Here is a 72,089-nt window from a genome sequence, read left to right on the forward strand (position 1 = left end):
GTGTCTACAGTATGGTTAAGTGTAGTTAAAATATTTTTCTATTTAAGATTCATTTTTTACTTTAAAAAATTTCTTTTAACAAAAATTTTAGACTGAAATTTTTAAATTTATTTTAAAATTCTAAACAAATTGTATATTTTAAAATCTTTATTTTATGTAATATTTAATCCATTTTCTTTAATTAGAAAATTTTCATATATGAATATGCATACTTAGCTTAACTCAAACTCAATATTTTCTCTTTTCTTTTTCAATAGTTTCTAACAATAGATTATATTAAAATGAATAATATTTAAGGGCATATATGAAAAATGTAATTTTTTAGCTAACAGCATTTAATTTGTTAATAAATTATTAAAATTTTAATTTTAATTATAAAAAATCAAAATTATAAAATTTTCAATTAATTTTTCGAATATTGATAAAATTTAAAGAATAAACCGGTAAGATAGTGCCAATACACCAAAACAGTTACTAATAGTAGTACTCTACTAATTATTAATAGTAGCATTCCATAATTTAAAATGTGAAGTTATTTTCTACTTACAATCAACATTATTCTGGTACTTTTAAGAACTTGGCCATGGGATGGGAAAGTGTTGAAATGGCATTAGGCCCTTTTAGGCTTTTAATGGGCAAACAAATTTGGAACTGTATCAGTTAGTATAATTTTTCTAAGGGTGTATTCTAGGGAAACTTCAACTAAAATTATTTTTTTGTATGGATATTAACAACTATTTAAAATTCTTTTTTTACTTAAAATTACTAGTATGGTTAAGTGTGCTCAATAAAAATTAAAAATTATATTATTAAATATATATATATATATTCTAAGTAAAATCATTACTTATAAATTATACAATAATTTGAACTTATTAGTAATGGATAAATAACATCACAACATTATTTAAAAGTTTGTGACATTTATGTTATTGTCATATAACACCTTACATTGATGTAATGAAAAAGCAATGTCATTAATAGTTAACTAAATTGTTCAATTTGTAACAAAAATTAATAACGTCACACTAAATCTATTGGAAAAAAATTATCACAGATAAAATTTTAAATTGATGATAAAATTATAATGTCATCAAAAATAAAAAAAACTTTTTAAAAAATTTCCTACCAAATGAATTTAGCAGTAAAAATTTGTAACAGTTATGTTATCATCATAAAACATAATAAATAGATGTGACAAAATTGTAATGTCATTAATAGTTTACTAAATTGTTCAATTTGTGGCAAAAATTAATAATGTCATATAAAATCTATCAGAAAAAATTTGTCACAGATAAAATTTTAAATTGGTGACAAGATTATAACATCACCAAAAATTAAAAAAAGTCAAAAAATTCCCACCAAATAAATTTAGTGGTAAAAGTTTATGACATTTATGTTATCATCATATAACACAACACATTGACATAACGAAATTGTAATGTCATTAATAGTTAACTCAAGTGTTCAATTTGTAACAAACATTAATAATGTAACCTAAAATCTATTAGAATAATTTCGTCACAGATAAAATTTTAAATTAGTGACAAAATTATAATGTCACAAAAAAATTTCCCACAAAATGAATTTGGTAGTAAAAATCTATGGCATTTATGTTATCGTCATATAACATAATACATTGACGTGATGAAATTGAAATCTCATTAATAGTTAACTAAAATGTTCAATTTGAGACAAAAGTTAATAACTTCACCTAAAATCTATCAAAAAAATTCATCACAACTAAAATTTTAAATTGATGACAAAATTATAACATCACTTAAAATAAAAAAAAATGTCACAAACAAATTTCCTACCATATGAATATGGTGGTTAAATTTTGTAACATTTATATTACCGTCATATAACAACATACATTAATTTGATGAAATTGCAATGTTATTAATAGTTAACTAAAGTTTTCAATTTGGGATAAAAATTAATAACTTCACTTAGAATCTATCATAAAAAATTTTTCACAGCTAAAATTTTAAATTAATAACAAAATTATAACGTTATCTAAAATTAAAAAAAAAAAACGTTACAAAAAAATTTCCCACCAAATAAATTTGGCGGTAAAATTTGGCGACAATATTTTGGTGACGTTATCATGTGATAATTTTATATATCATCATATAAAATATCAAAACAGTATAAAAGTCTAGCAAAGTATATTATTCGTACATTGTACACACTTTGCGTGACGAAATATAATGCGTCACTTAGAAAAATCATTACAAATTGTTAGATTTGTTGTAATGATTTAATAAAAAATCTATTTACTATATATATATATCAATATATATTTAGAATGTGGGTACGAGTATGAGGTAGGTCCTATTCCCATCTCCATCTTTACACCCGATAAAAAATTTAAAGTCATATCCATCCCTATCTCCATATCCACAATATGATACCCATCTCCATCCCCATTCAGGTTAAAACTCAGATTACTCATTAGGTACGACTAAAATTGACCTCCCTAGAAAGAATGATTGCATAAATTTCCTTCTCTCTTCATCCTTTCCAATCAAAAAGCTAGTAAATAAAACAAACACACTATTTGCATATGAACATTAAGCATTAACAAAAGATATCTCAGCCTCATAACTAATACTGTAATCAGATTATCAACTCATTTATATCATGTTTCAATCATTACCAAAAATATTGTAAATTGGTATGAACATAAACCAAATAAAATAATATGATTCTTAGTGCATTGTTGGCAAATAGAAATTTACTTTTACTGTAGTCATAGACCTTATCTCACCATTGGGATTAGGGTGACTTAGCAAACTTAAGTCTAGATAAAATTTATAAATTTGTATATGGTCATTATGAAGAACAGTGTAGAACTACTTGACAAAGGCATTCCTAATCCCTTGAGGATCAGAAGGGGAAATGTTTGATTACATCGTCATCTTCCAATAGAAAACATTAAACTATAAGTAGTGAAGCAAACATGAAAAATACACATCTTGAGTGGACCTGTCTATTTGATTTGAGCACTAAACTAAACAAAAATGTGTTTTAAACTTAACTTGATAAACAACTTGGACCTCTCTTTCATTGTATCATGTGTTAAAAATGAACATATGCATGTTTATTAGTCACCAATTGTTTAAAGGAAACAAAAGTTTTCATGATGCTATAACCTCTTTAAAAGGTAGAGAAAATTGACTTGATCTAGTACTTAAAGGCATATGGTAAAATCTTGCATGTAAAAAAGACTTATTATTGACAAATTCCTTGAATAAAAAGAATTATAAGCGAAAGGATCAAGAAAATATCCATTTTAGCAATAACAACAAACATCATAAAATTAGAAGACAAAATTATTAACCTTGTAATTGGTTTTCGTGCAAGTATGATTGTATGAGAGGGATCTTATAACATATTACATTTGTTTTGGATTAAAAGAGAATAGATTGAAAAAAGAATATCCAAAGTAAGTCTTGACAATAAATTTTCAATTTCTTGTTGCTGATAAAGAAATGTAAAACTATTTTGGTTAGGAAAAGAGGACAGAACATCATTCCTTACAAAGCAATGTTCCCATGTTAAGCTAAAGTGAAGCACCATTGAGTATAAAAGTTATCGTTAAACTCTAAGGATAGTGATGATGAATTTGGAAGTTCCATTTTCACTCCCATGGTCCCATGGGCCATAATTTCTCCACCAATTTTTGTAAAAATTGATATTCTTAATGTAAAAATAAAAGTGAATTTTCTAATAAAAAATGATAGTTCTACCAAAACAAAAAAAAACTTTTCATAATTGTTTACTTGAAAACACAGCAAGCAATGAATAAAGAGCTTTGAAATCAGATTTCAAATCATGTCATAGAGTGATTTCTTTATTTATTATATTGTAATGTTTTTCTTTGTTCATATTGTCATGAATGAATGCATCAAACATTTATGTTAAAAAAAAAAAAAACAGCTTAAATTCCATCCATACATTTGACAATCAAATCTAAAGTGATACTCGTAGTAAAAATCAAACTCATATTTTTCTTTAGTTTCTTTCATTATTTTCACCATATTCTTTCTTTGATAATATGATGAATGAAATATGAAGATAATAATTAATAGGACAACTCAAATTTGCCACTAAACATCATAATTATAATCATTTAAGATGTCAATATTACAACAAACTTAAAAATTTTTTCTTTCTTTCTATTTTTTTCTTACCAAAACCTTTAAATGATCCAAATTAAATACGGACATTAAAAAGCATTTTGACAATTACATGTGAATCAACTCACAAAAGATCTCTATTTTCTCTCGATTATTTCACCCCAAAACTGGTAGAAACGTATTGGAAACCCCCGAAAAGAGTGCACTGACCTCTCATTTATATGATAAATTCAAACTAATAAATAAAAGATAAAAAATAGATAAGGTAGTTACCTCAAATATTTCTCACGGTGTTACCCGTTCTAAACCTATTTATAACTCTTAAAGGTCATATGACTCGTATCTCTACTTGCCTCTATTTTAGTTTTTTTTTTTATATATATATTAGGAGAAGCTCAACTTTTTTTAAGCTCATTCACTTGTCCAAATACAATACAATATAGGCTTACTCATAGAAGCATAATGCAATTAAATGAATGTGCAAGACTATCTAAGTCCATCTCAAATAACAAAATAGTAAAATATAACATAAAGCCATTTAATTGCATTTGGTTTTCAATAATTTGCTATAAAATTAGAGTATAACAAACAATTTAAGCTCCAATATAAAGAAGTAGTGCAACAAAATGAAAATGTATTATATTTAAGATAAAGGTATAAAAGATTGACAATTATTAGCATTCAAGACCATAAATTTTCAATTATTTAGAAATTAAGAGATTACATGAAACTTTTTAATCATTTAGATTTAAAGAAAAAGTGCTTATCTACAAAAATAATCAAAGAGTGAACTTAGCAAAGTCATCATTTTCCGCATGTAAATGCAAACTTAAAATCAAGAGAAGAGACCATTCTAAAATTAAATTACTAAAATCTTTAAATTAAACAATAAAACCATAAAAGCAAATTCTAGGTGATTAAATCATATTCATGAAAGCAAGAAGCATTTAAAAGCAATTTTTTGTCCAAATGAACAAAAATAAAAAGTGAAACCAAAGCTATGCCTGTTTTTCTGACATTTTTTAGTATTGGATGGATTTTTGGTGTTAGCTTCCACTAATTGACTGGGAACCCAGTCCCATAAAAATTTTGTTTTCATTCCATGTAAATATTGTTTAGAGGTGATGATCCATAAAAAATAATAATAAAAAAAAGAAAAATACATGTGCAATGTGGGTTACTCATCTTGCACTTTTTCTATTTTCAGCTTTGTTTTATATTTCTTGGGAAATGAGGTTTTGGAATTTTTCATCTTTTTGAAAAGTGGGCAGTTATGCTCTACATTTCCTGCCATAGGGTCCCCATTTTTGCCTCTAATAACAAAGATAATTTTATTTAGAAAAAAATACTCACTAATCCTATCATTCTTAACAACCAAGCTTCCAATAACCGTATGGTTTTCCTTCCACCTAAATATTAATAAAAAAAGGAAGTTTTGTGTTTCATCACTCTTTTTCATTTACATGAAAGTTCCAACTAGGGAAAAATGTACAATTTACCAAGCTAGTCACTATAAAAAAAGTTCAACCAAGGTTTATAGTAGAAATCAAGTAATAATAGCAATGTAAAAGATATCAAAGCCATATAATGACAATACATGATATTCTTACGAAAATAGGACACCAAGATAATCCTAAATCGAGTAATAATTTTAAGTTAATCAACAATTTAACCTCTACTTTAATGGTGCAATTGTTTTGAAATAAATTGCTAATGAAAACCATTTTGTTGATACAAACAAAAATGTTTAACAAAATGGTTTTGGCTTTGCCTCAATCTATTCTCCTTTTGTGACAATCTGAAAAGCATATTCTCCCACATTATGGTAATCGTGGTGATGTATTCCAAATTTCAATCTCCAGATACTACTTACAACAATTGAATCTAAATAAAAAAAAATATATAACTATTATATTTATCAACTAACTAATTTGTGTAAAAACTAAAAATCCATTTTGTATGTGAATAAATCAATCCACAGATAGAGATTCATAAAAAATAAAAACAGGTTTTCTAGCCTTGGGATAATAAAAAAAAAAGAGGCCCTAATTCTAATATAATCATGATTTTATTGTGCATTTTTTTTTTTTTTTGCATGTTTCTATTATACACTAAATCACCAAAGCTTTTAACTTTGTTTTCTTCAACTCTGACTCATTCAAATATGCATTTTCGTCTCCTTTGCTTGTTATGCTGAAACTTTATTCCTAAACAACCTTTTTAAAAGAAAGAAAATCTAAATTCACCAAAATGCCACATGTCTCATATGAGATTAGCTAAAAAAAGGGCAAAGCAATAATATTATATGGTTAAACCCACAATAGTCCAGCTCTTACATTTTTAGGAGCTTGTTTTCTTTATCTATCGAGCTCTTCCTTTTCTTTCTTTGACCACTCTTCTCTAATGGTTGAACCCTTTGTCTGAGTACTTGGAAATAAAAAGAAGATCATTTTTATCTAATTATTACATAAAAATTACTCTTTAAAATCTCTAAATGAAAAACTCTTTAAAATAACTTCAATACTCCACAACATATGACATATATAGATCCAATGAAAACCTTCATAAAAAAAAAATAACCTTAACATTTAACAAATCAATCGAATACAAATAAACCAAAAAAATTGACTAAAAAATGACAATAAAAAACCCACAATTCAAGCTTCAATCTGAACTAAAGAGCAAGAATGATACTAAACCGAATTTAAAATCTCAAAAATTAAAACATTTGAGTAACATCAAAGAAAATATTTTAGTGGACAATTTTATTCAAAAAGGTTGGCTTAGTTTCTCAAGTTTTGTAGCAAGAAAAAATTGAGAAAAAATTTGAAAAATCGAGAAAAACAAAAAGATAGGGAAAATGAAGAGTTGTGGCCAAAGTTTATATTGATGGCAACAATAAAAAACACCAAAGAAGGATTAAGTTTTTTAAGATAAGGAAAGGGATAATTGTGGAGTATTGATAGGAGAAAATAAGAGTAGTTTTTTATGGAATATAAGAAATGATTGAAAACATGAATGAGAAATAACAAGAATATGCAGGTATTTGTTAAAAAAAAGAAGAAGATGGTTGTTGGATGTAAGGTGAGGAAGAAAGAGAGATGGATTTGATTGAAAAGATATAGTAGGTGATGAATAAGAAAGTGAAAGAAAAGAAGCAAAAGAAGAAAAAAAGAACATGGCATGTGGATGCTCTCTATAGAGGTCAAAGTTTAGTCCAAATGAGTAAAATTTATCTTATAGATGTCATAATATATAGATCCATAAATCTACAGGTAGACTTAACAAATGGAATTGCCACAAATATTTTTTGACTAGGTGTGGTTCGTCACCTAATGAATCTATCTTCTTAAGGAACTCTTAAGCTTGACTCAGGGTCCTTAAAAGAATAGGTTCAGGTCTACAAACTAGAGCAAGGTTTGGGAGTTTGGTTATATGTGGGAAAGGTTATAGCACCCTAACATGCCCATCTAAAAGATGATACCATTTTATTTTAAATTTATCTTAAAATATTGATTCTAATGTTTTTAATTTTCATATTGAATATTGAAAACAACTTTTGAGATTCTTCCATCAATATGGTAGAACTCTTAGAAATATTTTCTCACCTTAAGAGTATTCAAGAATCCCATTTATTTTCTTGAAGAGGCTCCGTCGTCGGTACAAGGTTTAACTATTTTTTTATTTTTTATTAAAAATATATCTAATTATTCCACCGTTTAGGTCAAATTAGAAATATTTTCTCTTTTGAAATTTTTAAATTTTTCACAATTTGGCCCTATTTAGAAAATTTTTTTATTTAATTTAGTTATTTGAAAATAAGATAATATGACAATTATTTTTCTTGAAATTTCATTTAAATTCTTCTACCATTTGGGACAAATCTAAAGAAAATTTCTCACCTAGAGATTTTCTAAGAATTTACCATTTGAAATTTTTAAGAATCTCATCCTTGGATAATTGTCAAATAGTTTCAACCAAAATTGGAAAAGAATACAATTACTTTTATTGAAATTTCATCTAAATTATTTCACCATTTGGGATAAATTTAGACAAAATTTCTCACATAGAGATTTCTTAAAAATTTACCATTTGAAATTTTCCAAGAATCTCATCCTTGGGCAATTTGTATTTAATTCCAAAATTTTTATTTTTTATTTTTTTTGGTTTGAAAATAAACATTAATTATTGTTATTAACACTTTATCTAAATTATTCCACTATTTGGGATAAATTTAGACAAAACTTCTCACCTAAGAATTTCTTAGAAATTTATCATTTGAAATTTCTATAAATTCCATCATTGGATAATTAATATTTATCCTCAAAAAGATATTTTATTTATTTATTTTTTTAAATTTAATCATGCAAAATTACACATAAAAAATAAATACAAAATAAATAAAATACAAAAAAACGAAACGACTTGGCTGAAGTGACTCGGAGCAGCTTAGCTTCAAGCATAAAAGTGGCTCAGTTGATGTGGCTCGACGGTTCGGCTTGGCTTAAGAGATTGGCTATGACACAAGTGACTTGATCGGGTTGCGATCGGGTCTAGTCATCCGAATAAAAACATGCGAATCTTGGGAGTTTCTTAATGCCAAAATGATATCATTTTGAAATGATATAAAAGGTTAATTTTGGTCTTTTTTCACCATATCTCCCTTATTGCCTCTCTCTTTTCTCCCATTTTCTCTCTCTTTCTTTCTAGAACCCCTAAGAACACCAGTTGAATTTCATTCAATTCTAAAAAATTTGATTAGAATCTGGGTTATTCACCAAAAGTTTGTTGAAAAGTTCACCGATTTTTAAAAAATAGATGTCAAAAACTGCAAGCTTAGCCGAAATCTAGGGAGGTCATTGAAAAGTCATTGAAAAATTCAATCTTCACTGGAAAATTTTACCAGAATCTAAAAATTTTTTAAAAAATTTTGAAAAATTTTTTTAAACTAAAAAATCTTTCAAACTTTTCTTACTATTTTCTGCTTTTCTTTTCTCCCTTTCATGTGTTTTCAAGCTTAGCTAGGGTCTGTATTTATAGGACTTTAAAACCATAAAATCCAAAACCGAATAGAAATCTTAATTTCCTTTGAACTTTTAATCTCATTCAACCTCTTCTAATCTATCTCAAACTTTTCAAGTTTTACACAAATTCAATCACCCTTTTTTTTTTCATTTTTATTGTTTTTTTTAATTAACAAAACCCAAATCTTGTAGACCTTCAGACAGAGTGGGGTGTCTATAGTTGCCTTTCTTTACACATTTTTTATGAAACAGAAATTGTGTAAAGATGTAGACAACCTAATTCACTCGACATATTTTTTCCTTTTTTTTTAAAAATATACTAAGACTTCTTCTAAATAAAGGCTCAACAACCTCGAAAAATAAAATTAGGCTCTCTAATCAAAGGCTCAACAACTTTGAAAAAATAAAAGGCTCCTCTAAATGATACAAGTTCTGTCGAGCTAGACATATCACCTAGCAGCGAAGCCAGTAAGGCTATATTGAAAGATGTGCATTAATAGCTTTTCATTATAGGTATGGGCAGTCATTTTACAATAGTACATGGTAATATGAGTCTTCGGGTAATTCGTACCATTATATTTTTCAAACTCTGATACTTTACACTTTGGAAAAATAACCATATCTAAGACTGAACAAAGCCTTGCAGCATCTACAGAACCATAAAAACCAATTCCTTCCAAAGCCCTTAACCTCCTTCTAGCATACTAATATTTGATTCTTTCAAAGATTCAACCACTTTTGCTTTCTTTCTCTCTTTTTCCTTCAAATCATCTAGATCAAAAACTTGGATTGGTTTCACTGCCTTTTCAATAAAGATAAGATTCACATAGCTATGGTAATGCCCTGGGTTCGAGGCTGATGGCATTATAAGATATGTAAAATATGCGAATTGTTATGATGAAACCTCTTGTATAGACTGGGCTTAAAGTAGATCAAAACTAGATAGATATAAGGGCAGTTACCTCTTGTGATGGATGGTCCTGTTGGCTAGTACTCTCTTTTATTCCCTTCTTATTGTTTAACTTGTTTAAAGCATCCAAAATCTTACTCAACTTATTTTTAGGCTTTTCTTGGGCTTTTTTTATCTTTTCAAGACGACGAGAGTTTTCTTGCTTCATTTGTCTAGCTCGAGTTCTTGTGTTGTATCGATGAATGTGGTTTCTGCTGGGTGAAGCTATCCTTGAGTATCACAATTATATGATGATTAAAAATTATATGCTCTATGTTTGGATATGTAAATGCATGTATGAAATGTACTAATATTTACCACATCACCATTATTGATAAAAGAAATCTGCATTTGAAACTTTATTTAATAAAATTTCAAAATTACATCCTAATAAAGCCAAAGCAATATTCTAAAGTCCTAAGCATCATCATTTACTTTTAATGCCTCTTTATAAATTTCTTAGCTTGCTGGTAATAATTTTGTGCCTCATCTAGGAAATCAAGCAATTGTCACCCATGAGCTTCTACTGGTTGCACCACAGCCTTCAAATCTTTCACTTTTCCTTTTATTTTTGATGCTTTATCTACAGCAATGCATAGCTGATCGAACAAATGCCTTAAATGCTTTATTTTTCTGTGCACATATTTTCTGTAGCTCACTCTGTTTATCTTATCTCCTATATTCATCAAATAAGGCTTCTACTTATGTTGTGCATCGATCCACTATCTCTTATAGCAACTGGTTATGTCTGTGTGCCCTAGCAATGGCCTTTTGTCCTTTTCCACTCTTGTTTTCAGTAATTCATTTTTTTTAAGAGTCGAGCAAGCTCAGGGGTGATTGATGAATGTGTTATGTCTAGATCATTGAATAAGGCTTTCCATTAGCCTTTTTGCTCTGTAAGGTATTGGATTTTCAATTCTTGGAACCATAAACTTTCTTTCATTTCTAACTTTAATCGCTTATTTTCTTGCTCTAACTCGTTTTTCTCAGTTTAGAGTTTTCTTTTAACTGTTTCCACTTTGAGCAAAGGATCTTGAAAATTTGGCTTTGAGGAGTGGTCAACTAATTGTTCTTGAGGAAGCATAATGTTCTTACCCCTTCTTACATGCTACACACTATATTCTAGGGTGACGTCATAAGTAAGCTTCCCTTGATTAACTCAGACGGTTTGCTTCCATGCTTTTTTTATCTTTTCAATCATCCTATATGCCCCTTTATTAGTGAATAAAAATTCCCACTGGTTAAGTGCATAGGTTTCTGGAATGAATTGCTCACATCTAGATTATCTTCTCACTAAAGTTAGGGAGTAAGTAATAGTGCCCCATAGGCCCCATATAAACACCCAAGGTTGATTTTCACAACTATACAACTTTGTGTCATGACGCATCTAAGGTGCTTTCCAAACTATCCCTAGACTATAGAGGGCCCAAAACTATGAAACCCATTCTTCTTTTGACTTTGTTTGAGGCCATATGTTGTAATAAAACTCCTTGTTTAGGACATTGGAACAAAAGTATGGTTTACGAAACAAGTTTTCTTCACACTCAATATGACTCTTCATCCATACATAAAGCAACTATAAGCACCCATTAAACCGACCCTTACCATTTCGGTGATAAAAATTTAGAGAATGAATGGTTTTTGCTAAAATGGTTGGTGTTGCATTAACTTGGTATGCTAACTGATCGACGAAGTTTATCATTGTGACATCAACATACTCGATGACTTTTAAGAAGATTAACAGTCCATATAGAGCTATAGCCATTACCATTAACCCCTGATCATCATCCAAATGCCCCTGGATAAAATCTCACAAAAAATTTCATGGGATAGCCTTACTTTCACCTTTTATCTTAACACATGCATTAACTTGAGGCAAGCTAAGTCCAATCATTTACACTAGCTTTTTACGATAGCCCACCTTATTTGACCAATAAATCTTATCTTGGTTTGACAAATTAAACTGAAGGAGGACCATATACTCTTCAATTATGGGCATCGTATATACTTCATTAAAGATGAAACATCTATAAAAGGGGTCTTAAAACTAAAGGATGGCTCTAATCATATTATTATCCACATCCACTTGGAGTAGTGAAGCTATGTCTCCATATCTATTCTCAAATGCCTTTTGCCTTGTTCTACTCATGCATCCCCAGACATTGCTTAAGTCAGTCAGGTTATTTTGTTGGAGATCGAGATGAACTCTTTCAGGTAATGATGAGATAAAACCTTCAGGCAAGCAGTTTTTTTATTTTCTTTGACCTTTCTTTGACTTGATTTTCAATTAATGAGTAGACTCATAATGGATTGAAGTAGATTTTGATTGCATTTGGCTTTTCCTAGATGTAAGTGTAAGATCTGATTTATCAATAATCGATATATAACAAATATTTCTTATATGAGAATGATGTAAATTATAATGTTAAACATGATCATGAAAATGATGCATAAAATGAAATGATATGGAAATGATGCAGATGTACAAAATCAAATAAACAAAATCGTTAGATAAGCAATACACAAGTTGTTCTTTTTTGTGTCTTAATTTTGGGTTATATCTATTGACAAGTAGGAATGGCTTTATCTTAGGGCTGGCCTCTTAAGAGTGAACTATAAGCAGGGTTAGGTGATTTTGACCACTAAAAGTTTCTAAATTGTTTCTTATATCATCATCTATCACAAACTAGTAAAGCAGTTCAATCTTCACCCATCATAGGTTACAAACATAAAGGTTTTAATTTGAGTGGGAGTATTTCACTAACCATTACGAAGATTATCATTTCATGAGAGCGTAGGTATTTTACTCCCTTTTAAGAGAGGTGAAGCTTGGGTAGAGAGCTCATGTAATGCAAATGCTTATGATAGTGTGTGAAGGAACATATTGGTTTCAAACCCCAAAAATAAAAAAAAAAAGATAAAAAATGGAAAACGTTAGTAAATAAATAACTGTAATTTAAAACTATTAGATCAAATGATAAGATAAATTTAAAAGTTTATAGCTTGACTCTCTATGGCTACTCCCAGTGGAGTTGCAAAACTGTCATAACATATAGATCCGTAAATCTATAACTAGACTTAACAAATGGAGTCGTCACCAATATTTTATAACTAGGTGTGATTGGCCACCTAATGAATCTATCCTCTTATAAAATTCCTAAGCTTGACTCAGGATCTTTAAAAGAATAAGTTCAGGTTTACAAACCAAAACAAGGTTCAAGAGTTTGGTTACATGTGGGGAAGATTATAGCACTCCCATATGCCCATCCAAAGGATGGTACCATTTTATTTTAAATTTATCCTAAAGTCTTGATTCTAATGGTTTTAATTTTCGTACTGAATATTGCAAATAACTTTTAAGATTCTTCCATCAATATGGTAGAACTCTTAAAAATATTTTTTTACCTCAAAAGTATTCAAGAATCCTATTTGTTTTCTTGAAGAGGCTCCATCGTCGGAAAAAAGTTTAACTATTTTTTTATTTTTTATTGAAAATATATCTAATTATTTCATCATTTGGGCCAAATTAGAAATATTCTCTTTTAAAATTTTAAAATTTTCACCATTTGGGCATATTTAGAAATTTTATTTATTTATTTATTTATTTGGAAAGAAGATAATATGAGAATTATTTTTCTTGAAATTTCATTTAAATTCTTCCAAATCTAAAGAAAATTTCTCATCTAGTGATTTCTTAAAAATTTAGCATTTGAAATTTCTAAAAATCTCATCTTTGGATAATTGTCAAATATTTTCAACCAAATTTGGAAAAAAATATAATTACTTATATTAAAATTTCATCTAAATTATTTCATAATTTGGGACAATTTTAAATAAAATTTTTCACCTAGAGATTTCTTAGAAATTTATCATTTGAAATTTTCAAGAATCTCAGCCTTGGGTAATTTATATTTAATTCCAAATTTTTTTTATTTTTTTGTTTGAAAATAAATATTAATTATTGTTATTAAAACTTTATCTAAATTATTCCATCATTTGAGATAAAATTAGATAAAATTTCTCACCTAGAAATTTCTTAGAAATTTACCATTTGAAATTTTTATAAATTTCATCATTGGATAATTAATTTTATCCTCAAAAAAATTTTATTTATTTTTTTCAAATTTAATCATGCAAAATACACATAAAAAATAAATAGAAAATATAAAAAATATTAAAAAAACGGCTTGGCTTTAAGCACAAAAGGGGGTAATCGGCTTCAGGCACAAATGCAGTTCAGTTTGACTTAAGGGATCGATTAGGATGCCGGTAATTGGATCAAGTTGTGATCGGGTCGAGTCACCTGAATAAAAACACGTGGATCATGAGAGTTTCTTAATGCCAAAATGACATTATTTTGAGGTGGTATAAAAGGGTAATTTCGGCCTTTTTTCACCAGATCTCCCTTCTTCCCTTTCTCTCTTCTCCCATTTTCTCTCATTCTCTCTCTAGACCCCCTAAAAACACTGGTTGAATTTCATCGAATTCTAAAAAGCTAATCGAAATTTGGGTTATTCATCAGAAGTTTGCTAGAAAGTTCTCTTGTTTCTAGAAAATGGACGCCAAAAACTGAGAGCTTAGCTAGAATCTAGGGAAGTTGTCAGAAAGTCGCCAGAAAATTCAAACTTCGTAAAAAAATTTTGTCGGAATCTGAAAATTTTTCAAAAATTTCTAAATTTTTTTTTAACTCAGTAATCGTCCAAACATTTTTACTACTTTATGCTTTTCTTCTCTCCCTTTTTATGTGTTCTCTTAAGCTTGGCTAGGGTTTGTATTTATAGAACTTTAAAACCACAGAATCCAAAGTCGAATAAAATCCCAATTTCCTTTGAACTTTTAATCTCATTTAACCTCTTCCAATCCATCTTAAACTCTCCAACCTAGTTTTACACAAATCCAACCACCATTTTTAAATTTTTTTTTATTTTTTAATTAACAAAACCTAAATCCTGTAGACCCCAAGGTAGATTGAGGTGTTTACAATATATTAAATTTGTAAATAGATTTTGTTATTAAATATGATAAATAATTAATTTAAAAGGGCGTTTGATCTTTTTTTGATAGAAAATGAAGAGTTTTTTCTCGCACCAAGGTGTGTTCTATTTTTTTTTTCCCTAAATGAGGCATTAAAGTCACTTCACTATTGTATCACTACTTACAAGGAAAAAGCTACCACGTCATCTGAATTTTTCTTTTTCTTTTTTTTTTTTTTTATAAAAATTCCATTTATTGCAAATGAATCTTGCACGAAAGCTCTTCAAGGGTGCCTTCAACTTTCCAACTGACCCATTTGCTGCAAATGATTTAGTGTCATCATGAGGTAGAGGGTCTATCTACTATATTCTAATGGTTCCATCCTCAGACCCTGAGGCATTTAATTCCCCTTCTGGTGAGAAACACACGTAAGGACAATCATGGTGACCTTATTGCATTTATCTCATCGCCAATGTGAAAATAACCCATATAGCTTCTTCTCCAGCAATGAATTTATTTCCATACTTCAGTTCCAATGAGTTTGATACAATTGTGCAAGGCATGTTGTAGCTCTTTACCAACCAAAGTGGTTTGCATCCCAGAACTTAACCGTAGATCCATCTACAGTTGTGATATATCGAACATTTTGACTCACTTTATCATTCGTCAAAGACTTGGTCTTTAGTCATTAAACTGTTTTACCACTCTTTCCATGTAGTCTTAATATTGTCCGATTACTATGAATCCACACAATAGTTTTGACTAAACCAAGAGATTTGTCTTCTCTTGGAGGTGTATTTGAATGTTTCAAATCATAAATACGAAGGACTTTCTCCACTCCCCCAATCAATAGAAAGTGTGTATCCTTTGAAAAAGCACAAGCTCGAACTATATGCTTGTGTTCAAATTAGTGCAATTCATCACCTGTTAGTGCATCCCACACTTTCGTAGTAAAGTCAACAGAACTGGAAGCAACACGTATTGCATTTGTATCAAAGCAAATACTCCACAGCACAACCTTGTGTCCTTCAAACGTTCCTATCTAATCTCTAGTTTCTCCATTCCTCAGCATGGAATTGGAATCTTTATTGGCACTAATGAGGAAAAAGCCATCTGGAGTAGTAAGACTGTAAAAGAGATCCAGGACGGGGCGTGAGAGGCCATGGCATACAAGTGGGACCGCAAGGATTCAAATAGCGGTCGGATAGCGGTGTCGTGGCCACTATTTCGCGGTCGCACCATTATCCGTCACCGTTATTGGAGAAAAAACGAGGGAGAATTTGAATCTCGTGTGTAGCGGATGAATCGCGGCCGTGAATTGCAGTATAACGGTGAATAGCGACAATAGCGGTCCGCTATTGCCCGCTATTACTGCTATTGTCGCTATTCCTATTTTCATTCAAAAATTCAAAAAAAAAATTCATTTGATTTTATTTAAAAATTTAAAATAAAAACAACAAGAAAAAAAATAAATATCAATTTACAAATTCAGAAAAAAAAAACCCACAAAACTTAAACTTTCAAAAAAATCAATTCTCTCAAATTCAACTTCAATCAAAATCAAGTATATGCAATTTAAAGTAAACAATTAATTCAATACTCAAATTATCTTTTTTTTTTTTAATTTCCAAATTTGTCATGATTTTGTATGTTTGAGATTAGATTGGGCTATGTTACATTGATAGAAGGAGGCAAGAGTTGCTCAGACTTGAAATAAGAGATAAGAGATGAAAGTAAAACTTGAGGTTCACAGAAGCAAGCAGATAGCACACACCCAATAAAAAGAAAACTGAGAGATGGGGATGAGGATGAAGGTTTGGAGAAAAAAAATTATTAAATGCAAGGTGAAGGGATAAGAAGTTGTGTGGGTCTGTGCAATTTAGTCAAAAGACAAGAAAAGTAGACTTGAGGTTATTATTGTTGAAAATCGACCATAACATGAAGGCTGTCAAGTTTGATTTACTGTAAGTTCATAAAAAGCAATTCTTTTGACTCATAAATAATAATGCTCTTACTTAATTTATGAATACCTAATCACTTATTATTTGATTTATGCATAACATAGTTCGGTAATAATTTGATAAGTACAGTAATTAAATAATTAAATATATTATTCGTTATGATTATTTATTTTTCATATATTTATTTATATCTTTTTATTTTTTAATTATCATATAAATAATTTTTTAAATATGAATATTTTACTATAAATATTTTTTCTTAAATAAATAAAATACATGATATGATATAAATTACTTTAAAAATCATAAAATAAGAGATTTTATGATTAATAATTAAAATTATTATATTTTATAGCAAGTTGAGCAAAATTTAAAAAATTTCACGATCTCAATGACCGCAAAGGTCTCCGTTATATCCGCAACCGTGATAAACGCGATGCGACCGAAAATGTAACTGTTACTACAATTTAAATCCCTGCGGGACCGCAATCCTTTTCTTGTCCATCTCTTTTTTAATTACTTACCAATCAAACACAAAATTATAAAAGAGATCTCTTTCTTTTATAATCTCCAAATAAAACAAGAAAACAACTTTAAAATCCTTATAAATCTACATAAACCCCACAAACAAAAAAAGATAACTTGTGTTTCTTTTCTTGAGTATTCTTTATAGGATCAGAATATACAGACAGAAGGAGATATAATTAGCAGTAGAGAGAAAGAAGAAAAAGAAATGGTGGTGGCTAGTCTAATACAAGTGGGAAGATGCTTTGATTAGTCGGATTTGATTGCATTAATCCTCACCTAGCCCTGGGCCCTGAACATTGAGCAAGATGATGATGATGCAAAAATGTTATGGAAAATTAGAAAAAACTATTCTTTTACGAGTGTCTGAAGTCAAGCACACAGCATCAAAAATCAAAGGACCAAACTACATAATATTTTCTACACACATTTTAAAAAATTATAAAAAAAAGGAAAATCGAGCAATATAAAAAACATAAAAAATGGAGCTTCCAATGAAAATATATTTTTATAGATAGAACCCAAGCAGGGTTCTATATAATCTAATCTAGTCGTCATGGCTCTTCTTGTTAAGGAAGTCAAGTTGGATACTTCTACAAACGAGAATGGATGAGGGGCTGATGGTGTCCCTGCCCTAGCTCTGAAAACTAAAATCCCATTGACCCAAATGCATATCTCAATGAAAATTAACCTAGGAGCTATAACAAAAATCTCTATTATGATCACCAAAATAGAAGATGGACGATTGCTTGCAAATTTAAAAAAGGCAAAATTGAATTTTTAGCATGGCAAAATTGATCCTTCATTCCTTCTGTTGGTGACTACGATTAATGGTAAAAAAATGAAGAAAGAAGGAAAATGAAAAAAAAATGTTCAAGTGATATTTTTGTCACATAAACATTTAGACAATTGATGAGGCTTGAAGTACCTTATTTATAAAAAAAAAAAAAATTAATACTATCCCCATTTGAAAATAAAGATTTTAATTCATCTTAATATGAAAAAAAATTCATATAAGAAGATCGAAATTTAAGGGAAATCGGTATTAATTAAAAGTCAAGATCACGTGCACATATTTTTAATTAATTAAATAATAAATTGATGAAAATTGAGTTTAATTGGACGATGGATAAGTTCTTCATCTATTCGATATCCTCGATCATTTATTTTGGACCGGACATTATTTCTCAATGTAATCGATCTGATGGATTGGTCCGACTGGATTTTTAAAACATCTTTTTATTATATGAGGTTAGTTTTGTCCTTGAACTTTCTTGTTTTTAATTGAGAACTACAAATAGGCCTCGGGTCGACTATTCGTTTTTTTAAAATCATTATTATTAGTTTTTTCAAAATTTGTTATTATTTTAAAAAAATTTATAATTATTTAATATAAAATAATAAATAATAAAATAAATAAAAATATTATAAAAGTATATTATATAAATATATAAAAATCAAAACTTTTGAAAAAAAATTAATACAGATTATTTATATTTTTGACAAGTAGACATTCTTGAAAAATTACTGTATGATGTAATTAATTATTTTTTCCTTGATTTTATTTAAATTTAAATTTAAAAAAAATTATTTCAAATAAGAAATTTAATTTTTTTTCCTTTTGCTTTTTCAATTTACTTACTTTTACTGCTCTCAGGAATAATTAACTTGATACGCCTGCAAAGTTATTAATACAAATTAAAATTTAAAAGTCAAATTCAAGTTCATAATAAAGATTAAATTAATTCCAAATTGTGGTTACTTTCCAAATGAATTGGTCAACTTTAGTAGTGTCATGTTAATATCAGGCATAATGAAAATGAATTGACAACTCAATTAATTGAAAATATATATTTTTTCCTTTTTTACCCAAATCATATTAATACTTACATACAACTCAAAGTTTCAAAATTTCAACAAATTATTTTAAACGATTTTTACATAATTATAAAATAGAAAGAATTGTTAAGTCAACCTTTTTATTATAACAAAAAAAAAAAAAAGGAAATGTCAAAATTTGTATTTAGAATACATAAAATTTTAAATTTAAAAAAATCCGTGAATTTGGCTTTAATAGTGTTGCCTATAAAACATATATCAAGCATAAATCAAATAAAAGTTCCCATAACTGTTGTTAAATGCATTATCTCACATTACCAAAAATTTCATTAATATCGATAGATTTTTATCTAGAAGTGAAATTACCTATTACTTATAAATGGAGCTTTAATGAATATAAGTTGCAAGTATATATATTTTGCTTAATTATTAATTATGGTATATGGATGTATTTTTAACATAATGGTTTAGTAACATTATAATTATTTAGATTATGATAATTAGATTATGAACATACCATCACTTTCTTTTTAATTTAAAGGATAATTTATTAAAAGATATCATTAAATAATTTTACATTCCCCTCAATCAAACATAGAAATCTTACATATTGGTCAACTAAACCATAGATAAAATAAAAGATTATTGAAAAGGTGCCTAGTAATCTTGTAAGGGAATAATCATATTACCAAAAGTAATATGACTTTTTCTCCGAATCAAATGCCCACTTCAAGTTTAAGTCAGCATAAGTTAAATTTTATTTAATAAAATTTAATTTTATTTGCTTTATTTAAGTTCTAAGTATGTTAAATTAGATTTAATTTGTTGTTCTTAAAGTTCATCTAATTTGGTTCAAGCTTATATTTAGTTTCAAGTATCTGTTTTAGTTTAATCATTAATATTTTCATGTTAATTGATTAGGTTGTTTTTTAATTTCGGTTTTATTGGCATGTTTAAGTTTCCATCTTTAATTGTTGTTTTAAGTTAATTAGTTGTTGTTTAAGATAATTTTCTGTTCTTGTAGATTAAATTTCTGTTTTTAGGGTGCTAGTTTGTTTAAGTTAATTCTTACATAAGTTAATTTTTTATTTTAATTAATTAAATAATTTAATTTAGTTCTTGCATATCAATTTTGATTTATCTGAATATAATCTAAGTGATAGTATGATATTTAGTATTAACTCTATTTATAATTTTCATAAAAAGGAACTTTACTTACATTATTATTACTTATTACCATCCATATGCTTATAGTCACAATTCAATACCACATTACCTTGTAGGCCGGGGCAAACAAAGCCCAGGGAGATTTTTTTTCTTTTAAAAAATTTTCATTGCCTTCATTTTTCCTGGAAGATGCAGAAAATGATGTTTCATAACAATATTAACCCAATTCATCAACACTGTAATCTTAGCATCTTACTTTTGAATTAATGTACAAGTCCATGATTTTTTTATCAATTTAAAAAGAAAGAAAAGAAAAATTCAATTGATTCTCGACGGTTTTCATGTCTGATACAATTTTTGAATGAATTGAGAATCCAATTATATCCTTGGTTTTCTACTGCATTTGCACCGAGTTAATTTCTTTTCATTTCCCTTTTTCTAGTTACTTGGTGAAGAGGGAGGGAATAAATAACTCATAATTAATTTTTTAGGTGAAAAACAGAGTTTTCGGGGTTTGAACGGGTTGGCTGCAATTTTCTTAATAAATTAACAGTCATGACATTTTCATTATATATCTTTACCAAATTGTGAAGAAATAATATCCCATAAAAAGATAAAAGGTTACTTGCAATTGTATATCATGATTTATATCCAATTAAATGGCACGCCCTGATCTTGCCACGTGAAAATTAGGAGAAGAGAGAGAAGGGAAAGGTTTCTTGCTTTACATGAGAAGTCTACGGGAAGAAATAGAATTGTGGGTGGCTATTGATATTAGTCCTTTTCTTATTGTCTTTTCATCTTTTTTATATTCCAGTAGTATACAATTTATAGCTTTATGAATACTCCAGGGTGACATTGGACCTGAAATCTTTCTCTTTCTTTCTCTCTCTGGTGCTGAAATAGCTCTACCAAATCATCAGATTGCCCCATCTCCACTCAATCCTTTTATTCATATATATTCTTTTCAATTTTAGCCTTCTTTCATTAACTTGCTATTTTAACAAATCAATGCAGCCTTTAGACAGAGGTTAAAAAAAAAACCATAAAAACTACATTTATTGTCCTACAAGTTTTCTACATGTCGGATACATAAGCAAAACCCAAACTTACGATCCAAGCAAACCCTTTTTCAATTTCCCCTACCTTTTTTTTTTTTTTTTTGTTCTTTGATTACAACTAACAGCTATACTCAAGTAAAAAAGAGAATTTTGTTAGTCTCTTTAGATTTTTTAGGTAGCTCTCTTCTAGGCTCGAGTAATAAAGGACAATTAAGAGTTATTGAGTGATTAAAAGAGTACTTGAATTGTTGGATGCAAAGAATTTAATTCCCTTCCCAACCCTCAGATAAACAGGCTTCAGAGCACCAAAGCTTTAGAGGAGACAACCTAACTTTTCTTCCTTTTTCTTTTTTTTTTTTTTGTTCTCTCTCTCTCTTTCTCTTTTTCACTCTTCCTTCTCAGAGTATTGTTTATTTTGGAGTAGCAGTGGAGGAAACAAGAAAGGAAAATAAAGGACTCCCTTAGTGTGGGATGGGAATAAGATAAGAGGAAACCATAGGAAATGACTTGGTGCAATGACTGCAGTGATGTGCAAACTATTGAGAGAAGAACCTCTCCTCCATCTTCTCATAAAGCTGTTATCGCTCAAAGACACAAAGATTGCCTACTTAGAACATGTCCTTCTTGCGGTCATCAGATCAAATGTCGTGATCAGGTCTTTCCATTTGAATATCTCCTTGTTATCATTGATTAATGTATTATGAATGCATATATATTTTCTTTGATTTTGATCATGAATTCATGATTGTTATATGTGGTTTACTTTTATTTGTTGCACTTGCAAACCTATAAAAAATTGTTTGGTCATAGGGTGGAATCCATGATTTGCCTGGATTACCTGCCGGAGTGAAGTTTGATCCAACAGATCAAGAGCTTCTTGAACATTTGGAGGGGAAGGTGCGGTCTGATGCACGTAAGCTTCATCCTCTTATTGATGAATTTATCCCTACTATAGAAGGAGAGAATGGAATTTGCTATACTCATCCTGAGAAGTTGCCAGGTGATATATAATTCCTTTTAAGGATTTTAATTAATTAATATATATTTCTACTCCAACATCTATATACTTCTGATAATCAAACTGAAACGAAGAAAAAAAAAAAAAGAAGCAAAGTTTATGTCCTTAGGTTTTGCAGCCTTGGCAATCATAAGTTTTGAAGAAAGAGAGAAAAATGGAAGTCTTTATGCTCATCAGTCAGTTTCTCTAATTATTTTGTGATCAATGAATATAATTTTTATGAAGAGTCTCTCATCATTTTGAGGTTTGAGCTTCAATGATTCATATTAAAAGTTAAATTTGGCTTAGCTATATCATCTTTGAGACTCCTTTTTTTCTCCTTTTTGGAACTTGGAAGTGAACGCAGCCCCCAAAGTAACTAAATTAAACCATCAAAATCTGGCGTTTTCACCATGAGAAGTAAATAGAAAGATAAAAAGTATAAACCACTTTTATAAGAATATTATTCTCATCTTCTATTAATAAGAAAAGCTCGGAAACATTCTCGAATTCATTTTATATATGATGGAATGGTTAACCATTCTCCTTGTTTGAAGAAACCTGCCAACTAACCTTCTGTGCGTAGCATTCTCCATAAAAATGAAATGACGAAAACCTTCCAACTAACCCTAGCAGCCTTTCCCACTTGCGATATTGGGGAAATACTCCAAGAAATCCTAACAATGATGTGTCATTTAATAATGATATTTATTTTCATTGTGTATAGGAGTAAGCAAAGATGGCCTTGTTCGCCATTTCTTTCACCGACCTTCCAAGGCTTACACGACGGGGACTAGAAAAAGAAGAAAGGTTCACACTGACACAGAAGGCGGCGAGACCCGGTGGCACAAAACAGGCAAGACCAGGCCAGTTTTCATTAGTGGAAAAGTTAAGGGGTACAAGAAGATCTTGGTGCTTTACACCAACTATGGGAAGCAAAGGAAACCCGAGAAAACTAATTGGGTGATGCACCAGTACCACCTTGGCAACAATGAAGAAGAGAAAGATGGTGAGCTAGTTGTTTCAAAAGTTTTTTACCAAACACAGCCTAGACAATGTGGTTCAGTTAAGGACTCCCTGCCCTCGCAATTAAAGGTGCAGATTGGACATGAGGGTTCTCATCACCTTAAGAATAATAATAATGGGCTTGTTGAGTTCTATAATCCTCCTTTCATTTCCTTTGATCAAGGTGGCCAAAGCAGAGCCAACCCTAGCCAGTTACTTCCCCATTTTGCAGTCCACGATGGGTCGTTTATTCCTTGACAAAAACAAGATCGATCTACGGGAGCGAAAAAACAAAAAAAAGGTGATATATAGTCTACATAGTATATATGTGACCGTGGAGGCTAAATCAAATAAAGCATTAATTGGTGAAACAATAAATTAATATATACTTATGTTTTTAGGAGAAGAAAAAAGGTGGGGAAGAATAGAGAATGTTTTTACAGCTAGTTGAAGAGCAAAAGAAACATTCTTCATCATGGAAGAATATGAAGATTTGGCCGTAACCACTTTTTTTTTTTCCCTTCCTCCTTTAATGGATGCTTTGTATAGTGTAACCAGCAAGGTGTAAATGTGTCAGATGCTTCATCAAATTTTAATCTTGGAGAAGTTAACATTTGGAACCTGTGCAAAAGTGTGATATACTTACCACAAGTAGCAGTCTATTTGGTTTATATTCAACACTTTGTCCTTTAAAATGTGGCAATAATCAAATAAGAGTATATATATAAATATACATATATATAATATTATTTTGCCCTTTAAAATGTATTTTGAAACTTTCAATTCCATTTATATATTAACAAGTCTACCTCTTTGTATATGGTTTTGCTGATCAAGAGAATAAACAGTCTGCAACTAGTGACGAATCTTGGCATTTGATTTTGAGGGGCTAACTAATATTATATTAGATTTTTTTCAAATGTATATTATTATATTATTAATATAAATATATATACATGAAAGAAATATATTTAAAGTAATTTAAAAAATTATAAATTTTATTAATTCACAAGCAAATGTACAAACAAATATAATACATCAAATAAATAATTTTGCTTGAGATTGTGAACTATTTAAAACATAAAAATATAAATAAATCAATTGTTAAATTAACGAAAAATAATATACAAATGCATGAATTAATATTTTATATAATATATATTCATGAACTGTCAGGTTTAAGCTGTGCAATAAAAATCTCTAGGAGACCTAATTTATTGGTCTTCTCCTTGTATATGCCACTCGAAGTTTAAAATATTTAACTGAATACCATTTATGTGATTTAAGTATGTCAATCGAGTATAAAACATTCACATTGAAAGTAAGAGCTTATAGATTCATTAATTTTATTAACAGACACCTAATATTACTCGGAGGATTCTATAATTTTGGAGGCCAAGGCCCCCTCTAACTTATGTTGGTAACCGCCTCTTGTGTACAACCATATATGAATGGTTGAAAGATCAATTTGAGATTAAATATTTACGTGATTGTTTAATTCAAAATTAAATATTTTAATTTATATAAATAAAAATTAAATATTATCGATTTATAATAATTTAAAAATTTTTAACCTGTACCCGTCATTAACTCTTTTAAAAGACAAAAAAGTGAAAAATCTGATAAAAAAATGCTGGCTCGTAAAAGGTCAAAAATTTTAAATTAAAAAATTAATATTAGTTTCATTCTTTCTTCATCTTCTCTCTACCATCTTTCTCTCTCTGCACTAGCTTCTAATCTTCTACTATTTCAAAATACCCATAACTTTCCGCCATTTTTTTATCAAAATTTCTTCATTTGTTCTAGTTCTTCAAATACCCATAGCCTTTCAATCTTTTAGTTTTTCAAATACTCGTAGCTTTTTACTGAAAATTCTTCACTATTTTGCCATATTTTCCACTAATCTGAAACCCATTTTACCTTGTGCGGGCTAGTGTAGCAAGAAAATGAAGACTTGTAAAAGGGTTGGAAAATTCAATTAACAAGAGTATCTATGGTGGAATGGAAAGGGCTCAGCTCGCTAAAGCTAAAGAGAAAGAATGTTGGTTGATGCAATAGGATTTGAAGATGGAGCAAACCAGATAAGAAAAATGTCCTGGAGTCTTACGTTTATGAAAAGCATGAAAAGGTATTGATTTGAATCAAAGTGATAGTAGTTTTATATTCATATATTTCGTTCACACAATGACAGATTTTGTTTTTGCTCTATGTCTCTGTTCTTCTCTATTTTTTATTGTTTTGTAGCAGAGTTGCTATGTTATCGAGAAAAAAAATTTTAATCAAAACTACTTTTAGATACTAATTCATTCATCTACAATAAGAGCATCAACTTCACTCTCATGTATGTTTGGGATTCATATATAATACTTTTTAAGAGAAATGTGATTTGAAAAATAAGGGAGAGTGGATGTGAGAGAAAGAGAATGAAGTGGTAGAGAGAAGAGTGGGAGAAAAAGGAAAGTAAAAAACTCTTTGTGCCAACTAGATAGCCAAATCAGCAAAAAAAAAAAAAATCAAGTCTACCTAATATTAAGCCTCCGACGTTATATTATGGCGCGTGTTTTTCACACAAATTTTTTTGTTTAAAAAATTTTAAATTGTTATAAAGTTAACGTTTTATTCTTATTTATATAAATTAAAATATATAATACTAAATTGAATAATCAGATAAACATTTAATCTTAAATTGATCGTTTAACCTACATGAATTGTTCATAAGTATATTATTGTTATCTTATATTTTGTCTATCCCTCTACTGCGCGCACGCATGTACAAACACGAAGGGAGCATGTACGACGTCATTTTCACCTAGGGTGAACAGACGGATGGAGAAGCAAAAAAAAATGACAGCAGGGTGTAAATGATGTGGCACATTGAGGATTCTGGTTTTTACTTGCGATATTATATATATATATATATATAGTTATAGTTTAATAAGAGATGGAAATTATTTAAGTTTAATTTCACAACTGGTTAAAGTTATGGTTCTAAAGTGCTAAACATTCTGTTCTTCTATGTTTATATATATAATATATATATATATATGCGTGCATGCCTCCCAAAATCCAAAATACTTTGTCAATCTTGGTAAATGAAGAAGCTGAAAAAAAGAAAGATATGCATACCGAATCTTTTTCTGATTTTTTTAACTTTCATTTTTTATTACTAGTACTTATTTATTAGTAGGTTTAAATAAGCTGCTGGAGTTGAAACTTCAACGTCAGGGTAGGGGACTAGGAGTTGAAACTTCAACGTGTCACTGTGACACCTTTTTCCATTAATGTAATCTACAATTCTGTCACAAGATTCATGCAGAAAGCTTCGCCTCACCTTCAAACTTGGCTTGAAACAGGGACAGTTTACCATATGGTAGCAATGTTACTAAAGGGGAAGCCCAAAAAGGTCCAATGCCTCGCTGACCAGCTGAAGCGCAGGATCATTCAGTTCAAGCATAATAAACCGTACTTCCTGGCAGAACAGAGACTGGTTGAGTAGTACCACCCGTTAACCCGATCATTATTAAAAAGAAAATTGCTGTTGAACTTGACATAGAAATGTTGTATTTAGTGCTAGAATAACATCTTAAGTAGTTCGCACCAGTGCTCCTATCATCGGAGATCAGAGGGGACTGAACTCTAAGATAGTCGACTATCTTACTATAAAAAAAGAAAATAAAGACATTTGTCAAGACAAACGATTGCTTTTGATAGATAGTCCACTGTAACATCTAATCTCATAGTTACTATTATATTTATATTCACACATATATTCTCACTATTAATTTTAATAATTTTAATTTCATCGTTACGGTACATAATCTCACATATATTATCACAGAAAATGGACCCCAATCTTTTTTGGCCATAGATGGAGATTTCCGTGATCGGTTGATCACCTAGTTCCATCCATCAACCTTTCTAGCAAGTGACAGCATAAAATCCTGGAGAATGAACTTGCTGGTTATTTCCCAACATCAGCACAAGCCTCTAAACCTGCCATGTTCAGTCAACATACTCCTAAACTTGTTACTCAATTGGTTGTCTTCATGTAGGACTAAAAAGCAGAAAACTCAAAACATCATTTGACGAACGCATAAACCAAACAAAGATTTTTGCACAGGAATTGGCTTGATTGCATAACAAGTTCAAGTAAGAGTGCAAAAGACAAGACTTTAATCAGGATGCAAATCCTTATAACGAACCTTCTTGATCACAAAAACCTTTTCATACATTGTCTAAAACAGCTTATCAGCTTCCGGTGATCTCAACTGGTATCCTAACGGAACCACTCCATCATCCACAACTAACGTTTCATGGCCCCCACTAAATGGCCCACCGATTCCTCTATGTAAACCACGTCCGCCGCGATCACCACATCGAACGGCGCTTTAACGGCCCTGATCTGATCCTTATTATTCCAGTAGAGAATTGATGTCTTAAGGTTCTTGGCCAGCACGGGTTTGTTGCGTTTGAGGTTGTGTTTGAGTGCGGACATGGTAGTATGTCGGTGAAGATGAGGTCTTGAAGACCGAGTAGTTGGAAGGCCATGCCGGCAGCTCCACAGCCGGCTCCTAGTTTGATGGCTCGGCGACGGCGGCTGTGGAAATCGAGGAGTTCGGAGTAAGGGTTATAGTCGCCGGTGGTGCCCAGCGCCCGGCGAATTTGGAGAGGACTAAGGAACAATTCCAGACGGAGGTGCCTACGTGGAAGGAGCCGTTGTCTTGTTGGAGAGAGAGGCAGGAATCGCGCACTTGTAGCTCTGTTACCGGTTCGTCCGTGAATTTCTTGTTTGCTTTTCTGCTTGCACCTCAGTTTAGTCAGTGGCTTAACTAACTATGAGCTTCAAGCTATTTTTTGCATTTTTTTTTTCTTTTTCTTTTCTCCGTGAACTTTTCTGAGTTATGAGTTCTGACTTATGCTTATGAGTTGGGTTTACGATGGGATATGATTTTGAAGGGTTGGTCGGGTTACCAAAGGAGTAGATGGTTTGATCTGGTCTCGATCTTGGGCACGGCTTGGAGGGTTTTGGTTAGATTGGGCTGTGGGTGGTAAATGTTCTACACTTAGTCTCGGTTAGATTTTCACTCATAAACACTTATATCTCATTAAAATTATTGTTTTCTTCGATAGTGTATACAGCCTAGACCATAACCAGCTACATTGTCCTATCCCATTCTCTTTGAAAAAGACGAAAAACATTTTTCAACCTTCAATGAAAATGCTTTTTTTTTTTTATATATAAATTTTATCAGCAAATCTGTTACTATTTATTGTGAAATTACTCAAAAGAATTTTAAGATCTTCACTTTCACAAGAAATTCTAGTTATTGATTTTGATATTATTATTAGTATATCAAATTTAAAGCTTACTAAAAAAGATATTAGGTTTGAAAGTTTTTTCAGCATTGGAAACATTTCCTCAATCTCTTCACTAGATTTTCGATCTTTATATGGTTATTCTTCTAAAAATAGGAATGTTATATTCCTTTCTTTTTTAAACTAACTAAAAATTGGTTCATGAAAAAAAAAAAAAACCCTTAAACAGAAACTACAAGCAGGAATTGTTGTATCTAAACATAAACAAAATGATTTCCAACTATAATTATATATTTGGGCTACTTAAAGTCGTCTCTATTTATTATCAAATAAATCCATTTAACAAAGTCTTTTAATAAACAAAAAGTCTTTTTTATAATTTGTTTATTGTAGGTAAAAATTATATTTATAATAATATTTTTTAAAACATTTTGAAAGATTTTTAATATTTATTAAATGTATTTTTCATTGTATTAGTATTAAAATTGTGATTAAAATCTAGTTAAAAAATATTTAATCATAAAGCAGTAATCTTAAAAGAAATATAAATAAAATATAAATAAATATTTATTGAATTGATTTATGAATATTAAATGAATTTGCTCATAATATACATAAACAAAACAGATTTTACGATTGATTCATTTATTAAATAAATATTAAAATATTTTAAAAATTGTTTATTAAATTTAATAAATTAACAAAGATTAAGCATATTTGTAAACAATTAATAAAAAATTCTACTCATTTACAACTAATTCTTGGCGATTTTGAGAAAAGAGAAACAAATCGAAGACCAGAAAGGGAAGAGGAAAAGCAAAGGGAGTGATGGAATTTTGGTTTTTAAACCCCATCAAAATGTGACTTTTTGAAAAAGGAAGATGATTTGCGTGTCAACTTATTTCTTGTCCTCGTATTAAATTTTATAATTCGTGTTTTCGTATCATATTTGATGCATATAATTATATGAATTATTAAAATATAAATATGATATAAATTATAAAACGTGTTTAAATTTTAAATACGAACACAATATATTTATTATACATATTATATTATGACATGATTAATATGTATAGAATTAATTTGTTTAAATACAATACAAATAAATACAACTAATACAAATATAAACAAATGGACACTACTAATATAGATATACACGAATATATACAATTAATACGGATATATATAAAAATACGACTAAAATAATAAATAATTATAAACTATTAATTATTTACAACTTAATAAATTTGACATATTAATAATATAAAAAAGTACTTATATGTTAAAAAAAATTAATACTCATTTAATATGTATTTAATATGTATTTAAATTTTAATATATTACAAAACTATATTAATTTTTAGTATCAACTTCAAAATGATAAATTATTAAAGATTAAAGAATAAAAAAAATAATGTATAGGACTAATATTAATATTTATATTGTATTTATATTAGTAATATAAAAAAATTTATAATAATTATTAAATGAGTATCATAATTAAATATTTAAAATAATCTTTATGTGATATTAAATAACTAATTAAGTATTATAATTAAAAGATTAAAAATTAAAATAATCTTTATATGTTTATATTAAATTAAAATAAATATAAAAAATATATTAAACGTGTATTCATATATTAAAATTAAATTAAACGTGTTATTCATATCATATTACATATTTAAACGTGTTAACACATATAAAATATAAATTGCATAATATCAAATTTTGCATTGACATAAATAAATATCAAATATATTTTTTAAAATATAAATATTATTTTTTATATTATTTTTATATCATATCATCGTATTATAAGAAATTCCCATGTCTACCTTTACATCAAAATGTAACTTTTCGGAACCGGAAGAGGATTTCTTTACCCCAAACTCACTCTCCGGACTCGTTTCAACATTGACCCACATTGAGCTGCAACTTGGATTGAATCTATGAGCTCATTTTGTCTTTGGGCCATATAAATTTTTCGTTTCGGGCAAAAACCAACGCCCAATTATGGTATATTTCTTTAGCTCTTTTATTTGTTAATAATTTATAAAATTATATGCATACTTATATTTTTAGACTAGATGCATGTTTAATTATTCTTTACTGGAGATAATCTAAAGATATGGTTTAAAATGTTTAATTAATTTTTTAAAAAACGTAAATTTAATTTTCTTTGTATAATTGTATCATCATTTATATCATATAAATTTAATAAAATTTTAAAAGTGAAAATTTTCACAGTGATGGAAAAAAATTACAAGTCATAATTTTCTTAAAATTTCTAGAAGAAAAGTTTTTCTAAAATCTTTCCAAAAGTGTTGGAAGCATTTTAAAAATATTCCCATAAAAAATTTTATTTACTTTTAAATAAATATTTGGTAATTAATTTAAAAAGTTTTTGTTTTGATAAATGGGACGCTTGCAGTAAAAAATAGTAAAAATAAAAAAAAAGTCAGTAAAACCAAAAATCTAAAAAAATACTTTCCATAAAATATAAAATTAATCCGACGAAAAAGATTTTTTAAGGGAACAAATGAGTTTGAACAAGTGTGAACAAATAATATTATATTTTTAAATTGGTCTTTGTTAGCAGTAAGCTAGTAACATCACTTTTTCAAAGACCATGCAAACATTGCCATACTGAGGCAAGCTAAACATTATCCAAACCGAAGCAAGCAGTCACGAGGCATTCTAATTTGTCAAGTATAACACTAATTACAGAGATAAAATGATTATTATATCTTAATGCAATATAAAATTATCTTATCTTATAATAATTGGTTGCCTATGATCAGAGACGGATTTAGAATTTATGTTTAGTGAGGGAAATTAATGTAAATAATATTAAATATATAAATATATAAATATAAATTAACTCTAATGTATAAAAAATTATTTTGTTTATATATAAAGATAACACATTATAATTATTTTTGATGCATTTTTTAGTGTGAAAACAAAATTTTCAAACATTATCTTTTTCATTGGGATGATAATTTAAATTTTTTTTTCATAACTTTGAATCCGATGAAAATTATTTAGATCTAATTAAACATGAATTTGTTTTGTAAAATATTATGTGTCACTATTATTGATTTACGATAATTCCTTCAAAATTAATTTTCTCTTAATAAGATATTTTTTCACAACTAATTAAATTAGATAATTTAGTTTATACAATTTCGAAGAAATAAGAAGATAATGATGTATTTTATATTAGATATTGAAATGAAATTATGCAAACAAAATCAACATGCATATTTTTTTATGTATTTTGAATTTTAATTAAAAAATATAATTTTATATGTAAAAAATAATTTCATAAAATTAAATTATTTCATTGATCAACTTAAGAAAGTACAACATTCTTTGATCTTAATCCACATATAATATAAATATAAATATAAATAAATCATAAATTAAGCCCCAAATCAAATTATTTAACCAATAAAAAAATTTAAATAGTAAACAAATATTCTATCACATAAACAAATGATAATAAATGCAAAGAAAAAATCCAAAAAAAAAAAATTATTTAAATATTTTGATGGAAGAAAAAAAAATGTTCATTCCATAATTTGTTTCTTTAGTTTATTGGCTTTTCTTTTTCTTGTTATTTCTCTACTTTTATTCTCTATCTAGTGTAATTTTTATAGGTTTGGACGAAGGAAAAAATTATAGGTGGAGTAGAAAGAAGATCACTTTTTATTTTACTTTTATTAATTTTTAAATGAAATTATGGTCAGTGAATAAAAAATTATTTATAAATGTTTATCTTATTTATTTTATATATGTGATCCTATTATTTTTGTAAAATAAGTAATTTATTTTGCAATTATAGTTTTATTCTTTCAAAAATTTATAAAAGTGTTATATATTTTATTTTTTTTTTCATTTTTAGTGGAGGCAAACTACAAAAAAATTAAAATTTTTAATATCGCAGCGTCTTTGATAGGGATTTTCATATACTAACAGCATTGTTACATGCATTTTCCTTTTTTAGGAAGATAGCTTGAAAATTGAAAAAGAAAATATAAGATTTGATATTTAAAAATGATTATATGAATTAATTAGATTAAGTTTTTTATATATTCATATCTTAAAAATAATTGTATGAATCAAATTGGTTAAACCTTATTATATAATTATAGAGATGTCATACATAGCCTAAAAATACTTATCTTTCATCTTGCAAAATTGTAAGTTTTGAGAATCAGCCTTCTCGAATTCAAAATCTAATTAACGTCATCATGATCATAAAGCTAAAGTTCAAGTAAAGTTTATTACATGAAATCTTTAACTAAATTTCATGTCCTATATCATATTGAATCAATGATTCTGTGTCTGTAATCTGGATGGTATATATAGCTGTATTTGTCTCTATCGTTTACCAAAATTTTTGGGTCTTTTTTTTAGAGGTTTGATCAGTTTCAACATTCAACAAAGATCATAAATTTGAAGCATTTGTTAAGGAGTCCTTATGGGATTGCTATTTTCCCTATTGCATTATACTATATCTTACAGCTGTAAGAGATCATGATTTTTTTGATCCAGCTGTTTTGACACTATGCCGAGTATGGAAACCTGTACATGTTCATAGATACAGTCACATAGAAGACAAAAACAATACCTATTGTAAAGCATGGATATAACACTGAATATATATTAATGTTGGTCTGATCAGATGGTCCAAAGCCAATTCTCACACCTTCTGGGAAGGGCGGCAGAAGAGTCTAGACTGATAAAAGATAATGTCAACTCTTCCTTTTTTCCAGCTTGACTTTTCAATGAGAAAGAGATTCCACCATTCAATTATTGGCTGCGTTAGTAAAAATTCTCGACTTTTCGGGATTCAGTGCTGGGAATTTGTTATTCTTTGCATTATCTAGCTGTGCAGTCCATTAATATATATTATAAGATCAGGATATAAGACTAATCATTTTATATTATGTTTAGAGTTGGTAGCGGGTCAGTTTGAGTGGTACGAATTGAACTATTTTGAAATTTAGATCTTTCGAGTTATGATTTATTTTGGGTTGGCATTATTTTAAATTTAAATTTTTCGAATTCAAATATTTTTAGATTTAAATTTTTTTGGATTCGAATAATTTTGAATTTGAATCATCTCGGATATGAATTATTTTGAATTCATATTATTTTGGATTTGGTTCAATTGGAGTTAGACAAATTTACTGTTTAGACAAGTTCAAAAAACTTTCTAAATTTTATAAGTGATAAATATATTTTTACAATTTTGAATTAAGGATTAATTTCATTTTTATATTATTAAATAAAAATATTACAAAATTGTTAATGTTAAAATTTTAAAAAAATATATTGTATAAATATATATTATATACTAATTTTATCTTTAAATATTATCTATTATTTTTTAGCCCATTGTACTGATTCAAATAAAAGCTAAAATATTCATGTTCTACATAGTTGAATAATAAACATTATTAAAAAAATTTTATTTTGACATTAACATTTATATAAATATAATAATATTGGATATATATCAATTGACCAAATGTTCAATTAACTATTGAATTGTAGATATTATTAAATTAATTAACATACTACTAATAATCTAAAGTCAACAAATGTAATTATTTAAATATAATTAACCTTAATATTAATAAAGTATAAAAATTAATTGTATTAAAATTATTACTAGTATAGTATAATTTTAAGATATACTTTAATTTATTATCAATAATAATTAATTCTATTCTCAATTTAATTTTAATTTTAATAGTTATTAATAAATTAATTAAATTAAATATTTTTTTATCTAATATTACAAAAAACTATAAAGATTGTGAAAAAATTTAACTAAAAGAAATGGTGGCATATGAAAAAAAATCAATAGATATTATTTTTGTTTTATATTGATAATTATTATAAATATAATGAGACCATAGTATTAAAAATAATTAGACATTAATATTTAGGGTGTTTAAATTAAATCTAATTTATAATTGAAATAAAAAATTTAACATTAATTTTGTTGATTATTATTGATATAATTATTAAATAATTATCAATAATAATATTTTTAAAATTTAAAATTTTTAGTTAAGAAAAATATTTATTTTTATATAATTATAGTTTTAGTTTTCTCATATTATAATTTGATTTATTACATGTTTTATATCAAATTGATTTCAAGTTCGAATCATTGTGGATTTGGGTTATAATGGATTTAGATTGTATTAGTTTGAGCTTTTTCAGGTTTTAAAATTTTCAAATCGGATTTTTTTTAGTTTTGGTTTTTGACTTTTTTTTTTTTATAAATTTGGGTTAATCTAGGTTCGATCACGAATTGGTTTGGGTAGATTTTCGAGTTCAGATCAAATTTACCTCTTTTATATATTTGATTTGCATATAAAGAAATGGATGGATTACAAAGGATTAATCATCTTCTTGATATGGAATAATTCAATTCTTTCAAAGTAAAGAGGATTATTTTTAATTCATAAGATTGAACTTATATGTTTTATTATACTTTTAAAAATTATATCAATAATTTAAATTGTATAAACTTTGAGGAAGGATAATTTTAACCAATAAATAAATTATACTATTTTAATCCTTGCATACAACAAATGTAAAATAAGATGACGTTATTTAATCTAATCTTATTTATAATATCATTTTATCTTATTCTATTATAGTTTTGTGTACCAAACACAACCTAAGGTTCTTATATAAACTTTAAAAAATTACCAACGTTGTTAGCATTGCATATTCATTTACAGCCTATGCATTTGTTGCTAGATAGTAATTTTTTTATTCATTACCCTTGAAAAAATCTACAAAATGAGTAGTACTACATTCAGTTTGCAGCTCATTTAGACACCTTAAATGCCATTATGCAGCAGCATTCAATGAGCTCGAACAGAAATCTAGCCTGTTTGGAGGCTAATGAGCTTGCATTATTCCCATACTTATAAACATTAGTTAACCAAAACTTTGAATTCTTCATATTTAAAAAAAAAAAGTAGAACAAAGCTTTGAATAGTTTTGTTGGGGGCATTTGGTGGGCAAAAGGGTATAGTGATATTTTTCTTCATAAAAACTCTTAGTAGATAGCCAAAGGTAATTTGGATATTTGTGTTTACTTGATATGTTAGATTGGCCTGACATGCTCAGTGTCACGTCAACTCAAGTAAGTTGTTATTGTCCCTCGATGGTCTCCTATGTCTTATCTATAAATACGAACATCTAAGCATCATTAAGGCAAGTTCAATCTAACCCTAATCTCCATACTACTTTTATTTCGACCTCACTTATTTTGACTTACACATTGGAGTGCAAATACAAAGAACATTCCCTATCTTTGCCTCTAACCGTTCTTCTCTTTTGTTTTTCTAGGAGTGTCCTTAGATTGAGCTTGGCACAAACATTTTGGCATGCTAGGTAGAGGGTTTTCCAACTCACTAGCTGAGCACGAAATAATGCTACCTAGGAAGAGAACTTTAGAGGAATGAGAGACAATCATCCCAGCTAGGACAAAAACACACAATAGTCAACACTCAGACTAACTTACCCTACCACAAATCGGTTAAAAAATGAAACAATTCCAGGCTTTGATTAAGCAAATACAAGCTTTTAAATAAATTTTACAGATTATAACCTCACCATAAGCTTTAAAAGTGTCAGATTTAGTTACCTTCGATTGACAGGCTATAGAAGGACAGTCAAGTTACAAAGAGATCAAGGCTTTCTCGATCTTGAAAGAAGAATAGCATAACACTTTAGCCTGCCACTACTTCAGCCATAACACGACACACGTCATGACCTAAAAATCCAAATAGAGAAATCTCAAACCCTAACCAAACAAGGACCTAAAAGTTTGGATGTAGGCCATGGAGAAAAAATTGAAAACAAAAGTAGTGGCATTCGAGGATGCGCTTAAATTCTTAAAGACCTCGCCTTTTACCAAGGAGATTGACAAAGCCATGCCTCTCAAGGGATTTAAAATGTCAACCTTACAAACTAACGATGGTACTTCTCATTTTTTTGACTATCTGAAACTTTATAAAACTAATATGATGATGTAAGATACGAACGAAGCTTTAATAGGTAAGGGCCTCACTACCACCTTTAAGCGCACATCTCGATCTTGGTACAATAGGCTAGAACCAAGGTTGATCACAACATTTAAAGAACTTAGCTATTTCTTCTTGTTTTGATTTATAAATAGCCAAAGGATAAAAAAGATAACCTTGAGCTTAATGTTGATCCATTAGGGTCATAGAATCCCTAAAAGGTTATGCCACCCGTTTTAATGTAAAATTTTATAGGTAAAGGATCTAGAGCAAATAGCCACTGTAACTGCCCTAACAAGTAAATCAATGATAAAAAGTACTATCTGAAGCTAACCCTATCATTAAAGCCACTCAAGACTTTGGCCAACATCTTACTTGTGGCTAAAAAATACATAAATGTTGAAATTACAATGAGAAACAACCAAGATGAAAGAGGCTCATTCTTTCTCTTTGACGGTTGAGGTGAGAAAGACTCATCCCCTATCTTTGGTAGTAAAAAAGGTAAGGATTTCTACGATCTACCACCAAGAGAGAGACAACATAGGACTATAAGCCCTAGTGGAGAAAAGAACTACATAACATTAAAAACCTCATGAGAAAGGATTTTAATGCAAATTGAAAGAAATCTCAAGCTCAAATGCCAAAACCACTAATACAGGACATAAAGAGGGATCCAACTAAAAGATATGATTTTTATAAGACACAAGTCATAATACTAAAGATTACGTCGATCTAAAAAATGATATCAAAGCTTTTATTAGAAAAGATCAACTAAGAAGGTTTGTAGAGCAGCGAAGATAAGGTCAAGCCAGATCAGATTAGAAACAAGATCAAAGAGGGCCTATCCAAAGTGAGAAAGCTTGGCTGGAAGAAAAAAAAATCCAAAGAAATGAGCTAAGACAAGAAAAAGGCTAAACTAATAATAACAGGTCGATCGTTGGAATGATTAATGTAATTATTGGAAAGAGCTCAACCTCAGCCAAAAGAAAGTTCAACCTAGGCATGATTGTGGTTATGGGTACTTTGGTGAAAAAAAAGACTGAAAGATGAATCGATATCATTTAGCCTGAAAGATTTGAAAGAAATTCAGCACCCACATGATAATGCTATAGTAATCATAGTTGTAATGTATAATTATATAGTTAAGAGAATCTTATTCGATAATAAAAGCTCTACCAATGTCATGTACTATGGTACCATGAAAAAAATAAAAATCAATGAAGAATAGCTGTAACCAATTACTATAACATTAGTGGGATTTACGAATGAACAAGTACCAATGAAAGAAACCATCAAGCTATCGATTTCTCTTGGAATAGAATCAAAGACTATCACCACGGTCATAGAATTTATGATTATGGATGTCCCATTTACCTATAATATGATATTGGACTAACCTAAATAATATGTTATATAGCTCATAGGCTCACTCCCTATCTAAAAGTGAAATTTTTAACACCCCAAGGGGTTAAAAAGATTAGGAGAAACCAGTCTATAGAATAATAGCGTTGTATCATAATAATAAGGGAGGATTGGAAAAAAGACTGGCAGTTTGACTGAGATTGAAAATGCTAAAGAAGTGCAAACAACAAAAGTTGAAGAGAAGCAAGAAACCATGAACAAGAACACACGACATAAGACTGACCTGATAGAATTGAAACACATGACATAAGATTGACCTGATAGAAACGTACTCTTAAGCCATTTTAAGCTCTTAAGTTCAAATGAAAAGACATCTTTTATTCTATTTTTTAATTTTTAAAGTAACTTTGAAAATAACTTAGCTCTCAAGTCAGTGCAAATAATTACATGTCATTTGGATTGAGTTAATACGTTAGCCAAAATATAGTTGAAATAAAAGATATATACCAATTCAACCATATATTTCAACAAATTACCAATAACATACTAATCATCGCATCGAGATTTGTCTTCGTAGGAAATGGTCTTAACCTAACTAGACAAAAAGAGATAATTGATCAAAGATCAAACTTGGATGAAAATCAACTTGAACCAATAGAAAATCTTGTAGTTATACCATTATAGGATAATGTCCTTGAAAAATATACACAGGTCGAAACTAAACTTCAACACAAAGATCAGTTAATTCAACTTTTAAGAAATAATACCTACCTATTCACTTGGACACCATCTAATATGCTTGAATTGATACTGAGGTAATGGTCTATAGGCTGCACACTAATCTCATTGTGAAACTAGTTTTTAAAAGAAGAGAACCTGTGCCTTAGAAAAAAAAAAGGTTATTGAGAAAAAGGTCGATAAATTATTAAAAGTAAGCTTCATCATGGAGGTTTATTATCCTAAATGGATAGCCAATGTGATCATTGTAAAAAAACATGCTCAAAAGATAATTTTTCCTTTCCTAGTAGAGATCGGCTAGTAGATGATAGTACCAAGTATGGCCTTTTTAGCTTTATAGATGCCTACTCTAGTTACAACCAAATCAAAATGCTAAAAAATGATAAGAAAAAATGGCTTTTGTTATCGAAAAATGATGAAAAATTATACAAAAAATCTTTTAGCTGCCTTACATAAGATATGTTAATAAAGAAGAAGTAGACTATGTCTTACAAGAAATTCATGAAAGAATATATGGAAACCACATCGGACCTCAGCCATTAGCCTACAAAGTACTTAATAAGGTTACTATTGGCCTACCATAAGAAGGGAAATGACTGAACTGGTAAAAAGATGTAATAAATGTTAGAGTTCACCCATATACAACATCTCTCTTCAACTGAGTTCATTCCTATCATTAGCCCATGACTTTTCATGTAGTGAAAAATGGATGTCCTCAAACTATTTACCCTAGCCACAAGTCAAAGAAAATATATCTTAATAGTGGTAGATTACTTCATGAAATGGCTTGAAGTTGAGACCTTGGCCACTACAACAGAGGTCTAAGTCGAGAAATTTATATGAAAGAACATAGTTTGTAGATTTAGCTTACTTTAGTCTATAATAACAAATAATGGCAAACAATTTGAAAACTCGAGGTTTAAAGAGTAGTGTTCAAACCTTCACATAGACTTGAGATTCATGTAGGTCGTTCAGCTTCAATCCAATGAACAGGTCAAAATCATGAACAAGACAATATTAGAAGCTTTGAAAAAGAGATTAGATGAAACGAAAGAAAAGTGGGCCAATAAATTATTAGAGGTACTATAAGCCTTGAAGACGACCATTAAAGTAGCAATAAGTAAAATCCCATTCTACCTGGCATTTGAATAGAGGTTGTGGTATCTATCAAGATCGATCTCTCGAGCTTAAAAGTCAAATTAAGATCAGAAGAAAGAAATGAGAAGGTTTTAAAGACTAACCTAGACCTTGTTAAAAAATATAAAAATGTAGCCTTAACACGGATAGTAAGAATATTGAGAAAAGTGACATACTGTTCATGAAAGTTAAAGTTTCAGGAATGTATAACCGATGAGGCAAATTGGCCCCTACCTAGGAAGGGTCATATGTAGTCAAAGAGGTCGTCCATGATATGACTTACAAGTTACAAGATATAAATGATAATAGCACCCTAAGAATATGGAATATGAATAACTTAAAAGTTTAATCCCAATAGTTTGGACTAACCAAGCTTGTACTTGTAATCCAAAAATCGATGAAGTCAAAACAAATTATGTGCATTCGATGGTGCTTACATTTGTTCTAGGCTTACACCCACTGAATTGACTTAACAAAATTTAACTTGAAACTTAGATGAATTCTTAAGTTAATTTAATTCAAGATATTCTAGGGTAACTAGGTAAATCCATGGAACTCATGTTACGAAGATTGACCGAGTTTAAACTTGATTGAATAGAGGAAAAAAATAAAACCAAACCAAACTAAACCTTAAACAAAATATATTTGATTTCCTATTGAATGATATAATTGGTTCAAAAGATTGTCAATAAATGATTTCTATCTAAGGTTGCAATAAAAATCAACTTCATACATCAACATTTCTAAACAAAAATTTACAAAAGGTTAAAAAGAAGTTAAAAAGAAAAAAAACTTTATGTCAGCAACATCAACGGCAGTGGCACCTTTATCAACAAGAGTAGCAATAACAACTTTAGCCTGAGCCTTCTCAGCCTTGTCCACCTTAGTCTAGGTTCTTAAAATGACCTCGAACTCGGCATCCAATGCTTTATCTTTATCTTTTTCCTTTTTTTCCTCCTCGACTTGATTCTGAAGAGACCTCAATATGATATTATTGATATCAATATCAGAAAGATCTAGGTTGAAATCGATAAATTTGAATTGCACCTCGTCTTTAACCAACTTAAAGACACTGAGTACATTATCCTTAAAGAGTTTTGCTTAGAGCTAGAGGAATTCACTGGAGGCCTTGAAGTCTTCGATAGTTTTTTTTTAGTTTTTTTTTTTTTTTTGTAGTTTCAAACTCTGATCATAGCATTCTTATATCAACTTAAGTGTCATCAAGCTTTAGCTCGACTTGCTCTCTTATAGAATTAGTTGAGGCTTTCTCAATCAAGATGGCCTCTAACTTGGTTGTTAGCTCATCATTCATTTTTCTCTATTTAGCTTCCTTCTTATAGGACACATTGAGGTTGGTCCTAACATTACTTAGAGCATCTGAGCTCCTTTTACATTTTTCATTAAGAACAATCATGTTCTTTTCAGCTTTGTGTAGATAGGTCACAACAAGGTAGATGTGATGTAGGGCCTAGCTGGTATTGTTTAAAGGTTGAGGTAGGAGCTTTTGATGGACTACATAAGATGAGCTCTAACTTAAGTAAAAATAAAAATAAAAAATAATGAAAAAATTAAGCTAGAGTTAAGTAACGCTTATCAAGGAGAGGAACTGTGACCTTACAGAACCTTTTTGCCATGTCAAGGTTCTCTATGGGATTGTTAGTGGGAGTATACTCTAGCCTTATGCAAATTTTCTCCTTACTTCAAGATTCTTCGAGGTAGAAGAGGAGACCTCAATCCTTGATTTCTTGGCAGAAAGAGGTGTTGTGAAAGAAAGCTCTCGATGAGCTATAGACTTCGTCTTTCAACTAACGGGGAAGTACTAGGCCAAAATGCTTGGTGGTCTATCCATTGTAGGGTTGTTGACCATATTCTTTTCGTAAGAGGAGGCCTTGAGCTGAATATCTTACTTTGGACCTTTTTGGGCCTTGGTTTATGCTGAAACAAAAGGAAGTTAAAATCCTTGTTGGCAGATATCTTTACAAAACTGAGCTAATAGTTAGATAAAAACCAAGTTAAAACAAAATCTTATGAGGTTACCTCATATCTACCATAATACTTCATCTTATTTATTATTTTGAGGGAAGTCAGCTCGTGAGTATAAATGATAAGCTCCTTTCTGTAGGTGTACTATATTATTTTATCTCGATATGATAAATTCAGGATAAAAAAAGCTATTGATGCATCTACAAAAATGTCAAGCCCATTTATTATTTTCTGTGCCTTAACTTGGGCTGTGGCTTTAACCTCAGTTTCACCATCCTTATTTATTTATTTTATTTAGAAGGCAAAAGAAGAGTAGCTTTCAATTTTTGATAAAGCTCAAACAATTAACAAATATTTTTTTTAGATCAAGCTATTATGTAATACCACCTCCTATCACTGAGGCGTTTTTAATGAAAAGAATTCCTTAAATAAAGGTAGATCGAGAAGAATATCTAGGTGTTGACAAAAATGATAAAACCTATTATGTATCGTATAGAGTTAGGAATAAGCTGAGTAATAGTTAAATTATAAGAATTAAAATTAAACAAATAAAAAATGAAATGGAAACCTCATACTGATCATGAATGAATCCCAATATACATAGAATTGATGTGGCTCTAGTTTATTTATGACTAGTTTTGAGAAGTTTGCCATTAATATACTATACCCCTTTTTAAAAAAATGGAAAGTCATCACCAAAACACGGACGTGATGAGCTGAACACATATTAGGATAGTTTTTGAGATTAGCCCTGCCCTTTAGTTCCTTCATCACATATTTAGGGATCATACTGAGGTCATAAAAATATATATATATATAGGAACTTCAACTAACTCATCTTTCCTTGTAGGATTCTTTTTTCTCATCATTATTTTCCCCAACTTAAGTACTTCCTTTTTTTATTCTTTATGAGAACTCTTCTTATTGTCATAATTTTCATCACCAGAAGAATCTAACTCTTGAGTAGTAAGATTTCGAAATGGAACCATGGCTGAGAATAACATGATCTTAGGGGAAGAAAGATAAGGTGGAGACTTTTCGAGAGAAGAAATGATCTTAACAAGAGTTGACCAAGAAGAATGGAAGTGACAACGAAAGCGTCTATTGGTGAGAGAGTAGAAATAGAAAAAAATTATGAGACTGGACCCCATAAGGGGGAACAGTTGAATATGAAGAAAGGTCAGCCATAGAAGATAAATCGACTTAAGAAACGAGGAAAAAATGTGGATTCTCTAACTTAAAATCTATCCGACCACATAGCTTTTTTGTGTTTATAACCCATTTTCTTTTTATCCAAGCATTGTCATCATTTTGTTGATGCTTTTTTATAGATCGAAAGAATCAAGTCATCATCATCTTATCCAACTTAACCCTCCTAGGTTCTACCTTAAAATTCTACCCTTTCCAAAACTAAAATTAGAAAACATAATGGAAAGTACGTATTGAAGAAAAAGAAAGAATGAACGAAAAAGAGAACAACCCTAATAACGAAAACTTTTTAAGTTTAAAAAATTTAGGTCAAATTGAAAGCAATAAAAGCAAACAAATAAAAAATAAAAGCCTCAATGGTCCTTTATATAATGTGCCTCAAATCTGATGAACAACCCAAACTATGCCATGTGTCAGAGTGTAAGTGGGAAGACATCTTTTCATTTTCCCATTTTAGATTTTCTCGCTCATACTACCTTTCTACTCACTTAATGCCATCAAACCAGCTAGACCAAATGGCCCTTTAAGTTAAGCTGGTCAGATCAAATGTCTCCCTGGGATAGGTCAGATAGATTCTCTAACCTAAACTAACTTAATGAATTGATGCTCGTTTTTCCACCATAGTTTAAAATAAAGAGTCAAATCTAAACCCCTAAAAAAATGCAAGTCCCATGTTAACTAGACGAGCCCCCATCCTAAATTTATGTCTTGGATCATCTCGAATAGTTGATGCCTTTCAACCTTAAAGCCAACTATATAGTCAACCCAAGGGACACGTGCAACATCGGATCCCTAAAAGGTCAAACTACAAATTAAGGCTAATTATCTCTCAATGCAGACTTCCACGATGACGTCGGTAGCAAGGAATCAAATTTCACATTGTCTTTTTTCACTTATCTAGCTTACATGAAATGTGTGACTATGCACCCAGCAGTATGATATTGAGATTGCTTGGTAGGGGGATAGAATGTTAGGGGCATTTGGTAGTCAAAAAGGTATAATAGTGTTTTTCCTCATTAAGAGCTCTCAGTAGATAGCTAAGGGTAATTTGAACATTTGTGTCAACCTGAGAGGTTAGGTCAACCTGACATATTCAATGCCACATCAGCTTAGCCATATCGTTATTGTCCCCCGATGGCTCATTAGCTCTCATCTATAAATATGAATGTTCATGTATCACTAAGGTAAGTTAAATATAACCCTAATTCCCTATACGAATTTTCTTTCGATCTCATCTATTTTGACTTACGTGTTAGAGTACAAATGCATGAAATTCTCCTTACCTTTACCTCTAACAGTTTTCTTACCTTTACCTCTAACCATTCTTCTCTTTTATCTTTCTGAAAAATATCCTTAAATCGAGCTTGGCACAAACAACTTCAAACTTGCCAAGTGATGCTTTGTTACTTTTGCTTAAAAATTAAATTGTGATACTCATCAATTATGCAGACAGGCAAACACTAGTAATATTTAATAAAAAGTATCAAACACATGATTAACTTAGGCGAAGATTGTTACTTTGTCAATCAAGATAGCAATTAGAGATTATGAGTTGTCCTTGTACCGACTCCAGTTACAATTGGATTAAAATTTAATGTACTTTCAATATATAATACATCATTACTATAACACATATTGACATCAAATATTTATTTTAAGGATTTTAAATTTTTAAATTTGTAAATTAATGATGTGAATGTTATTCACCATCAGTGCTTCACAAGTTACCATTTAATTAATTTGTTTTAATATAATTAAATATTTAAAATTTAAAAATATTTTTTTTTCTTGATTTTCAAATTTTAAATTTGCTAATGAACGGTGTGACAATTAATAATGCACTAATACTATATAACATTTATATATTATCAATGTATCAAATCTAAACCTTTTTAAGTTTATACCTAAATAATCTTCACAATTCTAATATATATACAACTAATAATTATGTGATTAGATCATATTTGAAATTGTCATTTGGATTAATGATATCAAAAAATAGTGGCGGACTTTGAATTTTTTTTTGATATATTCACTTATAATATATAAAAAATTATAAACAAAATTTAAAATAATATAATGCTATATTATTACAATTGTTCACAACAAGTTCTTAGATTTAAAAAAAAGACATAATTACATCATTGCTAATAATATAAAATGCATCTTTTTCAATATATGTAATTAAACAATCATTCAACAACAAATAAAAACTTTTTGGATGTTTGAGAAAAAATTTTGAAGATGCCTAAAAAAATGTACCTCTAAATTTTTCTTTTATTTTTTTTAATTCTTACATCAACACTTACATCAAGTGAATCTCAGTTGAAAATTTATTAAGAGTTTATTTGGATAAACGATGAGATTAGCTCCAGTAAGTTTGAAAATAGCAGTGAAAGTAATATTAGTTACTGTAGGATGGGATTAATTACTATAAAAGTGAGATTAAAATCAATTGTGAGAACAAGTGTTTGGATGCAAACGCAATGGTGATAATGAAATGAATTGTAGTGAAAAGAGAAATAACCATTAAGGATATTATATTATAAATTATATATTATAAAAATTTTAAATTATTTAAATTTTATAAAATTAATAAATAATTGAAAATTTACTAAATTTTTTTATATCAAATAGTAATTTTTTTTGTTAATAATTAATTAATAATTAATAATTTGATCTTATAAAGAATAAAACATTTACAAAATTTTAGATAAAAAATTAAAAAAAAAACTAAATAAAAAAAAAAAAACTGCGTTGTAAATTTTCAGATGTTCACTGAACTTTTATGGGTCCAATTAGAGACTGATGAAGTAACTTGATAAAAATATTCAACTGTGACAAAAATATTTTATCCATGCATTCCACTAATAGGATTAGATTCTCAAAACACATCTCACCAGGTGCTTTTAAATCCAATGAAACTTAGGAGAGAAAACAAATATAACCGTAAACAATGTGCATATCTCTATCAATCCCATTTCCTTTTTTGTCAAGATCATTTCCATAAGGGCTTAATTATCAGCACTCATAGTTACATTTTTATTAAAGGCGACGATATAAATTTACGTTTTTATCCCCACAATTTATTAGGAGGCATTGGATACTTGTTCTTCCGATTCACTTTTAAATATTTTATTTATAAACTAAAATTAGTTAAACATATTGAAAGATAGATCAAGAAGAACAAAAAATATTAGTGGGATTTTCCTTGGCTCTTACTAGAATAATTTGGATGAAATAATGCATTGTTGTGCCCATTCGCCACCCACAGAAAAAATGTTGTTAAGTTTTTGTTCAATTCTTTTTTTTTTTAAGAAAAAAAAACCTTTTTCTGGTTCTAGATATAGGTACCCTTTTCTATCCGTCTCCATAGTTTGCAACTGAGTATTGTAGTTTTTTTTTTCACATGTTGGAAGACGTAGATGCCCTTTTCTCTCTCCTTCTCTTCCCCCTCCCCACCCTCCTCATCTCTCCAAAATTACTGACCCAAAATGACTGTTCGGTAAATCAGCCATTTAAAATAATGAAGAGTAGCTTCATACAAATTCAAACGAAAGCGAAACAAATTGAAGAAGCAAGAGTGATGAAAAGTAAATGGAAAACTTCAACTTATGCTGGATTTTGATTTTGATAGGTTCCCTACTTTTCTGATGCAAGCTTAATTCTGTTAAAATGAGTTAATCGGTTTTGTTAAATAGTAATCATTCTTTAGTAGTTTGGTTGGGCAACTATTGTTTTTGATTGCCATGTTCTTAGAATTCTATTGAGTCTCGTCAATTTCTTATTTGGGATTACGTATATATTTAGGATTGAAGAAGAAAAAGAATATTGTTCAGTTTTTAATGTTTATCAAGAACGAAAACTATTTTAGGAACTTTTTTTTTTTTTTTTTAAATCTAATATATATTAGTTTCCTTTTCAAAAAGAATGACATGACATCTAATTGCACCAAAATACTTTGGTTATAGAAATAAATTTAAAAGAATAAAAAATAATCCATCTTCCACTATAAATTTCCCGGGAACACTTACAGTTATGGATTGGGACAGTGTGTTTTATTTATCATTGGCATTTGAGATTGATGTTTACATGCATGCATCCGTTTACACGGTGGTTTGGATGGTCATTGGAATTAATTAAAAGCAACGGTGACATAAGATTAATTGCTGTTTTATACTGTTTTAATTTTACCTTTATGCCCACGGCTCTAAGGCAGATTTTAAGGAAGGGAAAACCAAAATTAATGATTACTTTGGGGTCGCATGAATTTTTGACTTTTCCAATTATTCATTTATATTTTTTTACAACATTGAACTCGACCAAAGACTATACAAAGGAAGCCGAATCTCTCCATTCAAGCATCCCAATTTGTTTTGCATCTGCGTATCTATATATATATATATATATATATTTCAGTATTTTGTGTCTTTAACTTCTTTTTCTACGTGACACAGAGAGAGAGAGAGAGAGAGAGAGAGAGATTATGGATAAGCCCCCATGCAGTTTACATTCCTTTCCCTGCTCAAGGCCATATAAATCCCATGCGGAAGCCTGCCAAACTACTTCACCAAAGAGGATTCCATATCACATTTGTCAAGACAGATTTCAATCACAAACATTTGCTCAAATCCAGAGAACCCGATTCTCTCAATGGCCTCCCTTCTTTTCGTTTGGAAACCATTCCTGACTGCCTCCTTCCAATTAATGCTGATGCCACCCAAGACATTCCATCTCTGTGCGAGTCCACCTCCAAAAACTGCTTACCTCACTTATAAGAAACTTATCCATAAACTCAACAATCCTCCTCAGCCGACGTTCCTCCTGTTTCTTGCATCGTTTCAGATGGAATCGTGAGCTTCACTCTTGATGCGCATGTGGCTTCTTGGGCTATTGCTATTGTCGCCAACTGATGGAAAAAGGATATATTTCTCTCAACGGTAAATAATCCAAGACAAATTTTTTCTAAAGATTCGTTTTAGTTATTGGTGTTTTTTTTTTTCCCTTTCAGGACAACTGAAATAACGTTAATGTTGTTGTTTCTTTAATCTGCAGATGAAAGTGATACTATTATAGATTGAATACCAGCCTTGAAAGGTATTCGCTTGAAGGATTTGCCTTCCCTTTTCAGGACAACTGACACAGATTTCTTCATGCTAGATTTCATTTTCAGAGAAACCAACAGAGCTCGAAAGGCCTCTGCAATCATTTTGAATACATTTGATGACTAATTGGAGCATGAAGTTTTACGTGAACTCTCCTCAATGCTACCTCCTATTTACTCCCTAGGTCCCCTGCATCTTCCATTGAATCATCAGGTCCATGATAACGATTTGAAACAACTTGGGTCAAATCTATGGAAGGAAGAGCCGTAGTGTCTTCATTGGCAAGACTCAAAAGAGCCCAACTCTGTTGTTTACGTGAATTTTGGAAGTATCACTGTCATTAAACCGATCAGCTAACTGAATTTGCTTGGGGTTTGGCTAATAGCAACCAAACATTTTTGTGGGTTATCAGGCCTGATTTAGTCGGTGGAGACTCGGCAATTCTACCACCAGAATTGGTGACAGAGACAAATGAAAGGGGTTTGCTGGCAAGTTGGTGCCCGCAAGAACAAGTTCTGAGCCACCCTTCTGCTGGAGGATTCCTAACACACAGTAGATGGAATTCTACGATTGAAAGTATATCTGGCGGTGTGCCATTTTTTGCTAAGCAACAAACCAATTGCTGGGTCTCTTGCACATAATGAGGAATCGGCATGGAAATTAATAGTGATGTTAGGAGGGATGAAGTTAAGGGCCTTGTTAGAGAGTTAATGGAAGGAGTCAAGGGCAAAGCGATGAAGAAGAAAGCTCTAGAGTGGGAGAGGATGACGGAAGAGGCCACCATCACTCGCAATGGATTATCTTACAAAAATCTTGACCAAATGATCAACCAAGTTTTTGCACGTTTTATACAGGCATTTGATTTCAACCTTGAAAAGACTTGTTAATTTAAATCACTTTATTATTTGTTAAATCCTTGTTCTAATGATTTTTCCTCCATTTTCTGAATTTGGTTGTGCTTTGTACTGATGTACAAAATGGAATAATTTTTTTTACCTTCTTTTTATTGATGTAGTTAACTGTAAAATTAAATTTTACTTGTATTTTGGTTCATAACTTATTGTCTTCCTGAAAATAATTCTCAGTGTAATATTTAATTTGAATAACTAACAAGGAGACGTTCTACATCTTATTGATGCATTCGGAGTCAGTTGAATATAATTATCAGTTTAATATTTAATTTGAATAGATAACAAGGACACATTCTACATGTTATTGGTGCATTCGGAGCAGCTGCAGTGGAAAATCAAGGTGTTCAGATCTAAGGTGGGGGCAGCGGGGTAATTTACCCAACTAGAATTTTGAAAATTAAAATTTATCATTAATAAATTACCCAAAATCTTATATATAAAGCTTATATATCTCACTTTACAAGTGTCAATCGACGGTTTTTTTAGTTTTTTTCTTCTTTATCTAATAGATATTTTTAAATATTTAATTTTTTGTGTGAACCCCTTTAAAATGCCACATGTCAAGCCCCTTTTAAAATTTTCTTTTTTCTATTTATTTTAGGTGTTGTTGAGCAAGCCGAACTTGGTGCACTAGGAGAAAATTTTTATGGTATTGTGAATTATCACATGTTTGGTGAAATATTTTTATATCAGTTAATTAAAAATTTTTTTAATGACAAATCAATTACCGTCATATGAAATAAATGACATCATTTAAGTCAATAATGTAATTAATTAATTATGTCATTTGATTACTGAAGATAAATACACTTGATTTGATCAATTAAAATTCAATGAGTCATAATGTGGCTAGTCAAAACTCATCTATAAGTTTTTTGATTTATCTTTAACTAAATTAAAAAAATTTAGAGATAAATTCAAATTTGAAGGATTTATAGGTCATCCAATTAAATCTGATCCATGACACTACAAGAAAATGGATAAGTTGTGGCATTTTTTTAGTGGCATTTTATTAAAAAACATAGCTACATTCCCTTTTTTTTTAAAAAAAAAAACAAAGCTGTGTTTGTATGACAAAACGTCACTAAATTTGCATATAACGTGTTTATAAAATAAAATACCACTAATGATAAAAATTTTGCACCTTTTATTAAAAAAATGCCACTAAATAATTTTTAAGATCTTAATATTATAAATGTAATTTTTTGAAAACTATCTCAGATTAATATTTAGTGGCTTTTGTCACTTTTTGTCCAATTTAGGGGCATTTGTCTATACAAATACCACTAAATTATCCCCAAAATTAAATGAACTTGAATCCCTTTTGCTCAAAACACAATTCATGCAAGTTTCAGCTCCATTTTCTTGTTTCTCTTTTCTACCCAACTACATTAATATAAAGGTTTTGGATTGATTTTTTTTCCAACTTTTTTGTTCCTTTTTCTTTTTTTTTTTCCTTTTGATTTTTGGTTTGAAAATTTCCTCTGAAACCCATTTTTCTTGAAAACCCATTTTTCCTTTCCCTTTCCTTTTCTTCTCCGTTGACCACATTGGCCCTATCCCTTTTACCCTATCCTTTTCTCCATATTTTTGCTTTTTTCTAATCAAACTATTTCTATTAATCTTGTTGGAATGATAGGTATTTTTTGGTTCTTGTCCTGGAATTGTTTCATATATATTTTTGTTTTATTTTTCTAGGGTTGTGGAAACAAATGGGAAAAACAACGATAAGATTAACGCTACATGATCAAAACACTCTATCAAGGAGCAGAGGATGAGGAATAAGATTAATGAAAGGTATCTCCTTCTCTTTTCATCCAATTTTAATGTCCATTTTTATTATTGTTATTTTTTTTAATTTTGGGTTTTTAGTTATACCCTTTAAGTAATTCTATAAGTTTATCAAGTTAAAGTTCTGGTTATTACATAAACCATTGATTGTAATTGCTTGGGGTAGGTTGAGTCTAAGAAAGTTTTGAACTTTATTAGCTTAGGTTTACTTTTTTTGTGGAAATATTGATGATTGAAAAGCAACTGGTTTGGTTAGATAACTGACTGTATTATGAATCGATGATGATTTTACTAAACTTTTATCAAGAAGTTCTCTTTTTGTGTAAAGGCAAGCTAAGAACATGAAAATTAAATAACAAGAAGATCAAATAGTAGCTAACATCAAACTTGGAAACTCAAAAGCTATGTTGAATAAACTGAAATTACAAGTTTAAATGGAAAATGATTACTTAAAGAAACTAAAGAAAAGTTAAATAGCAAGTAAAGGAATTTAAAAGAAACTTAAAATAAATTTAAAACAAAAGGAAAAACAAAAAACAAAGACTGAATAGCCAAGAACATAGTAACTATGGAGCTGCCAGCATTTGGAGTTCTTGCCAGTAAAAAAAATGCTGAGACATGTATAATGAGGGCTCTTCTATAGCTAAATGAAAGCTTTTTTAATGTTTGATCCTAGCTTCAAATGATGCAATCTCAACCTTCAAAAATGTCAAGTCAGCTCAAGGATATTTTAGAAGATAGACAATTACCCATAACTAGTTCTTCACTAGCTAAAATTTCCAGCTAGTTCCACCCCTATGTGTTGCTTGTTTTGCCGACCAAATGAGGTGTATTATTAGCTTCCCATTTGAGGTGAGTTGTCATCCTACTAAAGTCTTCAAAATTTTCCTTTTTAGCTGTCCAAATTGACCAAACACTAGTTGGCAGCAAATCTTGACAAAGTTGGCAAGATTTTCAATTCAACTTGGAGTAATTCTCATTCATTCAAAATTTAAGTAAGAAAATTTGTAACATACGGGGACTTTTTGTCCATAAGTAGCTATCATTTTCCTTTCTTTTTTTTTTTTTTTTTATTGCATGCATTTGCTTGGAAGACCTTACTTATTACATCAAAGACTTTGTAACCCCTGTACACATTGCTAGCATTGGTTTTCTTAGTTGCAGCAAGTATTGACTTTAGGTTGCTATGCTAGCTTTGTTTCCCTCTTTTTGCAGCCTTGCCCGACATCTCAAGTAGACCTATAATAATTCTATAAAAAATAAAATTAAAGCCATTGGTATGTTTTTATACTAAATGCTTTCTATCTTTGAGGTTTAAATAATTTTTTTTGGCTCAAGCAATTAATTTACGGTTTAATAGGCATGTTTATGATGATTTGTGTATATGCTCTTCTTTAAGCTATTAGGTATTCTATGAATTGTTTTTTTTTTTTCCATATAGGAAATTCAATTTCATTAGGCTTGTTAAGTATAAAATTGCTTAAAATCTTTGATAGGCATAAAATGTTTGAAAGAGCAGAAAATTGCTTAAGCAATGTTTTTCCATACATTTGTGGAATCTTTTGCATTAGTTTCCAGGCTATTAGGGTCTATTATTCAATCCATAAGAAAAAAACTTGTGGATCAACAAACCATTTGCTATGATATTTACCTTAAAAGTCTTGGTTCCTATTGATTGACAATTACTTTCTGCATGTTTTGCTCACTCCTTAAAATTGCCTCTTATTGCAAAATGGCAAGCCAATTGGCCATGAACAATGCAAAGCCTTTGACAATACAGATCCTAGGATAGCCTATTGGTCATAAAAGTGGTTGTTGCTCTTCTTAAAAACTCAACGATGTATTAGAAAGCTCGTTTTCTTTTGCAGTATGTTGCCTCTCATGGCTTGAAAGATTACATGTAACTTGTCAATGGCAAATTTGTTTGTTCTAGTTCATTTCTACACACTTTTTCATGCGAAAGGCTTGTACAATATATGATTGTTGATTTAATAATAATGTTTTTGCTTTCTTAAGCCAAGTATTCTTTGAAGAATTTTTAATTGGCATTTGTATTTAAATATTTATAATATCTAGTTTATAAATTTAAATTCATTTGTATTTCTTTCAATAAATTTTTATTTAATTATAGTAGTAAATATTGAAAGAAAAAAAAATCTTAATCGAGCGACGTTTAAGCAGCGTTGTTGCGTATAAATGCCATTAAGTTATTAGCATTTTTTCCTAAAATATCGTTATTTTTCTCGATGAAGGTATAGTTGACACTCTTAGCGACATTTTTGATAAACACCATAAATCATTGTTTATAAATGCCGCTAAATATGAAAAAAAAAAAAAAAAGCCACTAAAAATCTATTTTCCTATGCTGTGAGTAATTATTTTTTATCTATAATTAAACTAGAATTATTTATAGATAAAATTGAAGATGTTAAGTTTTTTTAGAAATTTCTTACCTAGCATACCTAGCACTATAAATAGAGAACTCTTCTAAGATATTTGACACAAATTTTTGGGAAAAAAGAGATTAAGATTGACAAGGAAAAATGATTTGAAGAATCAAAATCTTTAGAGCTCTCACAAGTCTAGTAATGAAGATTTTGAAGATTGGTGGGGAAAAAGAAGATCAGAAGAATCAACGTCTCCAAAACTCTCATTAGTTTAAGATAGAAGATCTGAAGAACAAAGTCTTTAAAATTCCAACAAACAAATCTATGATGAAAGATCTAAATCCAAAGTTTCAACAAACAAATTTAAAAAGATAATTGGCAAAAGAGAAGATCTGAAGAATCAAAGTTTCCAAATAACAAAAGCTTTAGAATTTAAAAAAAAAAAAATCTAAAAAGCAAGATATGAAGATTAAAGCCTAAAGATATAATAATTTCTAAATTGGGATCATATGTCAAGAATTCCTAAATTGAGACCAAAATCTAAGAACCTCCAAATTAGTACCAAATTTCATAAATCCCAAAAATGGAACTAAATTTTAAGATTTCCAAGACTTTCTAAATCTTTTGATCAAATTCCAAGATTACAAGGAAACCCAAAATTTTGGGTTGTAATTTATTCAATTCAAGATCAACTCGTCGAGACTCTTGAAATGGATTTTTACTGAATAACAAATTTATTCATTTCAAGATCAAGTCATTCAAACCTTTGAAGCAAAATTTTTATGAAGAAAAGAATCAAATGATTTTTTTTTTTTTTAAATTTCCAAAGATTGTAATTTTCACATTTGATAAATAAAATTATTTGTCTTTAATTTTTTAGTCTAATTTTTTTATTTGAAATTTGTGTATACAAATTTCTAGCATGCCTGGTGGGATCATTTTTGTCTCTATCTCTTTTCTTCAAAGTTCAACTTTTCAAGTTACAATGGCTCTTAAAATGAACTTTGCTAACAAGAAGTTGCTAAGGATTCTCAATAAAATCTCAATGAACTATTCATTACTAGTCAACTTAAAGTTCTTACCAAATAAGCAATTAAGATCAAGTTGAAAGTGTAAGTTAATCTTCGTACACATATGCTAAGACATTTGTAAAGGATTAATCATATGAAGATACTTGAGAATTACCGACCTCTAAAGTTCTAATAGATCAAGCTGAAAGTGTCACTCGATCTTTATACACAAGTTGCCAACGTATTGCTCACTTTATGGAAAATTGCAATAACGCTAGCACTGATGGAGATATCTTAATGAAGCAATTTGTTCACTCTTTTAAAAGGTAATACCTTTGATTAGTATAATGATCATAAGCCTAAGATAATTGATAGTTGGGAACAATAAGAACATGAATTCATCAATCAATTTTATAGCACTATTTGCATAGTCAGCATGATTAATCTCACAAGTCCACATAGAAATGAACCTATGATTGATTACATCTGCATGTAGGGAAATTTGAGTTTTAATTGCAAAAAATGATTATCTGAGTCTTCGCTTTTGATATGTGCATATAAGGCATGAATTGGGGTTTACGCTATATTCTTCAAGGTATCAATCCTAAGACCTTTGAAGAATTAACTACTCGTGCACAAGATATGGAGCTAAGTGTGATAGTTGCTGGAAATCAAGGACCTCATGTGTAAGAGCCAAAGAAATGTAAGAAAAAGTAAGATTCATAAATGGGGCAAAACATTTTCTAATAAAGGAAAATGTAAACAGTCTATGACTATGAATACTAAGTTTTTTAAGATACGCTCTAATTCAAAGCAAGGATAAGAGGTAAAATATACTCATTCTTAATATAAAGGTAAAAGTAGAATCACTTTTAAGGAAATATAAGAAAAGAAGTATCATTTTCTTTAATTTGGATGTTTCAAACACATTTTAAAGACTCTTAAAGTTTATGTTGATTCAATTTCTAGAAGTGAAATGACCTAAGGAAGCTAAAAAAGGTGAATGACCCTAACTATTAGAAGTATTATCACTTGATTAGCCACCCGATGGAAAAATGCATTATTTTGAAAGATAAAATCATGCAACTCCATAGAGATGGGAATTAAGTTTGAGGAAGAAGCTAAGACATCAAATTGGGCATCGATAAGTATGGATCCTTATTCCAACATGTTAGGTAGGATCATAAAGTTTAGTTCTTTCGAGTTTAGTTTACTAACTCCAAGCATAAACAAAGTAATTGGTTTTTAAAAGAATAAGGGTAATGATCATCCTCAAACTAAAGATAAAGACAATGATGGTTAGATTCTAGTTACTCATTGAAGAGGCCAAAAGAAGAATCTACAAAAGCTAGTGAAAATGTTAACAAAAACTAAGATGATTAAGTAACTAACCAAAAAGCCAATGCTAAAGGTGATACAAACAAAATCAATTTCATCCAAGCATGAAAATTCAATTGGGTTGAAGTCAAGAAAGCCAATCACTTTGAATGAATACATGCCAATCTGGTTTAGAAAATAAAGTTTAGCTTTCATGACTTATTACCATGTTGGTGAAGAGGTTGAGAATGGAGACAATTGTTGGTATATGCCCTAAGGCCAATCAGTTTGGCTATGGGATACATGTCATATTATGCTATTCTATTATTATCAAAGGCATTTTTTATTATGAGATTGTACACACATAATTAATATTACTTACTTTTTATAGCTAAAGTCATTGGAATAAATATGTTTTGCAAGCAAATTACAATGAAATTGTAATTATGAGATCATCAATGCATTAAAACATTATTCTTAAATTGTTCCTAGTTAATTCATTGTCAAGAAAGAACATTAATAAAAACTATTGAGGTCAACACATGGTTATATTCTTGCTTATGAAGCAAACAACCAATGTCATAGATTAAAGTTTGGATAAAATTGAGCTAACATGTATGTACTTGTTGCAAGAAAAAGTTCACTGAATATGACTTGAGATGAGAATGCTATATGGTAGTTTATATAGTACCTATGGCTACATTCTCATGTGATTTTGATTAATTTATTGGGTTAAAATCCAATATAGAGAAACAAACAAGAGTCCAAAACTAAATGGCATATTGTATAGCTGGCCAAGTAAGTAATTCTATTAAGAATATGACTTGGTCAAGAGATTATTCTATTGAGAATAGAATTAAACATAATAAAATCCTAATACCCTAGGGTTTTAACTTACCCTTTTTCTCTATATAAAAAATGAGCTATCCCCTCTCTTGTAGCATTTTAAGAGAACAAACATCTAATGTATTGAGAATAATTGAGAGAAAACATAAAGAGGGCAATTGACTTATCTGACTAGCTAGAGATTTTGGTTTTGAGTTCTTTCCATCCCTTAGAAAAGGTTCTTTCACTTTGTTCTTGTGGATTATCATTAGAGGCTAAACATTTGGACATCTCTAGGCTTGCTAAAACAAATTCGTGGACTCTTGTTTGGTGTATAGTAAAATTGATGCAAAAGGTAATATATTATTAGCATAAACTAATTATTGTGTTTGTATGTATTTGTTGATTGATCTTGGCTTCAAAGAGTTAAATGATTTTAAACTTTTACTACTAATTCTATATAAATTAATACACAATTCCCTTTAACAACAATATTGAAAAAGTAATATTTGAAGCTGGCCATTCTTGTGTTACAAAAACTGAATTTTCTAATTAAGATTTGTTGTTAGGATCTACTCTTCACAATCGACCACTCTTCGTTGTTAAATATTTTTATGAACAAAAATCAATAAGATCTTAGGCTCTATTTGTTTCGTAAAAAATGACTTCCAAAAAATTATTTTCGATTTTTTAGGTATTTGTTTGACAAAAAACTGGCTTGTCAACGAAAAATAACTTACTGATCAATGGAAAATGAAGTCATTTTTTTAGAAATTATCTTACAGATTTGAAAAGAAGAAGACATTTTTCAAAAAAGAGTTGATTATGAGTAGGATTATTTATCAATACTTTTGAAATTAATTTTACTTATAAATAATATTATATTAATTAATAAATAATATTATATTAACAAATAATATTACAATATATTAATAAATAATATTATATTAATAAATAATATTTTAATACATATTATTATCAATAAAATATTATAATAATATATTAATATTAATTAATAATATTATATTAATAAATAACATAATAAAAAATATTATTAATTTAATTAATAAATATTATAATAATTTATTAATAAATGACATATTATTAATATAATATATTAATAAATATTGTTAATAAATAATATAAAGAATAATAAATAATTTTATTTTAAGTATTTTTTATATTAAGATAATATTTTAATATTAAATATTATTATTAAAATATAATTATTTTTTAATATTAATAATTTTATTAATAAATAATTTCAATATATTTTAATAATAAATAATTTTTAATATTTTAATAGTTATATTAATATTATTTGCAAAAAAAAAAAAGGATTTTTCAAAAAATAACCAAACAACAAAAATTATTTTTCATTAACTCTTCTAAATAATAAAAAATCTCTTTCAATTCAAAAAATGTAAACATTTTCTAGAAATCATTTTTAGAAAATCATTTTTTATGAAACAAACAAAGTCTTAATAGAAGATGCATCTGCTATTAGCATCTTTCCTTTGGAGACAAGGAAAGAACATAGAGTTCCTTTATGTGAAATCTCATAAAGCCACGTGATGATTCAAAGATTCAATCATGGGGGACAAAGAGCCCTTGAAAAAGTTAGACTTCAACTTTTCATTGGTGATAATCAAAACAATTACTCGATGTGAGTGATGTTAAGACAACATATATATATATATATATATATATAATGTTGTTAGGGCAACTATGGATACACCAAAATGGTGTAGTTTCTTCAACATTTCATCAACGTTTGAAACATTATAGAAATGGTAAAAAAAAAAAAAAATTATTGTGGATTTTAAGCCATTTTCTATAGCGAGGTGCATTTTGTTAATGCTAAATTTTATAGGAAAAGTACTTTTGTAGAAGTATTGCTTGATCAATAAAATAAGAAGGTGAAGTAGTCAAAAAAAAAAAAAAGGAAAATTCTTAGCTCTTTCTACCAGTTATCAAGATGGTGGAATTTCTCAAGATTAAAAAAAATTGACTTTTCTTCTTACTATCTTTGAAGGATCAAAGGTTTCTAAACCTCTATTAAAAGGATTTGTAAAGCCATCAGAAGAACATTTTGTTGAACATCATGATCTATCCTTACATTATGCTAACGGTTATAATCCTAATACCTATAGGCTTTTCATTAATTCTGGATACAAGAAAGAAAATGTTAGAAAATTGGTTCATGAATAACAAAATTGATGTTAGTTTTTATTCATGAATAACAATTAAAAAATTTTAAAGGAAAAATGCAATGAGAAATTATTGTAAAGTTCAGGCTAAAACATAAAAAGCTATTTATTAAAAAATTATTTCAAAGAACTAAAAAAGAAATTTATTTTTATGAAAGTTTAAGGCTACTAATAACTTCTTTTATTAATGTAGAAAGTTTTAAACCCTTTTGCCAAATGAAAAGTCATCACCTCTAGGCTTTAAATCATACTTTGGATCATGTTATTTTTTGTAATTTTATTTCATGTGAAAAACATACTTTTGTCTCATAAGAGTCTAATAATAAAAAAGGAGTCTAACAAAAAAATTTATTAAAATTAAAATTTATAAAAATTTTATAATAGGATGATTTAGCTACAAAAATGTGATGTTAATTTTCAAAAGATTATCAGAGAAGCTAATGAAATGGGCAACTCTTCAGTTAAAACAAGTGTTGATAAAGAAGATATGCTTTTGGTTTAGTGGTAAATTGTTCCTTGTCCTTAGGCTTGTATTTTGGATGGAATGGGTGTTACGTGTTCTTATGTTATCGATCATATCCACTTTGGTGTGAGTTATCGGTTTTGCTAGTGAACTCTATTGGTATCCTCGCTTTTCTATTCTATAATTTATTGGCTTAGCAAAACCAAAAAAATTATAAAAATTTTACTAGTATAAGAATATTTTAATCAACCATTTTTAGCATTTTTGGAATTAAAATTTTACTTAAGATATTTTAATTAATTACTTTTAACATTTTTGGAGTTCAAATTTTTACATATTGAAATGATAGATGTAAACAACCATTTTGGTCCAGATTATTTTAATGTATAATTTAGAGTTCAATTACATATTAGATTATGATATGGTCTGCTTGAAGTATGAGTTGTAATTGGCTCGCAATGATCTAGGCTAAAGTGGTGGAACTTTATTTGAATTAGTCTAGGTTTGGGTTATAGTTTGAATCTAAAATCTAATCTTTTTTTATTGTCACTTTATTTTTATTTTATTCATGTCTTAACATTTATCTAAAAAATCGAAATAAAAATAAAAATATAATCGATAGAAAAAAGAAAGATTAAGTTTTAAATGGGGTAGATAATTGGATAGCTCCACAGATTTCAAACAAAGAGATTCGATCCCATTTAAACTTTAAGATGATATGATTTTTCAAAAATAAACAAAATTTAAAATTTTGCCTAACTCCTAGCCTATCCTTATATAAACCCAACAATTAGTTCATAAAGAGAAAAAGATAGAGAAAAGATACCCAGCAATCATAGCAGAAATTACAAAAAAAAAAAGGGTGATGGTAGTGCTTGGTGTTGAAATTTTGGTTTTATTCTTTGTTTTTTTTTTAAGCTTTAGGGGGCATTTGGTTCTTGAAATCTGATATTCTGAGGGAAAGGATGATCTCCAAGAAAGTATGAATTCCCAGCAAGGGGCGATTCTTCATGGCATCTTAGATTCCTGTATTTGGTTAGGGGGAAAATTAGATTACTTAATCTTGTATTTTTACTATAATGTTCTTCATTACATAATAAACACAACAAAATTTCAAGTAAAATAATTGATAAATAATGCAATTTCAAATAGTATACTAGCATTATTCAAGTGTTTCAATTTGATATAAATGCACCAAAGAGTTGTTTTAAAGTAATTACCTGATCAATTACTACATTATAAAACAAAGTAACAAAATAATTGATCATTGTAAAAATTTGCAACTATCAATTACTATGTTATAATTGAAATCAATGCAGTAATTGACCATTTTAAAAATTTACAATGTTATAAAATAAAGAAACCTAATAATTCATAATTTGAGAAAAATTAGAATTATCAATTGTTGCATTTCTTTTTGTTTTATAACGTAATAATTGATCATTGTAGTTCTTTTAAAACAATCAATTACTACATTTCCTAGCTTATAAATATAGTGATTGATTGTTTTAAAAGAACTACAATGATTAATTACTGCATTATAAAACAAAGCAACGCATGTATTTGATAATTTGAAAAAAATCAGAATTATCAATTATTGCATTTCAAAGCCTATAAATGCAACAATTGATTGTTTCAAAACAATTACTTTGTATTATTACTGCATCATAAAACAAAGCAATGCAATAAAATAATCATTTGAAAAAATTTGAATTATCAATTACTGTGTTTTAAAGCCAATAAACGCAATAATTGATGGTTTTAAAACAATTGCATTGTTTTATTTATTACGTTTAGAAAACAAAGGAACGTAGAATTGATTATTTTTAAAAAATAGAATTATCAGTTATTACATTTCAAATCCTATAAATGTAATAATTTATTTTTTAATACTATTATGCAAATCAATTACTGCATTACAAAAGAAAGAAACACAGTAATTGATTATTGTAAAAATTTACAATTATCAATTATTTCATTTTAAAACAAAAGCAATGCAGTATTTGATATTTGTAAAAGAATTATAATGATCATTTATTGCGTTATAAAATAAAGAAATGTAGTAGTTGTTCTATTTTATTCGCTAAATACAACAAAAACCTAGCCCACTATTCTAATAAACTTTTTACAGAGGATTAACCCTGACCCATGGCTAACCCTGAACCCCGAAACCCATATGATAGATCCCAAGCCACTTTGTTTCCATCACCATCACCATCACCACTGTCGTCATTGCTTGCCATCGAATTCAAGTAAAAATATGATTCAAGTAAAAATATGATTTTTTTTCCTTTATTTAACTGTTTAATTAATTGTTTTTTTCCTTTATTTAACAATTGCATATAATGAAGTATCAAGTATCCAATTTATCTATTTATTTCTTATATGTCAACTCATGCATATAAAGTTGAGGGTTAATATAGTTGTTCTATATTGGTCATTTCATCCCATATGTTATTGGCTTATTGTATGCATCACTTGGTCAAGATGAAATATTTCTAGGTTAATTCTTTTCTAGAATGAATACAATTTCTTTGTGGTAGTCAATCCCTTACTTTTATTTTTATTTTTCCTGAATCAATCAGTTCATTGTTCAATCAATCAATATTCCACATGAATTTACTGTGGAGTAAAACCATCTATCTATAGAGCCATTATCATAATATTTCAACTAATCTTAAATATACTAAACTAAGTAACAAACTTTTGTATCCATGTCACGGTTGGTGATGACATGCATGTTACATTTTCCATGCATGTCATCATTTGCCAAATGGTTGCATATAGCTATTCAATTAATTGTTTATATAATTACACTTGTTATATTTTTATTTTCAATTGATTGGATGGTGATTACTTGGTTTTTTTTTTTTCATATGTTGGTGATTGTTTGGTCAATTGTGGTAAAAATATGATTAATGAAAAAGTTGGATTTTACTGCTAATGAATTACATATGCTATTTTTGGATTTGATTTTCAATGATCCACATTTTGGTTTGCTTTCATTATAAAGAATGTTTATAAGCCGAGAAAATTGCCATATCTTTTATTGCCCATATCCGAAAAAAAATGCCATATTCATGTTTGGATTGATTTTTGGCCTAACTTATGTTTGTATTTTTATCCTTTATCATTACATCATATATCCAAATATTTGTCAATATCTAGGAATAAGAAATAATTTGGGTTTGAAAGCTTATTGTCCATATTTCTAAGGGAATAGCTAACAATATAATTTGAATGATTTGCATTTTGAATTATAACTTTTGAAGTATAAAGCTTATGGTGCATAACAGACTTTTATATATATATATATATATATATATGTCATAACGTCTAGATCCGGGGATCTATCGCTAGACATTGACTTTTAGGAGTCGCCACCAATCTTTTTTATCTAGGTGCGATTGGCCACCTAAAGAATCTGTCCTTTCAGGGAACACCTAAGTTTAAGGGTCCCTAAAAGAATAGGTTCAGGTCTACAAACCAGAACAGGGTTCGGGAGTTCGGTTACGTGTGAGGAAGGTTATAGCACCCTCACAACGCCCATCAAAAGATGGTACCAGCTTCAATTTGTGTTATCCAAAAGCCTTAAAATTTTACCAAGTAATTAATTATTAGAAAATTTTCTCAATTGACTCTAATACTTTTAGCAAAAAATTGAGAAAATTTCCTCACCTCAAGAGTATGCAAGAAAAACTACCGTTTCACTTGCAGAGGCTCCGTCGTCGGATTAATTAAATCAAAATCAAAATCAAAATAGAAAGGAAGGAGAAGATGATTGTTCTTGTGTAGGGAAAATTGATACTTTCAACTTTTTCCCAAAAATAGTTTTTTGAAAATTTACTTTTAAGGAAAATTGATACTTTCAACTTTTCCCTAAAAATATTTTTTTTAAAAATTTTGATTTTCAAGGAAAATTGATACTTTCAACTTTTTCCCAAAAATCCCTTTTTTTGAAATTTTATTTTTAAGGAAAATTGATACTTTCAACTTTTCCCTAAAAATATTTTTTTTGGAAATTTTGATTTTCAAGGAAAATTGATACTTTCAACTTTTCCTCAAAAATCCTTTTTTTTTTGAAACTTTGTTTTTAAGGAAAATTGATACTTTCAACTTTTCCCTAAAAATATTTTTTTGGAAATTTTGATTTTCAAGGAAAATTGATACTTTCAACTTTTCCTCAAAAATCCTTTTTTTTTGAAAATTTATTTTTAAGGAAAATTGATACTTTCAACTTTTCCCTAAAAATATTTTTTTGAAAATTTTGATTTTTCTTTAAAGAAAATAGAATAATAAAAAAAAGTGAAAATAAATAAAAATAAAAAAATTAAAGAAAAGTAAAACAAAAATAAAAATAAGATAAAGAAAAAATATTAAATAAATCTAATCTAATAAATAAAAATAAATAAAGATAAAACAAATAAATAAAAAATTTCAAAAAAAAAAAAAAAACCTGGAGCGGCTCGAATCGCGGCTCGGCTCGGCTCGGCTCAAGGAAAAGAAACGGCTCGGGGGAGCGGCTTGGGAAGCTCGGCTCGGCTCGGCTTGGCTCGGAGGGGGGTTGGCACGCACGGGTCAAGAGCGGGTCGACGCCCGGGTCGGGTCGGGTCGGGTTTGGCAAAACGCGCGGATCCTCTGGGTTACTTAAGGCCAAAACGACGTCGTTTCGAGAGGGTATAAAAGGTACTTCCCTCTGTTTTTTGGCAGAACGCTCCTCCCCTCTCTCTCTCTTCTTTCTTTTTTCTCTGCCTTCTCTCTAAAAGTTGAAGAACTCCGATGAAAATTTCGTCGGATTCTGGAAAAAGTCACCGGAATCTAGAAATTTCGCCGGATGATGACCGGTTTCTGGGATTCTTCGTCGAAAACTGAGCAGGTCGTCGGAAACTTCAAGTTTGGCCGGAATTTTCTTCGAAAAATTCAAGCTTCGTCGGAAAATTCAACCGAAAACTGGAATTTTCCAGAAATTCCCAGAAAAAAAAAATTTGAAAAAATTCCAAAAAATTTCTGATGATTCCTGGAACTCTCCTAACCCTTTTCTTAGCCTTCTATACTCTTCTTTACGCCTTTTCCTCTCAAATCAGTAGCTCTGGCTTCTGTTTTCTGTGTGTTCTTCATCTGTTCCAGGAATGTGCCTTTTATAGGGGTTGATCAGGAGTTCCTGATCAATCCCAATTCCTCATTGGACGGGGATTCAATCTTTGAATCCAATTGGACTCTTTTGATTGAATCCCCACTCCTAGTAGGATTCTTCAACATTTAATCTTAGCCATCAAAAAAGAAAAAAAAATAATAATACTATCAGATAATCAAACAAAATCAGATGGATGAATAAAATAAAATTAACAGATAATTAAAATATAAAATAAGATAAATCCAAAAATATTTATCAGAAAAAAAATGATAATGATAATAATAATATAATAATAATGATAACATAATAATAACAAATATAACTATATAAATAAAATACATATAAATATTAACAGAAAAAAATAAATAAATATATATATATTAATACACAATAATAATAATAATAAATAATAAAATACATAAAATACAAAAGAAAGAAAAAAATAATAAAAATAATACCAGATAGAAATTGAATTGGGCTTACCCTTTTGGGCCAGGCCCAATTGATCTGGGCTTGGACTCAATTGGGTGTCTACAGCTGCCCCTCTTTGCACATTTTCTGTGAAACAGAAATTGCGCAAAGACGTAGACACCCAATCAAGACTCAACTCAACATTGTCATTTTTTTTTGTGTTTTTTGTTTTGTTTTTTGTTCCTTTTTTTGTTTTTTTTTATTTTTTTTTGTTTTTTTTTAACAAAGCTCCTCTAAACATAGGCTCAACGACTTTGAGAAACATAAATTGCTCCTCTAAACAGAGGCACCACGACTTTGAAAAGTAAATTGCTCCTCTAAACAGAGGTACCACGACTTTGGGAAAGTAAATTGCTCCTCTAAACAGAGGTACCACGACTTTGAAAAATAAATTGCTCCTCTAAACAGAGGCACCACGACTTTGGAAAAGTAAATTGCTCCTCTAAACAGAGGCACCACAACTTTGAAAAGTAAATTGTTCCTCTGTTACTCTAAACAGAGGCACCACGAGTAAATTGCTCCTCTAAACAGAGGCACCACGACTTTGAAAAGTAAATTGCTCTTCTAAACAGAGGCACCACGACTTTGAAAAGTAAATTGATCCTCTAAACAGAGGCACCACGACTTTGAAAAAGTAAATTGCTCCTCTAAACAGAGGCACCACGACTTTGAAAAAGTAAATTGCTCCTCTAAATAGAGGCACCACGACTTTGAAAAGTAAATTGCTCCTTGACAATCATGTCCAAAGAAGTTGAAAGTTGTGTTTGAAGGAATTTCAAGAGATTATGCCCAAAGGTCTTATAAATCAACCCTGATACCAAAAGATATCCTATTTCAAGGATTAGGAACTTACCTGACAAGCTTTTTCTTTCTCAATTTTGCAAAATATCTTTATATTTGTCTTTCCATGTGGGATGTTAGAACACCCTTGCTTCTTGGATTTATACACTATACTTTCTTGAAAGTAGTGTATGCTATGCAAATGCATATGCATGCTATGCAAATGTTGGCCAATTAATTCCTGTTCAATGTATGGTACTCAAGTTTCTCAAGCTCTTTTTTTAGGCATCAAGCCCTTTGATTCTTCAGAGATCCAATTACACTGCTCTTCTAAGATCGAACCAGTGTAGCTCTCAATTGTCCTTTCCATTCACATTCTTCTTTGTTCAGTTTCTCGATATGTTGGAATAAGCTTCATCAATCGATCATCACTTGACCATCATTCAATGAATTTTTCAGCACTAACAAATTTCAAAACAAGTTTCATCCATCATCACTGGGTCATTACTCATAGATGTCCCAGCATTAACCATTCCAAAATAAACTCTGTCTACTGATTGTCTTCATCATTCAATCATAACTTGCAAGTCATATCGATCAATTCATCACTTTTCAAGATTTGCCCCATTATATCATATACTTTTTTCAAATCATCTCTTTTAGGTTTCTACCATTTCTTCATCATGTTACCACCATCATCTTAGATTTCTTTTCAAATGAATGTAAGATTCATTTAAACACATATTCATTCATTCATTATCATTTCAAATCTTGACAAATACAATGCAATCAAGCATTTTTTCAATTCACTTAGGGGTGAAATAACAAGAGAACATAAGGTGAATTATCACTAAAGATCTATTTTGGTATAAAACAAATGAGAAAGGACATAAATTGGATATATGTCATTGGGATGGATGGTATGTCCAAATGATGAATATTCAGACAATTCTCAACATTAATCTAGGATTCTTTTTCAAAAACTCATTCCATTTACTGTTGAAGTCATCTTGAGCTTGGCGAACTCTGCCCCAGTCTTTGAGGGATCTTCAGATGTCTTTGATCTTTCATTCATGTGAGCCATTTGACCTGGATCTTTTTTTTTGCTACCAAAATCACCCCTCATTCCATTTACTGTTGAAGTCATCTTGAGCTTGGCGAACTCTGTCCCAGTCTTTGAGGGATCTTCAGATGTCTTTGATCTTTCATTCATGTGAGCCATTTGACCTGGATCTTTTTTTTTTGCTACCAAAATCACCCTTTCAGGTTTTCAATTTGAATCTCCTTTTTTATTTTTTCATTTTCTCATTTTTCCCTTTTTTTTTTCTTTTTTTTTTCTCTTTTCTCATTTTTCATCCATTGTTGATATCTTTCATATAGCATGATTCCATTGCTTCATCATGAGCATGTCTTTGCTCAACCTATGATCATTCAAGTTGAGTATTCACATTTGATCCAAATAGACTTTTCAAGGTTGTAATGTAGGCCAAGGTGAAGGGTCATAAAAAAAGGATATAATAGGCTCAAAACATGTATTAAAAAGGTTCAAAACCAAAGGATCATTTGATACAACTTGGCATTTTGCCCCTCACATCGTTTCACTATTTTTTTTTCTTCACACAAAGGATTCTCATTACTTTACCCCAAATCATGTGTGGCATTTATTTTTCTTTTGCTTTTCTTTCTCTTTCCATTTTTGAGACCTTTTGTGGTGTTTTTTTTCTTTTTTTTTTTTTCAAAATTTACCCTCCAGTGTAGAGGGTGATCCTTGGTTGGGGTTCTTCAAAAAAAATGATAAGCTCAAAGGGGTAACAATAAATGGTTTTTCAAATGGTAAAAGAAAGATGGCCATTTTTTATCTCAATTGTGAATACCTTTCTTGAACATCATCTATTGAACAAAGCTCATGAACTTGTATAAAAGATTGCACACCTTCAAGACATATCTATTTCACCTTCAGTAATAGCTTACTTTTTGCTCAAATCATCTCCTCACATTAACGTGGATGAGTTCTCAAAATTAAATCCCAGAATTATTGTTATCATTGTCTAAATATTCATCATCTGAAATTTAAGAATGGGAATGTGAAGTTATGAAAGGTAACAGGGCATGGAATAATGGTCAAGTGAAAGAGAAAAATGTAATGAAATGAATTAACTTGCCTTTATTAAAATGATAACAAGTGAAGTCACATTGCAAAAAGAAATCCAACAATCACTCGAAAAGAAATCCTAAGAAACTTTCAACCAGCCTTATCTCCATTTTTTAAAATTATCCCCCTATGCGATCATGTGAAGAATCTCTATTGACATCTTGCCTCTCAATTCATTGTGATTCTTCGAACCCTTTCTGTTCTTGACTTTCACTCAGAGCGCTAACATTAGATGTTGTTGCTTTTCCTTGATCAAAACTTACCATTCCATCATTGATCAACCGTTGCACCTTATACTTTAAAGCAGTGTAATTTTCAGTAGAATGGCCAGTAATTCCATAGTGATAATCGCAGTGGGCTGTAGGATCATACCGCTTTGGGTAGGGTGATTTAAGCGGCTCCACATGGTTGGGGGCAATCAAGTGGCTATTATAGAGTTCTCAATATAACTCTGTATAAGTCTTAGGGATTGGATCAAATACAGGTTTTTCTCGAGTAGTTCGTTGTTCTCGTGAACCATTTGCTGGGTTAATAGGGCGAACTTGGGTTCTTGCAGGAGATTGAATGTTGAGGCTGTATGTGAGATCTTGAGGGCTATAAATTGACCGGTATGTGAATGAATAAGGTGGTTGTGAAGCTAGCTGGTATAGGTAGGATGAGGTATTGTTCACAGCAAAATCGTATGGAGAGTAACCTTGGGATGGATAGGGTTGATAACCCCTAAATTATTGTCTATTAAAGCTCACAGCTTGAGCTTGAGCTTCTTTCTTTTTTGATATCTTCTTGGTTTCTCCTTCTTTCAACTTACCATTTTTATGGCACTTTCAATAATTTCTCCAGAGATTACCATGTCAGCGAAATTCTTTGTTGCATTTCCTATCATCTTTTCATAATAGGGATGTTTCAAAGTACTAACAAACAATACAGTAGTCTCTTTTTCTATCAATGGAGGTTGTACCTGTGAAGCTATATCTCTCCATCTCTGGGCATACTCTTTAAAAGACTCGTTTGACTTTTTCTCCAGATTCTGTAAAGACAAACGATCTAGGGCCAAATCGATAATATGTCGATACTGACCGATGAAGTCATGTGCCATATCGCTCCAAGAGTGAATGCGAGTCCTATCCAGCTGAACATACCATCTGGTCGCAGAACCAGTAAGGCTATCCTGGAAGACATGCATCAAGAGTTTTTCATCATGTGCATGGGCTGCCATCTTTCTCCAATACATGGTGATGTGAGTTTTAGGGCACTTTGTACCGTCATATTTTTTAAATTTTGGTACTTTAAACTTATAGGGGATAACCACATCAGGAACTAGACAGAGCCCAACAATGTCAACTGGCCCATAACAGCTAAATCCTTCCACAGCCCGTAGCCTCTGCTCTAGCATGCTAATTTTAGAGCTTTCCTCAGCTTCCACCCTTATCTTTTCCTTCTCCTTCTTTTTTTAATCATCTAGATCAGGAATTGGTTCTGCTGCCTTTTCAGTGAAGACAGGATTTATATAGCTATTATACTGCCCTGGGTTGAAAGCTGATGGCATTCCAAGACATGTTGGATATGCAAAATGTTGTGGTGGGACCTTTTTGGTAGACTGGGCCTGAGGTGGGCCAAAACCTGGAGGGTACAAAGGGTCAGCCACTTCTTGCTGGCTTGTACTTCCTTCAACTCCTTTTCCTTTATTCATGTTATTAAGGGCCTCCAGAATCTTACTTAGTTCACTTTCAATCTTCTCCTGAGCTTTTTCTAGCTTTTCAAATCTATGAGAACTTTTTTCTTCCATTTGCCTTGCTCTGGATCTTGTGTTGTATGGATGAGCAGGGTTTTCGCTAGATGGAGCTATCCTCGGACCTTGAGTACCATACTTATGATTAGAAATGTTATGCTGTGCCTTATGTATGATGCTTTGATACACAGATGAAATGTACATTTTTCTGAATGAAATCTAATATGAAATGGATGCAAATGATTGTGTTAAAACATGATCATGAAAGTAATGTAGATGCATACAATCAGACAAATAATACAGTTAGTTTCATGGATGAAATGAAAATGATGCTGATGCGTAATGTTACATATGATAATGAAAATGATGCACAAATTCAGACAATCAAAATGATTAGATAAACACCCTTTTGTGTCCTAATTTCAGGATATATCTATCATTGGGTAGAAAGGGCTCTATCCTAGGTTTAGGCACTTCTAAGATTCACTATATATGGTTCAAGGTTAAAATCTAAAGGTTTTCAAATTGTTCCTTACATCATTGTCCATCACAGACTAGTAAGGCACCCTAATCCTCACCCATTATAGGCTACAAGTGGAAAATGTTCAATTTGAGTAGGAGTATTTCGCTAGCCACTACGGAGGCATTAGACCTCACGAAAGCAATAGGTACTTTACTCCCTCCTAGAGGGACAGAGCTCGGGTATAGAGCTCATGTTATTCACATGTACATGAATGACATAATCAATAAAGTAAATAAACATGAATGAATAATAATACATATATAAAAAAGGGTTCAATTTTATTAGGCTTTTGGATAACACAAATTATTTGCTGGCCTGACTCTCAAAGTCCCCAGTGGAGTCGCCAAGCTGTCATAACGTCTAGATCCGAGGATCTATCACTAGACATTGACTTTTAGGAGTCGCCACCAATCTTTTTTATCTAGGTGCGATTGGCCACCTAAAGAATCTGTCCTTTCAGGGAACACCTAAGTTTAAGGGTCCCTAAAAGAATAGGTTCAGGTCTACAAACCAGAACAGAGTTCGGGAGTTCGGTTACGTGTGAGGAAGGTTATAGCACCCTCATAACGCCCATCAAAAGATGGTACCAGCTTCAATTTGTGTTATCTAAAAGCCTTAAAATTTTACCAAGTAATTAATTATTAGAAATTTTTCTCAATTGACTCTAATACTTTTAGCAAAAAATTGAGAAAATTTCCTCACCTCAAGAGTATGCAAGAAAAACTACTATTTCACTTGCAGAGGCTCCGTCGTCGGATTAATTAAAGAAAAATCAAAATCAAAATCAAAATCAAAATCAAAATAGAAAGGAAAGAGAAGATGATTGTTCTTGTGTAGGGAAAATTGATACTTTCAACTTTTTCCCAAAAATATTTTTTTGAAAATTTACTTTTAAGGAAAATTGATACTTTCAACTTTTCCCCAAAAATCCCTTTTTTCAAAATTTTATTTTTAAGGAAAATTGATACTTTCAACTTTTCCCTAAAAATATTTTTTTTGGAAATTTTGATTTTCAAGGAAAATTGATACTTTCAACTTTTCCTCAAAAATCTTTTTTTTTTTGAAACTTTGTTTTTAAGAAAAATTGATACTTTCAACTTTTTCGTAAAAATATTTTTTTGGAAATTTTGATTTTCAAGGAAAATTGATACTTTCAACTTTTCCTCAAAAATCCTTTTTTTTTGAAAATTTATTTTTAAGGAAAATTGATACTTTCAACTTTTGCCTAAAAATAGTTTTTTGAAAATTTTGATTTTTCTTTAAAGAAAATAGAACAATAAAAAAAAGTGAAAATAAATAAAAATAAAAAAATTAAAGAAAAGTAAAACAAAAATAAAAATAAGATAAAGAAAAAATATTAAATAAATCTAATCTAATAAATAAAAATAAATAAAGATAAAACAAATAAATAAAAAATTTCAAAAAAAAAAAAAAAACCTGGAGCGGCTCGAATCGCGGCTCGGCTCGGCTCGGCTCAAGGAAGAGAAATGGCTTGGGGGAGCGGCTTGGGAAGCTCGGCTCGGCTCGGCTTGGCTCGGAGGGGGGTTGGCATGCACGGGTCAGGAGCGGGTCGACGCCCGGGTCGGGTCGGGTCGGGTTTGGCAAAACGCGCGGATCCTCTGGGTTACTTAAGGCCAAAACGACGTCGTTTTGAGAGGGTATAAAAGGCACTTCCCTCTGTTTTTCGGCAGAACGCTCCTCCCCTCGCTCTCTCTTCTTCCCTTTTTCTCTGCCTTCTCTCTAAAAGTTGAAGAACTCCGGTGGAAATTTCTTCGGATTCTGGAAAAAGTCACCGGAATCTGGAAATTTCGCCAGAAGTT

General features: G+C 29.6%; 1 protein-coding gene and 3 pseudogenes across 3 annotated transcripts; 2 read left to right on the plus strand and 2 right to left on the minus strand.

Moving 5' to 3' along the window:
- Positions 1 to 15,086: 15,086 nt before the first annotated feature.
- LOC111308466 (uncharacterized) lies at positions 15,087 to 17,558 on the minus strand (annotated as a pseudogene).
- A 4,207-nt stretch (positions 17,559 to 21,765) lies between these two features.
- LOC111308467 (NAC domain-containing protein 73-like) lies at positions 21,766 to 24,455 on the plus strand. 2 transcript variants are annotated; one of them, XM_089750630.1, is made up of 3 exons: positions 21,766 to 22,300; positions 22,456 to 22,558; positions 23,370 to 24,455. In XM_089750630.1, exons 1-3 carry the CDS (start codon positions 22,148 to 22,150, stop codon positions 23,903 to 23,905), a joined length of 792 nt encoding a protein of 263 aa, XP_089606756.1. In that variant the 5' UTR covers positions 21,766 to 22,147; the 3' UTR covers positions 23,906 to 24,455. The 2 variants fall into 2 exon arrangements, with proteins under 2 accessions (XP_089606756.1, XP_022762526.1); XM_022906791.2 differs by having other exon boundaries at positions 21,770 to 22,300; positions 22,456 to 22,645; positions 23,370 to 24,451.
- Positions 24,456 to 26,979: 2,524 nt separating this feature from the next.
- Positions 26,980 to 46,835, minus strand: LOC111308135 (uncharacterized; annotated as a pseudogene).
- Positions 46,836 to 47,499: 664 nt separating this feature from the next.
- LOC111308136 (7-deoxyloganetin glucosyltransferase pseudogene) lies at positions 47,500 to 49,572 on the plus strand (annotated as a pseudogene). The gene is made up of 3 exons (XR_016332341.1): positions 47,500 to 47,586; positions 47,790 to 48,401; positions 48,517 to 49,572. The product of XR_016332341.1 is annotated as a 7-deoxyloganetin glucosyltransferase pseudogene (transcript).
- The last annotated feature ends 22,517 nt before the right edge of the window (positions 49,573 to 72,089 follow it).

The sequence above is a fragment of the Durio zibethinus genome, chromosome 2, assembly GCF_047325235.1.
Source record: "Durio zibethinus cultivar Kanyao isolate XHJ-2024 chromosome 2, ASM4732523v1, whole genome shotgun sequence".
Taxonomy (NCBI): domain Eukaryota; kingdom Viridiplantae; phylum Streptophyta; class Magnoliopsida; order Malvales; family Malvaceae; genus Durio; species Durio zibethinus.

What these genes read in the sequence shown, in the direction of transcription:
- LOC111308467 (XM_022906791.2), top strand. Translation starts at nt 22,148, where the DNA reads ATGACTTGGTGCAATGACTGCAGTGATGTGCAAACTATTGAGAGAAGA. An exon ending in AGATCAAATGTCGTGATCAG is followed by an intron (nt 22,301 to 22,455) that starts GTCTTTCCATTT and finishes GTTTGGTCATAG; the next exon opens with GGTGGAATCCATGATTTGCC. An exon ending in TCATCCTGAGAAGTTGCCAG is followed by an intron (nt 22,646 to 23,369) that starts GTGATATATAAT and finishes CATTGTGTATAG; the next exon opens with GAGTAAGCAAAGATGGCCTT.